Genomic DNA, 72,089 nt, shown 5'->3' on the forward strand with positions numbered 1-72,089 from the left:
GAAGCGCACAGAACCCCAAACAAAAGGAATCCAAAGAGGACCACACCAAGACACATCATAATTAAAATGCCAAGGGCAAAAGAGAAAGAGAGAATCTTACAAGCATCAAGATAAAAACAGTTAGTTACCTACAAGGGAGCACCCATACGATTATCAGCTGATTTCTCAACAGAAACTATGCAGGCTAGATGGGAGTGGCAAGAAATATTCAAAGAGATGAATAGCAAGAACCTACAACCAAGACTACTCTACCCAGCAAAGTTATCATTCAGGATTGAAGGGCAGATAAAGAGCTTCACAGATAAGAAAAAGCTAAAGGAGTTCATCACCACCAAACCAGTATTATATGAAATGCTGAAAGGTATTCTTTAAAAAGAGGAAAAAGAAGATAAAAGTAAAGATAAAAATTATGAACAACAAATACATATCTATCAACAAGTGAACCTAAAAGTCAAGTGAATTAAAAATCTGAGGAACAGAATAAACTGGTGAACATAATAGAATCAGGGGCATAGAATGGGAGTGGATTGATAATTCTTAGGGGGAAAGGGGTGTCTGTGTGGGGGGTACGGTAAGAGACTGGACAAAAATCATACACCTATGGATAAGGACGGGGGGGGGGGAAAGTAAGTGCAGAGGGTGGGTGGGAACCGGGTGGAGGGGAGATAAGGGGGGAGGGAAGGAGAAATAATTGTAATAATCTGAACAATAAAGATTTATTAAATTAAAAAAAAAAGAAAGTAGTGCCACCAGCTGTCAGACTCTAGTTGTGAGTCCACACCTTGTATACAGAGCGTACCTGTTCTGTTTGTTTGTCTTCTACCCCCATTGACTCAGAGCAGCATATTCTTTTGTTGGGATGTGTCTGGAACAAAGTGCCATGTTAGTGACCCTTCTTGGACCATGACTTTGACCACAACTTTCAGGGAAAGCCAAAAAAGACAGAATCAAGTCTCAATCCATCACCCAGATAAGCAAGATCCTGTGTCCAAGATTCAGGCTGTCCTCTCCCCAAACCCCACCCCTAATAGGGACCCCACTGCTTACTAACGCACCCCTCTCCATAATGGCTACATCAGAAGGGATGTATTTTTCATTGGCTAATTTGTTCCTACATCCATTCTTTAGAGTCCCTGGCCTAGTTATTATTGCTTCAACTGTTTTCTTTTGCAAAGGAGACCACATTTGGCAACACTAGAAACAACATTCTTGTGGTCACATCAGCAATATGAACAGGGTTGCTACTTTTGCTTTCTTGTAAATCTTTTAGTTCATAAACAAACTGGAAGCTTGCTCTCCTTTCAACATCTCTCAAAGAGAAACACAAACAAAATAGAAATGCCTTGCAGGCAGTGTAAAGCCTCATGTAGGAGTAAACACAACAATGGAAGCTTTTCCAAAGAGACATTTCAGGTTCCCTATTTCAAGTTTTCGCTCTTGCCCTCTTTCTAAACATTTATTGAATAGCTCACCCAGCTTATAGCCTCTTCCTCCTACAGTTTATTTTCTACACTCTCCTCAAAGTGATCTTAATAAAACTCAAGTTTATTTCTCTCTCTTCCCCACTTAATACTCTTTATTAGCTCTCTATCATGCTCATTTTAGAATAGCACACAATAAGATTCATGATGAGGTCCCTGTGTACTCTCTAGCTCAATTCTTACCAATCCTTCTCTCTTTGTGCTGAAATAATACCAAACAACTTACAGCTGCCTGAACACATTTATCTGTTTCAGTCTTCATTGTATGCCTATGAGGATGCCTCTTCCTTCCCCTCTTCACCTGGTGAAGTCCTATTAATTTTTCAAAACCCTGCTTGGACTTCAATTTCCCCAGAAAAGGTTCCCTAACTCAGAGTTAACGCCCTCTTTTGTGCACTTATTCCCATTTTACTCATTCATGTATTTGACAAATTCAATAACATTCAACAAATATTTACTGACCTACTTAATATATAGCAAGTGCTATGCTAGGGAATCTCATCATCACTGTTGTCATACTGGCTAATACTCCTAGGTTCCAGAAACTGTTCTAAATGATATACATTTATTAATTAACTAGAGGCCCGGTGCATGAAAATTCATGCACTGAAGGGGGTTCCCTCAGCCCGGTCTGCCCCCTCTCACAGTCTGGGAGCCCTCAGGGGTGGGAGGAGACCTGGCGATCAGGGGAAGGCGACGCCCCATCACACCTCTGCTGCTGCCACTGCCAGCAGTGCAAGCCTTGGCCAGCCCTGGTTACCTGAGCCTTGGGCAGCCCTCGGTGACTGGGCAGCCACTATCCGAGGTTTGCCTGCACCTCGGGCTGGCCCTGGGTGGCTGGGGGGCTGAGAGGACTGGAGGACTCCAGAGGCAGGCACGCAAAGCGGCCAGGTCTGCCTGGGGGTGGGCCCGGCCTTGCCGCATGCCTGCCGCCCCAGTGGGGCTGAGGGGACTGGGCACCACCATCTTGTGGCTGTGGGCACTGCCATCTTTGAGGGAGTGGCAGCCAATTAGCATATTCCCTCCTTATTGTCTGTGGGCGCCGCCATCTTTGCGATGGCGTGAGGGTTAATTAGCATATTCCCTCTTTATTAGATAGGATTGACCTGAGCAACAACTTTATAAAGTCGATACTCTTACTATCGCCCTTATATAAATGAAGCAATTGAATCCAGAAAGATTAAATTGCCCATGGTTACCCTGGCAGGCCAGCTTTAAAGAGCATGTTCAATACAGACCTCATTCATATCATAGTAGAGATAACAAGTCTACTAGTAATAAGGAAGATTGACATTAACAAGCAATTATAACAAAACTAGAGGCCCGGTGCATGAAATTCATGCTGAGGGGGGTGTCCCTCAGCCCAGCCTGCACCCTCTCCAATCTGGGACCCCTCGGGTATCAGGCCTAAACTGGCAGTCAGACATCCCTCTCACAATCTGTGACTGCTGGCTCCCAACCGCTCGCCTGCCTGCCAGCCTGATCACCCCCTAACCACTCCCCTGCCAGCCTGATCAACACCTAACTGCTCCCCTGCTGGCTCGATTGCCCCCAACTGCCCTCCCCTGCCAGCCCAGTCGCCCTCAACTGCCCTCCCCTGCTGACCTGGTTGCCCCCAACTGCTCTCCCCTACCAGCCTGGTCGCCCCCAACTGCCCTTCCCTACCAGCCTGGTCACCCACAACTGCCCTCCCCTGCCAGGCCATCTTGTGGTGGCCATCTTGACACCACATGGGGGCGGCCATCTTGGAACCACATGGGGACTGCCATCTTGTGTGAGGGCATGATGGTCAATTTGCATATTACCTCTTTATTATATAGGACTAGGGGAACTGTGAAAGAACTGTGGGCCACGAGGCTGCAGTGAGCACAGGGGCGAGTCTTGGCCCATCCTCTGTGCCCCTGCCCGGCCCCTCCCACAGCGGCCCCCAGTCCCTTGTCTGCTGGCAGCCCCACTCCCGCTGCCCCACTCCCACTGCCTCTGTTCTGACAGCGCTGTCCTGCTCTTACCCTCTGAGGAGCAGGGGGAGGTGAAAAAGCCCTCAGGGGCAATCAGGGCCAGCAGCCATCGCTCGCACCTGCTGATGGTGCCAAGTGATCGGGACTGGTGCCAGATACTGGCAGCGGGTGCAAGCGCCAGGTGGGATCGTGACGCATGGGAGCAAAGAATTTTCAGTAACAACTAGAGGCTCCCCCCAATGACAGCAATCGGCGCCCCACCTTGGTCTGGCGCCCTTGCTCACCATTCCGCCACAGCTGACGCCCACCATGTTCTGTGCTCTGCCACCTGCTGCTGACACCCGCCATGTTCCGCACGTGTCCCCTGGTGGTCAGCGCACATCATAGCGACCAGTTGTTAGGCTGTTCGGTTGTTCCGCCGTTCGGTCTATTTTCATATTAAGGTTTTATACATGTAGATGTGATAAAAGAAGGAATATAGGATGCTATGAAAGCATGCACCTGGAGGCCTAACCTATTCAACTGGTGAGGCTTCCCTGAGAAAGATGCGCTTAAACCTGGGTTGTGAAGGATGAGCATAGAAACTGTCCATTTCAACCCTTAGACTTCCAAACTACTTGACAGAGGAGTCTGCTTCTTAGTTATGTCCATAGACAGAACCTGTCCTATTGCTAAGCACACCAAGTGTGAGAAGGTATTTATTGAATGAATAAATTGACTAAAATGTTAGGAGTCTTCTCTGAGCTCTACCCAACTCAAATTTCCACAGGCCCCAAGGTCTCCATTTGCTAGCCACCTGGTTTTCCCCAGATGAGTTGTCTATAATCACTTGGCATCTAAATATAGATTTCCTGGTGCCCAACGTCATCTGAAGCCCACTCATAAGATTGTTCCCTACAAGAAAGGAGAACAATAGGAGGGCAGGAAAACCTTGGCTGCAGCACAGACCCACCATCTCACCGGCAACAACAGGTCTGTGGCTTCTCTTGCCAACCCTTAGTTAATAACTTTCCCAATGAAGTTTATTCTTTTACCCAGACTATGTGACTCTACCACTGTAGAATTCACTCTTGGTCACCTTGGAGGACTGCACTAAATAAGTCTTTGTCGAACAAAAATTTCTGCTTTACTTAGCAATCAGGCGTAGAAAGTTTTTTGAGGGTGCTGTGTTAAGGGGTAGAGGGGTGTGAAAAGTACTGCTGGTAATTGCTTCAGGACAAGTTAGGTTTTTTTTTTTTTAACAGAACTGGATACACAAGACCCCAGCACAGGTAGAGAATGGCTAATGGTCCCTCTCACTCACTACCTACTTCATTAGAAAATGCACAAGCATTGGGACCTACAGACTAGAATTGCTATTGTGTGAATATACTATTGTGTGAATCTTTCATATACTATTGTGTGAATCTTTCATATACTATTGTGTGAATCTTTCAAGAAAGTTCAACTTCCAATTCAGCTGTTCAAAAAAAAATGCTGCCATTTATTTATCTGAATCAATTTAATTTGCCTCTGAGCCATCGTTTTTCTGAGATGGTAGGAAATGTCATTCTCTGCATCCCTATCTCTTACCTCTGAAGATGCAGGTTCAAACCATTGCTTTATATATTCATCGCCTTTTCTCTGACATAGCTTGGAACCATAGAAGGACCTAATACCACCCTGTTCTGATATTAATGGCCTAAAACCACCGCAGAGCTGTCTCATTCCTTTGGAATAAGACTACCTTCCTATTCCTACACCAGTTGGTTTCTGCTTCTGTTTCTTTTAAATCTCAGTCTCCAACTCTCTCTTTCTCCTTCTTGGTAATCCTTAATTGTTTCCTTTGGAAGTAAAGAGACAACAACCTATTGAATAAACAAACTCCCTTTCCTTAAAAAAAAAAAAAAATGAATGAACTAGCCTTGGCCAGTGTTGCTCAGTGTTTAGAGCATTGGCCTGCAGACTGAAGGATCACGGGTTTGATTCCTGGTCAAGGGCACGTATCTGGTTTGCAGGTTCAATCTCCGCCCTGGTCAGGGTTCGAGCAGGAGGCAACCAATCCATGTGTCTCTCTCACATTGATGTTTCTCTCTCTCTTAGTTTCATAAGTATTTTTTTCTGTCATGGTCATTGCTTTAACCCCAGCCTCTAGAAACTTGCCTCATAGTCAAAGGCTTGTCAACGTAAGAAACATTCAAACATGTGACTAATTTTTGTGAGTTTATTTGAGCTAAAACTGTTGACAATTGCCAGGAAGCAAAATCTCAACGGATTGAGACAATGCTCTGGAGAATGGCAGTTTTGCACCTTATTTTATACATTACAATCAAAAGAGATAACACAAGTGGGTTATGTGAAATCCATAGGGAGAAAGCAAAGCCGGAAAGCCTCTGAGATTGGATAAAAAGTAAAATGATAGACAGATACTTCTTTTACTTAGATGGGTGCAGGATAGTTAACAGTCAACAATTAACTCAGTGACAATGAGGGGATTTGTGGTATCTGCAGAGTAATGCCTGTGCTTTAAGGGATCAGGAAAAATAAAAATTACTTTGACATTCCAAGTATGTTATCATTGATGCAAAAAGACAACAGACAGGCTCAGTTAAGGTAAAAACTGACCTTTGCCAGGGAAGATACTGGCCTAAGACAAGACTACCTGCCATAAACTGATTTTAATTTAAAAAGTTTTCATTTCAGACCCTCTTTTGTGGTTACGTTAGGTCTCTGAGTTTGCAAGGCTGCTATGAAGGGCTTCTACAGGCTAGCAAGTGGCCCTTATTCGTCCATAGGCTCAATAAATGCACTGACTGAATGCCACTGGGCTGTTTTCTGCGAATACAACCATAACTAACCAGCAGTTGCACTTTTTGTGTGTGTCTTTTTTGTTGTTGTTGTTTGTTTTTTAACGGAGTAGGTTAGTCAACAAAAAGAAAAGTAGGGAGTCAAAATGAGTCTTGTATGTAGTGCCCAATGTCTTGTGTGACCACAATAAATTGGGATATATTATAAGGTGACCAGATTTTAACATTGGTAAAGCGGGACACCATTGACGGGGAGCGGGGGGGGGGGGGGGGTGTGTGTGTGTTCTTGATTAAAAATTTGGTCTCTATTGTAATCGCTTTTGGTTTTTTTAATAAAAGGAAATTCACTTCTTAGATCATCGTTGAATTTGCATCCTCTTTTCTTACTCATTATGTTAAAAATCTAAAAAAAATAATTTAAAATTATATTATAAATTATTATATACATATTGCTTAAAAACACAGTAAGTAGGTACATAATTACATGAACATATTTTATTGTTAGTTTATAAATTAAATTAATTTGATTGTTATAAAGTAACTATACTTTAAAAATTATTTTAATTTTAATCCTATATTTCTTTCTAAATAATAACAATACTAACTTGTATTATTTTTCCTCTGAATTTGCCGTAACGTAAGTCATAAGTGTCACTTTCAAGGCCGGCGCTAGACTTTTTGCCGCCACTATAAAATATAAATAATATGAGTACTGTCTGCTAAATTCAAGAAAATTTATGTATTTATGAAATAAATAAATTACTTACCTAAATTATCTGAATAGCTGATTTGTAATGACATCACTTGTTTAACTAGCTTACTAGCATGCAGTACGATGTGTATCGTCTGAGAGACAGTTACAAAATGTTTTCGTCGTGGCCAATCCCAAAAAATGCCATTGTTCATTAAGTCCAAACAATGGTGGTCGAATTCTAACAACTGATCAACAATGCGAACTTTGATAAGCAGTTCTCGATAATCAGTTCTCAACAATTATTTGTTATTATTAAAGTTTAACATTATAAAATTAACAAAAATAATATAAAACTCATATCCTGGCTAAATAGCCACATGGCCGCCGAAAACCGTATATTCCCTTCCCGTTCTCCTGCTGTTCCCTAGCTTGTTGTGCATTCTTTCCAAAAATCGGGACTTTTTTAAAACGCTGCGGGACGTGGGACAAATAGTTAAAAATCGGGACTGTCCCGCCAAAAGCGGGATGTCTGGTCACCTTAATATATTAGCACTCCAGAATCTGAGATTTTTCTGCCCCTGAATTATCTTCCTCCCTGAAAATTGTGTAGGATACGTATCTTTATGGTTCACTCTACTTTTTTATTAAAGGATTATTCCCGGGTTTTATTTCTGTAACCGCCCAAAGCCAGCCACTGCCTGGGGAAGTAACCCAGCCCCTTCGCGCAAGCGCCCAGGAGCAGGATCCGCGGCGCGCAGGGCTTTGCATTGCGCATGCGCAACTAGGAGCGCCTAGAAGCGCCGAGGCGGGAAGTGCTGCGCAGGCGCGTCTGGCAGAGTCGCTAGGAGGTGCGCTTTGGGAGCCGGCGACCCAGGCATCTGGGGAGCCACCGAAGTCGTATTCCCTTCAACTGTGAGTTTCCAACGGTTTGCGCCATGGCGCGGGATTGTGAAGGATTAGAAACGAGTTTCGGGTCGTGACTTCAGTCCGGTCGCAGCAGCAGTACTCCCCGACCCGCCCTGGGATCCCGCTGGCCCGCGGCGGGAAGTCGTGCGCCTGCGCACCAAGCATCCCGTGCGGCGTCGGGTCAGAGGGAGGACGGTCCTTCCCCGCTGAGCTCGCGGTCCGCGCTCCCAGAGGGATCCATTCATTCCCTTCCCCTCGCTCCTTCAGGCGCTCGTGCCCGGGGTGGTATCAGTTCTCCACCAGCTTGCTTGGGGCCTTGGCCCAGCTTCCTGGCACGCCCTTTCTGTGGTCGAACGATTTCCTCTCGTCCTCTTCGGGCAAACCGCTCCCCCCACGAGAGCCTCCCCCACGCCCTGGGCGCCGGGGTCCCGGAGCCGGGCCAGGGGGGTCCTGGCCGGCACCCTCAGCGAGCCCACCTCCCGGAGGCGCTCCCGACTAGAAACGTCCCTCGGGCCCCCTGCCGATATTTCTGGAAAGGGAAAGGGAAGCAAACGGAACCTTACAAACGGCCCACGGTTTTCTTCCTTCGGGGATGTTAACACATGATTCGTTTTTTACATGTTTGTCCCTTTGTCATTTTTCAGTGCTTGGTTCAGTGAGTGATGTAAACGTCTGTCTTCTCTGGCATCCCAATTTTCACAGCTGCTTGGCTCCCTCTGTGGACATGACCCCTTAGCTGGCATTTTTCATCCCAGCTGTTTTGTGATGGAGGCGTCTTTGGGGATTCAGGTGGACGAACCTATGGCTTTTTCTCCCCTGTGTGACCGGTTCCAGGTGGATGGCTCTTTAAAAAACTACGAGCAGAATTTTAAACTATCAGGTATGTGTGTAATTTTAAAGATGTACAGGCAACCGTTCTGTAATTTCAAATATTTGAAAACACACGCACAACTTCTTGAATCTTAAAGTGAGTTATATGTATAAATAAAAACATTTTTTTACACGTCAGTAAAGTTTTCTAAGATCTAGATTTAGGACTGAATTGCATTTTAGAAGGAGATTGTAGTCCATCAGTGTCATTTTACAGATGAAGTTGCTTCTAAATATTAGTGACTGTCTAAGAACATAAAGTTTGTTGATGCCCAAACTAGAAGTTCTCTTCTCCTAGGCCTGTGTTCTTATGTCTACTCACCATATTACATTAAACTTGGATTTCAAAATTGACAGGGGAGGGATTTTCAGTTAAATATTCAAAAGCAGTATTCAGTGATAAAAATAAGTGAAATGTTTGTAGCAGAAATAAAGCACTGTATCTCAGTGTACATCATGAAACGTTATTTGACCCTAAGCCAGACCTTGAAGTGAGGAGAGGGGTCTAACAATTTCTGATCTTGTACAAATGTACACCTTCATTCCTGCTCTAGCACAGTGCTTGTGACATAGTAGACATTTAGTAAATATTTGCTAAATAGAGGAGTACCAGTTGATTGTATTTTTTCCCCTAAAAGGTAGCTAAACCTTCTTTTCCATCTTTGTCTTAAGCAATTTAGTACTTGTCCAAAAGATACTAGTTTTGACTATTCATCCAAGATATATACTTATACACTACAAAGTAGACTTTAACCCCATCCTAGAAAAGTGTCATCACATGCTTTTTAAAAATATATATATATTTTTTTTATTGATTTCAGAGAGGAAAGGCGAGGGAGCGAGAGATAGAAACATCAATGGGGGGAAAATATTAAAAAAGAAAAAAAGGGAAACATTAATGGTGAGAGAGAATCGTTGATTGGCTGCCACCTGCATGCCCCCTACTAGGGATTGAGCCCGCAACCCGGGCATGTGCCCTTGACTGGAATCGAACCTGGTACCCTTCACTTCACAGGCTGACACTCTATTCACTGACCCAAACCAGATAGGGCCATCACATGCTTTAAAAAAACAAAACAAAATAAGAAATTTGAAATAGGGCAATTAAAAAATATTTTATTGATTGATTGATTTTGACAGAGAAATATTGATTTGTTCTTTCGGTTGTGCATTCATTGGTTGCTTCTTTTATGTGCCCTGACTAGAGATAGAACCTGCAACCTGGGCATATTGGGAGGACACTCTAATCAACTGAGCCACCTGCCAGGGCTGACATTACATGCTGTTAATTTCTGACCAAAACTGAACTCCCCTGTCAAAATTTGTACCCTTCCTGATGTCCCTGTTTTTGGTGATAAAAGCCACTATTATTCCATATATTTATGTTTAAAACTTCAGAGTTGTCTTCAACTTAGGCTTTATATTTGCTTCTCATATCCAGTCACACAACTTTATTTTACTTTTTGTTGTTGTTGTTAATCCTCACCCGAGGATATTTTTCCATTGATTTTTAGGGAGAGTAGAAGAGAGAGGGAAAGACAGAGAAAAAAACCGATGTGAGAGAGACACATCGATTGGTTGCCTCCTGCATGTGCCCTGGCCAGGGAGGAGCCTGCAACCGAGGTACGTGCCCTTGACCGGAATCAAACCTGGGACCCTTCGGTCTGCATTCTGAAGCTCTATCTGCTGAGCAAAACTGGCTAGGGCATATTTTACTTTTTTTTAAAGATTTTTTAAATTTATTTCAGAGAGGAAGGGAGAGGGATAGAGAGGTAGAAACATTAATGATGAGGGAGAATCATTGATCAGCTACCTCCTGCATGTCCCCCACTGGGAATCGAGCCCACAACCTGGGCATGTGCCCTGACCAGGAATCGAACTGTGACCTCTTGGTTCATAGGTTGATGCTCAACCACTGAGCTGCGCTGGTTGGGCTTACCTTTTTTAAGAATGTATGACATAATATATGGTATACATTAGGCAGAATGGATGTAAAAAATATGAGCAGAATTTTAAACTACTGGGTTCTAGCATTATGTTCAGGTGAAAGCTACTCCTTTAATATTCTTCTGGAAATCTGGGAAATAAAGAGTAGGGCGAATTTTATTCTAAATTTTTAAAGTTTTGTGGCTTTTATGTAACAGAACATTGAACATTATAAACAGTGCCTTTGGTAATTTATAGGACATGTTGAAATGTTTTTCATATGGTTCTTTTTTTATGACCCTGAATAAAAGCTAAGGTTATATCAAATATATAATTTCAGTAAGGAAAGTAAAGCTGATGGGTTCCACGCACTTAACTGTCTCATGACTCAATGTACACCCTATATTCGGAGCTGTACGAGATACTGCCTTCAAGGAGCTCATAGTATAATTGAAGAGGCAAAATACAGAGTGCTAAACTACAAGAAAAATAATACAATAATTGCATTACTGTATTATGTGTCCAATGACACAAGGGAAAGCTGGACCATGAAAAACGTAATTGCAACAGAATGAAAAAGAAGAGGGACAGCATCCAAGAAACTGGATGAAAGTGGCATTGTAAGATTATTTTAGTAGCAGTGTATTAGATGCATTGGAGGATAGAAAAGAAGTAAAAGGCAATTTAGGTAAGAAACTTTGTCATAATCCAAGAGCATTCCTGGCAGAGGAAACAGCAAACTGGAAGACCCTCAGATGGGAGTGTGCCTAGTTTTTAGGAATAGTAAGGAGGTTATTTTGACTGGAAGTGGGAGGGTGATGCAAGTGAAGTATGAGAGGAGGTAGTTCTCTGGGTTTTATGTGGAGCAAGTATAGGCCAACAAGGGTGAAAGCAGGGAGCACTGTTAAGGAGGTTGTTGTTGTATTAAAGCCAACTTGGATATATTATGAGGCGGAAAAAACAAGCAGAGATCTTCCTTATAAAATATGGACATTTAAATAACTTTTTTAGCTTGTGGACTTTTCAGGTTCTTCCCCCAATCCTCAAAGTAAATATGTAATTATATATAACAAGGTCTCTGCCTTTACTAGTGTTTTCTAGTGTGAGATGAATCTTCCCTTCTGCTGCCTGCTCTCATCCCCTTCAGAATTTGAGGATTTTGCATTCACTTTGGTTTGTCAGGAAGTTTTACTAATGTTTGAAAATGTCAAATTTGTTCTGTTGTGACAGGAAATCTTAATATAAACATATTTAGAGTTTTGTAATGGTAGGTAAGTTCATAGGGAGTAGTGGTATGGAAGTACATTAAGCTTACATAGTCATTCACATGGCTTGTGCATTACAGTGTTTTCTTACTACATCTACTAGAGGCCTGATGCATGAAGATTCGTGCAAGAATAGGCCTTCCTTCCCCTGGCTGCCGGCACTGGCTTCCCTCCGGCACCTGGGCCTTCACTCTGGCCGCCACCTTCCGCCTTCACTCCGGCTGGAGTCACCTTCTGCCTTCGCTCTGGCCCTGCCATCCTCCTGTAGCTCCCCCCACCCCCCCCCCCGCATAGCAGGCATCCCGCCCCGGCTGCTCCACGCCTGTGCGCACGCACTGTCCAGAGGCCTGGAGAGGCCGGGGCAGGGTGTCCCGGCCGCCATCATTTTTCTCGCATCAATTTGCATATTCCCTCCTTATTGGCCGTGGGCACACCATCTTTGTTGCAGAGTGACGGTCAATTTACATATCCTGTCTTTATTAGATAGGATTTTCTTCCTGGTGATTTCTATCAGTTGACCAGCATCTCTACTACTTATTGCCAGCTCATGCTTATGCAAAGGGAAATTCCAAAATGAACTAATGGGAAGCCATAGACTACAATAGCTGGAAAGTAAAGTTCATCTAATCCAAAGCCTTTGTTTTACAGGTTAAGAATTGAGCACTGTGTGGTTTAATGATAGGAGTTAAATCCAGATCTTTAGATTCCAGGCTTGCTTCTCTATCAGCACTGTCCAATAGGACTTTCTGTGATAACGGAAGTGTTTCTGTGTTGTCACATGTGGCTAGTATAACTGAGGAAATTAATTTTTAATTTTATTTAAATTAATTTAAATGTGTGAATAGCCACAGGAAACTACCTAGTGGATAGTAGCAACTCTGTTATTTTACTACAAAGCTTTTGGTATAATTAATCATGTACACAATAACAAAACATGCACAAAAACACTTCAGTACATTTAATAATAAAAATAATACAAACAAGGTTCCTAAAATATTTCATCATATCTAAACATTGTTGAGTGTAAGATTTTATGTACTACTCAAATGCTGCCATTTATACTATGACACAACACTTTCTTATAACCTAGAATATTTTCTTTTATACTTAGAGAGTTTTTTCAGACCTAATTAGACAAATAATTTTATATCTCTGATATGTATTTAAAAAGGAAAATAAACTTTTCAGTATATTGTGATTGATATCAGAGAGGAAGGAGAGGGAGAGAGAGAGAGAGAGAAACATTAATGCTGAGACAATCATTGATCCGTTGCCTCCTGCATGCCCCCCCCCCCCCCCCCCCTGGGGATTGAGCCCACAACCTGGGCATATGCCCTGACGGGGAATCGAGCCATGACTTCCTGGTTCATGGGTCTGTGCTCAACCACTGAGCCACACCAGTCGGGCAGGAAAATAAACTTTTCAGATCTGTCTCTTGTGAGTCACTTTTTTTTTTTTGACATGTAATTTTTAAAAATATATTTTATTGATTTTTTACAGAGAGGAAGGGAGAGGGATAGAGAGTTAGAAACATTGATGAGAGAGAAACATCAATTAGCTGCCTCCTGCACACCCCCCCCCCCCCCCACTGGGGATATGCCCACAACCAAGGTACATGCCCTTGACCAGAATCGAACCTGGGACCTTTCAGTCCATAGGCCGATGCTCTATCCACTGAGCCAAACCGGTTAGGGCATGAGTCACTTTTTGTACATAGAGTTATTGAATGCCCTGTTTTCCCCCTCACCATATTCTCTATACATCACTAATGTAGAATTTCTTTTTGATGAATCCTTTTTGTTTGTTTGTTTGTTTGTTTGTTTAAAAGCCATTGTTAATGGGCCCTTAAGAGGAGCCCAATTATTTGGAGCTTGCCTACATTTGCTTTCTTCTTCTTCTCCTCTGCTGCTCCTCCCTGCCTCCATTTGGCACTTAAGGGTTAAATGTGAATGCTTCTCTATGGTTTCTTGGATTTTCTTCAAGTCACTGACACCTATTTTGTTAGTTTTGATGCTAGCTGACAATTGTAGGTTGCATCCTAATTTCAAAGTTGTTAAAATAAGTCTTAGAATCAAAGAAATACACTATCAAGTTGAAAGGCACATGGTGCCTTTCCTGTGACAGGAATTTGAAGCTGGTTGGAATTGATACTCATCAGGAAAGATTCTCATGGACTGTGGCAAACAAGACTTACAAAGCCTCTTCTTCCCACCTGGGCCTTGTTTTTGGTTTCTAGAGTGAAGTGGTAGCTGGTGGTGAGGTAGCTGCTTCTGTCTTTGGTTTCATTCTTGTGTAACTTCTAAACTTTTTTGTTTTGTTTTGTTTTGTTTTTACAGCTACCTCTGAATGGCCCTAATGATGGTAATCATTCATTCATTGAACAACCATGCCAGGCACTGTACTAAGAGCTGAGAGTGCTGTGATGAATTATACAGACAGGGAACTTGTATTGGTGGAACTTATATTCTAGTGGTAGGAGGCAGACAGCAAACAGGGTATAATAAACAGGGTAATTTTACAGTAGATAAGTATTCCAAAGACAGTAAACAGGATGGTGTGAATAATGGGAGGGGTGCTAATAGATATCCGAGGAGACTGACCATTGAGCCAGCCGCATGAAGTTAGAAGGGAAGAGGATTTCAAGCAGAAGGAATAAAATAAGAGCAAAAGCCCTAAAGAAGTCATGTTAATAACAACTACACATAAGAATTACCACTATCATTTATTCACTGTGTGCCAGGCATTGTGTTAACAGCTTCTCTTACATTATGTATGCTCTTTTATTTAATCCTCACAGTATCTCAGTGGCAGGGGTACTGTTAGTCTCCCCTTTTGGGAAACGAAGGCTCAGAGAAAGCTGTGTGCTCAAGGAAGGTCATACCAGCGGGTAAATAGTGGGGCCAGGGTTTTAACTTAGACCTCCCATCTCCAAAACTGGTGCTCTTAATTATTGCCTCTTGTATTGAACTGTGAAGCTTCTCCAGTGCACATATGAAGTAGATGAGAAGGTGAGGGTAATTTAAGGAAGTTTTTCTATATCCTTAAATGGGGTAAGAATACTGAACTAACCTCTTATTTATTCTCCAGCTCTTATTCTTCCTCCCCTTCAAATTACTCACTTGTCAGTTTCCCCCTTAAAAACTGTATGGCTTTCATTTGCATTCTCTGCCTTTCCCTTCTTGGGCCACATTTTTTTTTTTTTTTTTCATTTCTTTATTGATTAAGGTATTACATATGTGTCCTTATTCCCTCATTACCCCCCACCTCCCATTCATGCCCCCAACCCCCTGTTGTCTGTGTCCATTGATTGGGCTTATTGCATGCATATAAGTCCTTTGGTTGATCTCTCCCCCTTACTCCCACCATCCCCTACCTTCCCTGAGGTTTGACGTTCTGATTGATGTTTCTCTGTCTCTAGATCTATTTTTGTTCATCAGTTTATGTTCATTATATTCCACAAATGAGTGAGATCATGTGATATTTATCTTTCTTTGCCTGGCTTATTTCACTTAGCATAATGGTCTCCATCTCCATCCAGGTTGTTGCAAATGGTAAGAGCTCCTTCTTTTTTAATGCAGCATAGTATTCCATTGTGTAGATGTACCACAGTTTTTTAATCCACTCATCTGCTGATGGGCATTAAGGCTGTTTCCAAATCTTAGCTATGGTGAATTGTGCTGCTATGAACATAGGGGTGCATATATCCTTTCTGATTCGTGTTTCTAGTTTCTTGGGATATAGTCCTAGAAGTGGGATCACTGGGTCAAATGGGAGTTCCATTTTTAGTTTTTTGAGGAAACTCCATACTGTTCTCCACAGTGGCTGCACCAGTATGCATTCCCTCCAGCAAGCAGTGTGCGAGGGTTCCTTTTTCTCCGCATCCTCGCCAGCACTTGTCATTTGTTGATTTGTTGATAATAGCCCTTCTGACAGGTGTGAGATGGTACCTCATTGTTGTTTTGATTTGCATCTCTCTGATGATTAGTGACTTTGAGCAGGTTTTCATATGTCTCTTGGCCTTCTTTCTGTCTTCTTTTGAAAAGTGTCTATTTAGATCAGTTGCCCATTTTTTGATTGGGTTGTTTATCTTCTTTTTGTTAATCTGCATAAGTTCCCTGTAAATGTTGGAGATTAAACCCTTATCGGTGATATCATTGGCAAATATGTTCTCTCATGCAGTGGGCTTTCTTGTTGTTTTATTGATGGTCTCCTTTGCTGTGCAAAAGCTTTTTATTTTGATGTAGTCCCATTTGTTTATTTTCTCTTTAGTTTCCATTGTCCTAGGAGCAGTATCAGTGAAGAAATTGCTTCGGCACATGTCAGAGATTTTTCTGCCTGTGGATTCCTCTAGTATTTTTATGGTTTCTCGTCATATATTTAAGTTCTTGATCCATTTTGAGTTTATTTTTGTGTATGGTGTAAGTTGGTGGTCTAGTTTCATTTTTATTTTTTTTGCATGTATCTGTCCAATTTTCCCAACACCATTTATTGAAGAGACTCTCTTGACTCCATTGTATGTTCTTGCCTCCTTTGTCAAATATTGATTGAGCATAGTGATTTGGGTCGATTTCTGGGTTCTCTATTCAATTCCATTGATCTATATGTCTGTTCTTGTGCCAGTACCAGGCAGTTTTGAGAACAGTGGCTTTGTAATACAGCTTGATATCTGTTATTGAGATCCCACCTACTTTGTTCTTTTTTTCTCAGGATTGCTATCGCTATTCGGGGTCTTTTTTTATTCCAGATGAATTTTTGGAAAGTTCTTTCTAGGTCTGTGAAATATGCCGTTGGTATTTTAATGGGGAGTGCATTGAATTTATAGATTGCTTTGGGTAGTATGGACATTTTGATGATGTTGATTCTACCAATCCATGAACATGTTATGTTCTTCCATCTGTTTATGTTTTCCTCTATCTCTTTTTTCAGTGTTGTGTAGTTTTCCGCGTATAGGTCTTTTACCTCCTTAGTTAAGTTTATTCCTAGGTATCTTAATTTTTTTGGTGGGATGGTAAATGGGATTGTTTTTTTGTCTCTCTTTCTGTAAGTTCATTATTGGTGTATAGAAATGCCATAGATTTCTTGGCGTTAATTTTGTATCCTTGCTGAATTCATTTATTAAGTCTAATAATTTTTTGATTGAGTCTTTACGGTTTTCTATGTACAGTATCATGTCATCTGCAAATAAGGACAGTTTCACTTCTTCTTTTCCAATTTGGATGCCTTTTATTTCTTCTTCTTGTCTGATCGCAATGGCTAGTACTTCCAGCACTATGTTGAACAGGAGTGGTGAGAGTGGGCATCCCTGTCTTGTTCCTGTTCTTAGGGGAAATGGTTTTAGTTTTTGCCCATTGAGTATGATGTTAGCTGTGAGTTTGTCATATATGGCTTTTATTATGTTGAGGTATGATCCTTCTATTTCCACCTTGCTGAGAGTTTTTGTCAAGAAAGGGTGTTGGATTTTGTCAAATGCTTTTTCTGCATCAATTGATATGACTGTGATTTTTATCTCTCAATTTGTTTATGTGATGTATCATGTTTTTGATTTCTTGGGCCACATTTAATTTAATTATCTCCCCACCCTACTCTTCCCCCCTTAATAATTTATGTCTTTTTCCTTTTCCACATCTTTGCATACAAAGTTCCTTCTTCCTAAAACACCTTCTTCCACTTTTGCTACTTCGTAAGTAATTCAAAATATAGCTTAAGCTTCCTGAAGTATTCATTTCCTTTCCCCCCTTCTACTTAGTAATATATGCATTCCTCTGTTATTATAGTTATCATCTTGTATTGAGTTTGAGCTTTTAATATCTGTCTCTTCCACTAGATTACGCTCTTAGAGAACGAACTGCACCAAATTTGTTCATTTTTAAAAATATAGCCATTGCTGAGCATTTGTTAAAACACAGTGTTTGTTAAATGAATAAGTCTAGAGACTTATGAGCAATACCTCTGTGAAATTGGGCATATGATTTAACTTCCCTGAATAGGATTTCTTTATCTGAAAAGTCAGGGTAGTAAATAATTTCTGTTCTGCCAATATCACAGTGCTATTGTGAAGATCTGAAAAGATAATACATGCGAAAGTGCTTTGAAATGTCTTAAACTGTTAGATTTTGTGGCGTAATATGATAACTTAAAAAGTAGCTGATGGTTAGCCTAGATATTGGAATAAAATCTGATGACTAAAGTATGTAGTTCTCTTTTGTATCCAGTAGTTTATCTCATTTTGTATTATAGCTTCTCTTATTTTAACCATGTATATTTTTGTAAAGGACTTGCATTTATTAAAAAGTAACAATTTTTTTGCTGTAAAGGATAGAGGATACCGTTGTTAAGGGGATAATTTAAAAAAAATAGTTTTTAACATTCCTCAGAGCCTTAGTAGACTTTCTCTCTGAGACAATACTGTGAATATACAATACACAAAACTTTCCCAAGTCTGTAAGATTTTGTGTCTTTGGGGGAAGGAAGTAGTTTCCAAGAAGATTGCATTGTATCCTTGTCATGCCATCTAGTGATCATAGAAAAAATTGTTATTTTTTAAATTTAGCTTCTTCATTGTGTTGTACTGTACGCAGAGACAGTGTATCTGTTAGTATGTAGTAATTCCAGAATAGTAGAAATTCTGTGTGTGTGATTTTGGGGCTTATCAATTTTGTCTGTTAGTTCAAGAGATGTATGTGAACGACAACAACTTGATGGAGTTGTATGTGATTTACAACAACTGGATGGGGTTTTAATTATTCTTACGGTTTTTAAGGCTTAGTATACCTATATACTTGTAACTTAATTCATGTTTTAGAATTTTGAGTTTTTTAACTTAAGAAAGTGTATGCCCAGTTGGTATGACTCAGTGGTTGAGTGTTGACCGTGAACCAGGAGGTCACAGCTCGATTCTTGGTCAGGGCACATGCCCAGGTTGTGGGCTCAATCCCCAGTAGTGGATGTGCAGGAGGCAGCTGATTGATGATTCTCATCATTGATGTTTCTCTCTCTCTCTCTCTCTCTCTCTCTCCCTCTCCCGTCCTTTCTGAAAATAATAAAAACATATTTTGAAAAACAAAAAAGAAAGTGTAAAATATACTCTCATTAATAATCTTAACTATAAATTGTTTTTTTTCCTTGATAGGTGTTAAAAAAGATATTGAGAAGCTTTATGAAGCTGTACCACAGCTCCGTAATGTGTTTAAGATAAAGGACAAAATTGGAGAAGGTAATTTGGGATATACTTATCTTTTTAAGTTTTTTCTCCTCTCCTGTTTTCCTTGTTTAATCTTGATGTTCATTATTATTTCTTATTGAAAAACATACTCCTTTAAAAAATATTAAGACCATGTTTATATTACTATGTTATTAGTAGTAATATAATGGTAGCAGCTTTTCTTTTTTTTCCTTTGAAAGAATGACAGTATAAATAAGTATTCATAGTAAAATGAACAGCCCTATTTTAATCTTTATAAAACTTTTATGCTATTAAAAATATTGCTATATTAATATATTATTAATTATAATTACTAAAAGTGAAAAATTTAATATTCAGATGGAGAGATTTGATACAAAAAGCCAAATCTTTGTCCTCTTTCTTAATTGCAGTTAGGTAGAATTGTACATTGAAATATATATGAAAATTAGATGGCAAAATGATGAAAATAAAGTGATACAATATTTATAGGATGGTCAGTATTAACATAAATATCATTGAAAGACTGACAGTTGCCCTGGCCAATGTGGCTTAGTTGGTTGGAGCATCATCCCATGCACTGAAGGGTCTCGAGTTCAAGTTTCTGGTCAGAGCATATACCCAGGTTGTGGGTTTGATCCCTAGTCGGTGCATGTATCTGGTACAGGAGGCAACGGATCGATGTTTCTCTCTCTTGCTCTCTCCCTCTCTCTTCCTCTCTCTAGAATCAATGAAAACCATATCTTCAGGTGAGGATTAAATAAAAAATTTAAAAAAGGAAAAGCTGACAATCATTTTGATTTAATGAACGGTGAATTTGGCAGACAGATGTGAAGGAAATGAGAGGATAAAAAGATAATGGAGTTTTTTGGTGATTATGTAGAGAAATCCCTAAATATTAAAAATCTTCCATATAATTCCTTGCTTGCTTTTCACAAGGAAAAATGTCAGAAGAGAAAAGTCTGGGTCAGTGGGGGCAGAGAAATTAGAAGATGAGATGAGATGATTTGGGATGTGAGATCTTCACATCTTTTTCCTTGTCTTTTTTGAACACTGGCTTAGTGTGCAAAAACTTTGTTCTGGAAAATAACAGTGTCCTTACAGATTGATAGCTGTTTCTACTAAATAAGTTTGAGAAATGTAGTGTGTATAGTTTCCTTTTGATTGTTCATGATGAGCACATTAACAGCTCTGGAAAATATTTTAGTAAAAAAATCTATCAGTTTGTTTTAACTCAGTATTTCTCAAGTTTAATTGGCCACCAATTTTTTTCTCTCTTTAGTTTAATGCTAAATTTAAAAGCCCAGGTGTTTTTGTGTGTTTTTTTCCCCCTAACACTATTATAATTTCTACTTCTAACAGACCAGTATCCAAGTCTTAAGAAAGTAGTTTAAAATGACAATATTATAGAAAAATACTTATTAGAATGGATTATGGCATTATGCTAATCCAGTCAAACAGATTTACTATAGTGTCCCCTAAAAATTAATATAGTATCCCCTAAAAAACTGAGTACAGTTAAGAATTTATTAAAAATTGAAAATAAGTTGTGTTCACAGATGTGTCTGCTCTTTGTGTTCATTGTTATTAAAATATTAACGAGTATGATAATTCTAAATAGTTTTGTGATCAATTTTAACATTGTTTTATTAACATTTTTAAAAACCAAATATTGAAAAATCTAATAAATTGTTTTACAGGCACTTTCAGCTCTGTTTATTTGGCCACAGCACAGTTACAAGTAGGACCTGAAGAGAAAATTGCTCTAAAACACTTAATTCCAACAAGTCATCCTATAAGAATTGCAGCTGAACTCCAGTGCCTAACAGTGGCTGGGTAGGCAGTTTAAATTTTAATTGAACTGGCTGTATAAATTTTTAAGATTTCTAAGTAGCTGTGTAATGGGGATAGTGAGATTGTCCATTAATTAAACATATTCTTCAGTCAGGTGTTTGCAATTTGCTAGTACTTTTTTTCCTCTAACCTTGGAATGGTTAGTTAAATTTATACTAATTTTTGCAGTGGATTTCCCTGAGATAAGCTTGACTTCCAGTTCTTTTACCACATTTTTCTCATCTTCTTGCCAAATCATAAAGCTTGGCATCCATGGTCTAGATATTTTTTATAATGTGGGGAACTTATATTTCACATCTCCCCTGCTATAGACAGCCTCATCTCATATTTTATTTTGAGCAACAGAACTACCTGGCATGTCTCTCTCATTTGTCTCTCTCTCTATGCTAGGTTATTCTTATCAACATATGGACATGATATAGTATCTCTTATCCCCCCGGTACTGCCATCTCACTTCTAGATGCTCCATCATTTCTTTGCTACCCTTCACAGTCAGACTTCCCCAAAATTAATCTACATGTGCTATTTTCACTTCCACACCCCCATTCGCTACACTTAAAGTGTGGCTGCTCTTCTCTATGCTAAATTGAAACTCCTTTAGATGAGTCACCCATGACTTCATTTTGCCAATTCCTGTTTCTGTTCACATGCACTCTAGGCAGCGTTTAACATACTTGATTTGAACCTGTCTTCTGACTTCTATACTGCTACATACTTCTTTTTTTCTTCCTGCTTTATTTGGCCTTTCCATTTCAATGTCCATTGCCAGCTCTTCCTCTTCTACCTGACCCCTAAATGGTGGAGTTCCTCAGTGTTTGATCCTGGGCTTTCTTTCTCTAGAATCTGCCTACTCTCTAGGATCATGTATTTCCACATGACTTTAAATACATCGTAATGATTCCCTTAAGTATATGTCTAGCCTCAGACCTCTTAACTGCAGATTGGTATATATCCACCTGCTTATTTGTAATTTTCTTTTCTTTTTTTATTACATTTTATTGGGGTGGCATTAGTCAACATGAACATAGAGGTTTCATGTGTGGATTTCTAAGTTATAAACTGTATATAGCACCATGTGCCCACCACCCAAAGTCACATCTTCTCCTGTCACCTCAATAAGGACTCACTTCTCTCCCCGCTTCCCTTTGGCAACCACCACACTGATGTTTGTGTTCATAAGTTTCAGTTTTATATTCCACATATGAGTGAAATAAGGTTCTTAACTTTTTCTGTCTGATTTATTTCACTTAGCATGGTGTTCTCAGGGTCCATCCATGTTGTTGCAAATGGTGCTATTTCATCCTTTCTTATGGCTGAGTAGTATTCCATTGTGTATATGTAGCACATCTTTATCCAGTCCTCTATCGCAGGGCACTTTGGTTGCAGTGAACATAGGGGTGCATATATCTGTGTGAATAAATGATTTCAAGTTTTTTGGGTATATCTCTAGGAGTGGGGTTGCTGGGTCATATGGTAGCTCTATTCTTAATTTTTTGAGGAATCGCCAGATTGCTTTCTATAGAGGTTGTACCAGTTTACATTCCCACCAGCAGTGAATGAGGGTTCCCGCTTTTCCACAATCTCTCCAACACTTGTTATTGCTTGTCCTGTTGATAATGGCCACTCTAATAGGTGTAAGGTAGTGTCTCATTGTAGTTTCAATTTGCATTTCCCTAATTGCCAGTGAGGTTGAACATCTTTTCATATATCTTTTGGCTGTTTGTATGTCTTCTTGTGAGAGGTGTATTTTCAGGTCCTCTGTCCACTTTTTGATTGGATTATTTGTTTGGTGTTGAGTTTTACGAGTTCTTTATATATTTTGGAAATTAAACTTTTTTCAGAGCTACTGTTTGCAAATATCATGTCCCATCTGGTTGGCTGTCTGTTTTGTTGTCTGTTTCTTTTGCTGTGCAGAAGCTCTTCAGTTTTATATAGTCCCATTCATTTATTTTCCACTTGGGTACCTAATAAACATCTCAAACGTCATATGTCAAAAACTAAATTTTAATCTATCTTTGCCTACCAAAAAAAAAAATATATTGCAATAACTGGTTTTCCTCTACCAATCTCAGTGAATGGTACCACCATCTCTATCCAGTTGCTGAAGCCAGAAACTTAGTATTTATCCACAGTGTCTCCATTTTTCTTCTGAACCACATTCATCACCAAATCTTGGCCATTTTGCCTCCAAAATATATCTAAAAACTCATCCAACATCTTTCTATTTTCTTGACCACTACTTCAGTCCTCCTTCCTCTTTAATCCCATGGTTGCAAAACAGCCAGAGTGATCTTTAAAATATAAAAATATGTATGTATGTGATATAAATTGGATATTGCTACTTTAACCACTTAAAATCCTTCAGTGGTTTCCCAGAGTACTTTGAAAAAAAAAAAAATCTAGCATTGTCTCATGCCAATCTTCCCACCTCCCTCACTGTGCTCCAGTTTTTTTAGTTCCTCAAATTTGTCTCAAGAGCTTTCTTACCTCATTCAGGGCCACTACCCATAGTGTTTGCTCATTCACCAAGACCCCTCACAGTGCTGACTCCTCATCTCAGCAAGAGGGGCACCACTTCAAGGAGTTCTTCCCTGAATTAAATTAGATTCTATTTCTTATTGTCACAGCTCCTTTTGATCTCTTTAAAAACTCATCATCTGTCACTATTTGTTACCTTGTTTATTATCTGATAATAAACTCCATGAGGGCAGAAGTGGTGTTAACTTTAATTCACCATTGCATCCTTAATGTCTGACATAGTGTTTAGCAAATAACAGTGCCCACTAAATATTTATAGAATGAATGAACAAGCTTATTTCTTTGTTTTCATCCTTCTGTTTATTATAGAAGACAAGAGGATGAAATGGCCTCTCTAAGGCATGATGATATACATTCTTTTTTTTTTATTGTATGCATTCTTATTCCTTGAATAAGATAATTTCTTTTCTTTCCCTGTACTTCAAAAGTGCATGCTAAAAAAGTATCTGATCTTGCTTCCCTTCTAGCTTCCCACACTGGTTTTTCTTTTCTTTGCCAGATATTTCAGGCAAATTGTCTTTGTGTTCTAATTCCATCTATTTTCCTTCCCTAAATCCTGTTTTACCTCTTCCTCTCCATTTAATTTGCTCTCTGAAAAATTACCAGTTAATTCCTCTTTGCCAAACTAAAAGCCTTCCCTCTGTTCTTACTCTCTTTGACGTCCATGCTGATCACCCCTTCCTTCAAAGCTCCTCCCTTGGGTGATATTTCTGTCTGGACTTCCTGCCCCTTCCTCCTTATTTTGACCTCCAACTTGAGAATTTTCCAAAGTGTAGTTTTTTCTTCTCTAATAATTTCCACTGCTGCATGTGTCACTTCTCTGCAAGAACTGTCACTGACCTTTCACTTAAGATTTAGTCCTATATCTCGATATCTTGATCAACATAATGAGGTCTTGGTTTTGAAGCTTCTTTTCCTGATTTCTTTTTTATTTTATTGGCATCTATGTTGTTTTACTCACTTAGATTCAAAGCCATGGAAATCAACTTTACCCTTTTATGGGATGCAGGGTAGCATAGTGGTTAAGAGCATACATAGATCAGGAGCAGACTGCCTGGAATCAAATCCTGGCTCCATGACATACTAGTTTAATGGGGAAGCTCCTTAACCTCTCGGTGCCTCAGTTTCCTTACCTGTAGAAAAGGGGGAGGAAATAAAATGACCGTCCTCAAAGGATTGTGAACATTAAGTGAATTTGTTAGTAGATGTGAAGTGCTTAGATCAGAGCTTGGCATATAGTGAATAAATGTTGGCTATTTTAAATTTATTTATTACTATTATCTTATCTGCTACTAATCTTGTTAATTCATTCTTATTCATCTTTTTCTTTTCATTCTGTCACTCATCCAGTTAAAACTATAATTATCTCATGTTTGAATTATTATAGTAACTTCATAACTGGTATTATTTTTGTTTTTTTTTTAAACTATCTTGTACAAGTCAGTTAAATGTGTATATTATCCTATATGATGATAGTTTTTAGTTTTCTCGAATTATTTATGCATTGCTAAAATTGCATTAAAAAAATAGGCATGAAGTTTCAGTTTATTTGACCTTTCCTCTAAAGTTCAATGTGCATTTTTCCACTAGGGGGCAAGACAATGTCATGGGAGTTAAATACTGCTTTAGGAAAAATGATCATGTGGTTATTGCTATGCCATATCTGGAGCATGAGTCCTTTTTGGTAGGTTTTAATATTTCTTGAATTTTTATTAACTAAATGTTTAATTAAAAAAATGTTATGACCTTATTTATAACTTTATTTTAGGATATCTTGAATTCCCTTTCCTTTCAAGAAGTACGGGAATATATGTTTAATCTGTTCAAAGCTTTGAAACGCATTCATCAGTTTGGTATTGTTCACCGTGATGTTAAGCCCAGCAATTTTTTATATAATAGGCGCCTGAAAAAGTAAGTATGAGAAGTTACCAGAAAAGATTGACACTTGAATGAATTTGTGCCATGGGATCTATCTCCTAGAGCTTCGAACATGCTACAACAGCCATGCACAGATTTTGCCTGTTTCAGATTTTCATTATGATCCAAGAAGGGAAGTATAGTGAAGAAGGTGAATTTGTATTAGCAAAGCGATGCGCATCATTAGCTGCTCCATGGCTCGGTAGAAATGGCACTCCGCTGAAAACCTTAGCAAGGGTCTCATCCTTTTTGACCTTACACGTTTCTTTTTATCTCTGGGCTTCATTTTTCTTTTCTAGTAAATGAGGGGATTGGACCACATGATAGCCATTTCCTGTTCAACACTAAGTTTTGTGTTTATGTATAATTTTATGCTGATTATATGTATACATAGAGGCATTGAAACTCAAATGTTGCTCTTCATTCCATGGATCATACTAAGTGTGGTAAGAAGAATAGAACTGTAACTTTTATCTTTTAAATTTGTTTAATTAAAAATTATTTTCTGCCCTGGCCACTGTTTGCCAGCGGTTAGAGTGTCAGTCCTAGTCAAGGGCATATAGCAGGTTGGGGCATATGCGCAGGAGGCAACCAATTGATGTGTCTCTCTCACATGAATGTTTCTCTCTCTCTCTCTCTTTCCTCTTCCTCCCTCCTTCTCTCCCTCCCTCCCTTCCACTCTCTCTAAGAATCAATGGAAAAAATATCCTTGGGTGAGGATTAACAACAGTAACAAAATTCTTTGTTATAATGACATTTCTGGTACCATTAGAGAAGAAAGGATTGTTTTTATACACTTCATTCCTTGTCTTTCTTGCCAGTACAAGCCATTGGAAAAAGAGGATAAAAGATTTGTGTGGGGGTGTGTGTGTGTGTGATACATCTTTCCTTAGTTTTCAATCCTAGTTACCTATTAAATCCTTACCTTGTCTGTAAAACTTGTTTTTCTTTTTTTTCAAGAATGTTATAAATTCTTAATTGGTCACCAAAATAATTGCAGTTTCTATATGACTGTAGTTATGATGTTAATAAGCTTTAATTGTTACAGAGAACTAAAAACCTGCTTTTGCTTCTTAGGTATGCCTTGGTAGACTTTGGTTTGGCCCAAGGAACCCATGATACGAAAATAGAACTTCTCAAATTTGTCCAGTCTGAAGCTCAGCAGGAAAGTCGTTCAGAAAATAAAGTCCATGTAATCACCGGAAACAAGATTTCATTAAGTGGCTCCGCAGCACCTAGGGAGCTGGATCAGCAGCCTACCACAAAAACTTCTGTTAAAAGGCCCTATACACATGCGCAGATTCAGATTAAACAAGGAAAAGATGGAAAGGTTCTACCTCTTTTATTTCTTGAGTACTAACACAGTTTTAGAAATGTATTTCTTCATCCAACAGAGGGAGATATAGTACTAGAATAATAACTTGCAATTTAAAATAATTTTTACAGTTGTTATATATCCAATTGATTAGATTTTTACTAAGATTTGTAATATTTTCCCATTTTAAAATAAGTTTATGTGGTAGATTTATGGTGTCTTTGTCATTACAATTACATTATATAACAAAAATGGAAAATAATAAATTTTTCCTGCATGTTTTAAAGTTCAGATTAATTAGCCTTTTTACAAGAAAGCATTAGTTACAGGGGGAAATTCTGAAGTGTCTATCTCCATTTTAGTTGCAATGCCAAATGTAACAACCGTGCAGGTGGTTTTTGAATTTTTTTAGTTACTTATATTTGTGGACTATGATAACATTGTATGGGTGTTAAGAGTTCTGTCTAGACTATTTTCTCCTTTCACAGAAGTGTTTTGGTGCCTGAGAATGACTTGGATGCAGCTGTTTTTGTTTCATGTCACTTAACTCTTTCAAAACTATGGCAGAGTACAGCTGGCAGAAAGTGTTACAGATATAATCCTTATTTTCCTTGTTTTTGTTGGTATTGTAGGATGGCTCTGTAGGCCTTTCTGTCCAGCGCTCTGTTTTTGGAGAAAGAAATTTCAATATACACAGCTCCATTTCACATGAGAGCCCTACAGTGAAAGTAAGTAATGTAGCTTATTAGTGCAATCAGTTAGTCGTACATTGAAGAGAATTTAGGGAATGGTTAGATTAGTGTTTATTGTCAGGAACTTTTTAAAAGCAGAATTTTGCTTTGGCAGAAGGTATTACTTGCTTTGAGTATCTAGTCAGCACTTTTATTTTTTCCATTTTTTTTCTGAACTTTTCTGGTGGAATTTTTCATTAGCTGACTGTTCTTTCTCTAAAGGAACATTTGGATCCTTAAGGCCTTTTCTCTCACTGGCTAGAATGTGAGCTTGCAGCAGCTAACACATTTCTGACACAGTTGATAACATAAAGATGTTTGTAAAGTTTATAAACTGTCACCAATGTTAAAAGGTTTTAAAGTGACTTAAGCTATCCTGCCACAGCTAGCTAGAGTGAGCAACAAATTAAAACTCTGATTTTAGCCAATGTAACGGTGCAGCTTACAGTTCTGAAATGGAGTTAGACACTAGAACATACCTTTTATATTTTTGTAATATATCAGGAAAAGTTCAAGTAAAGTAGAAGTTAACTATTTACCAAACTAGGACTAATTAGTAAATTTTAATAAGTTTATTCAACAGAAAAATCTAAAAGACCTTACATGTTTTAATAGACAACTATTTGCTTATAATCCAATAGTACATGCAGCAGTTTTAAAAGTTATGCATTTTGCCATACTAGCATTTGAAGGCGTCGTGAAAATAGAAAGTATGACTTTTCTTTTACAGCTTATGAAGCAGTCAAAGGCTGCGGATGTAATCTACAGAAAGTTAGCAACCAGAAAGAAGGCTGTTTCTGCCAAAGTCATGAATAGTGGTGTGATGAAGAAAACTGCCAGTTCTTGCCCAGTTAGCCTGACCTGTGACTGTTATGCAACAGATAAAGTTTGCAGTATTTGCCTTTCAAGGTAATGTGTTTTGACAGTGTTATAAAATCACCAGCATGCTGCTAGGCAAGATTAGAAATTGCATCGATTCTGTGAGTCAATTGATTTAGTGAGTGAAAGAGAGCAACACAGTTCTGTGAACTACATGGGCACTGATGCAGAGCAATACCTGGAAGAGCAAATGATAACTGTTGCCATATATTGTTCATTTGACATCATGTGCACTTTGGAAAACACACTTGCTCTTATGTGCAAATAGTTTTGGTGGGGCAATCGCCTTTCCAGAATCTTAGAATTGCACCTTTTGCTTGCTGATTTAATCTTTTGTTTTCTTTCTTTCTTCCTGCCAATGTAGAATAACCAGAATCAAATAATTAATAAATATATTAGTGAATAAGTATATTACTCCAAATAAAAGGAAATTTGCATACTTCTGAATTCATATTGAGTTCTATTTTTCTGTATGGCTCTTATCATCTACTACCTCTTTTTATACCTGGAAGTTACCCTAAAACCTTTCTGGATAAGGCCTGGGAAGTAGTAGAGATGGTGGAGAAGGATCCATAGACGTAAATTTAGAATTTTCATCACATTGGATTATCATTTGCTTTATAATGACTTTTTATATAGATATCAAGGTGGAATATATTGTGAAGTAAATTGATAAGTGTTATTTTTTGTTCTTCATAATTAAACTTTAACTAGAAAAATCTTATTTTGTCATCATAAGGCGGCAACAGGTTGCCCCTAGGGCAGGTACACCAGGATTCAGAGCGCCAGAGGTCTTAACAAAGTGCCCCAATCAAACTACAGGTATGTTGCACTAGAAATATAGAACCCAATTAAAAATTTCATCCTGGGTATCTTTTATTTTGTGATCTTATCTATTTCTGACTTTTTTTGAGCTCTTGCTTTTAATTAAATTATGTAAATAGTTCTAGCAGTGTGGCATTCCCATTTTTTAAAAAATTGATTTCAGAGAGGAAGAGAGGGAGAGAGAGAGAGAAACATCAATGATGAGAATCATTGATCAGCTACCTCCTACACAGCCCACACTGGGGATTGAGCCCACAACCTGGGCATGTGCCCTGACTGGGGATCAAACCATGACCTCCTGGTTCATAGGCTGATGCTCAACGCTCAACCACTGAGCAACACTGGCTGATACATAATTTTTTAATAGATCACATTTTGCTTATTTTTTCACCTGTGGTCTGCAGGTGGTCTGCCAGGAATATTGTTAACATCATCTTTGTGGGAATAAATTGTGTTTAGTAGTCTTTGGTAACTTAAGACTTGCAGAATTTTATCTATTTGCCTAATACCTCAAAAATTTTCTGTGATACACATGTGATTGTGTTTCATTAAAATTATATTTTGTTATTGCGGAAACAATGTAATAGCATTAAAAAGATTTTTTGAGAAATAAGAAAGTTGTTATGGAGCTGGAACCTGGAAACATCTTTTTGAATAGATGAATCCTGGATTATGGATGTTAAAGAAATGCATTCATTCATTGTATGTATTCTGTGCTTACTAATGATACAAAAAAGAAATGAAACTATTTGCTTATATTCTAGTTAGGACACACTCTCAAATAATTACAGTAACCCAGTAAGTATGGTTGTAAAACTTTATACAAGGTATTTTAGGGATACCGAGCTATCCTACATGAAGGGATTTTGGAAGAAATTTTATGAAGAGAAAACCTCTAAGAGGGTATATTTTAATTTGGGGGGTGGTGGGGGAGGTTTGGCATCGAGGCATGAGCAAAGGAACTCAACAAACAGCATCATCTAGTCATACAGGAAAAAAAATTTAGTGTAGCTAGAATATAAGATGGAAGGTGAGGAGTGATGAGAAATAAACCTGTGAAGAGGGTACAAGGTCAGGTCACAGTTAAATGACTTGGACTGTATCCTTTAGGTATTAGAAAGTTATGAAGAGAAAGAGATGGTAATAATTTTTCTAGATAAATTTTCTGGCGTGTGTGCAGAAAAGATAGATTTTGGAGGGTGGTGACCTACAAGTGAGAGAGGATGAAAACCTGAATGAGGGCATTAGTAATAGGAATGAAAGGAAAAGTGAAGGATTGGAAAGGCAAAGCTTGGTGGATAAGTGGGGAAAGCATCGAAGATGTTTATCAGATTCCTAGCTTGGGGGATTTGGATGGGCACCAGTAACCGAGGTGGAGAATGAAGAAGCTGATTTACAGGGAAGGATAAGGTTGGGGGCGTTACTTGGTTTGAGATATTTTTAGGACATTCAGATAGAAATGGCTAACAGAATAAAAGTAAGCCTTAAGCTCAGGGAAGTCTGGTTTGGAAATTCAGTTGAGTGTCATCATTATATAAATGGTAGTTGAAGTCATGAAACGGATGGGCCAATAAGGGGAAGAGGTTGGAGCTGTGGGGAACCTCAGCACGTAGGGCTGGGAGAAAACTCACCGAGTAGGCAGAGGTACAAAGGGAACCAAGAAAGGCACATGATACAGTGGCCAAAGGAACAGAGAACTAATTTGGGGATACTAAGAAGTCAACAGTTAGGAGAGAAGATGTCCCTAAAAGATAAAACAGTTTCTGGACATGAGACTGAGCTTGTTTTAATTTTAACTGCCAGAATTCTGGAGACTAAAGTTTCTATAATGAGAGTTAGGGTTAGCACCTGGCTGAAGAAGAGCTACTGCTGCTCAATACTTTTCACTAAAGTGGACCACTTTTACTACTGTGGTGTATAATTTTTGAGGAGCATCTAGATTTTTCCCCACACAGCTATTTTTGGATTTCTTTTGACCTTCTAAAATGTGCATTTACTTAGTGTTTTTTAATGGTGAAATTCCTTTTAAATTTACCAAGAATGCTGCTAAAGAAAAAAACAACATTGCATTGTGTATTAAAGATATTAGACAAAAGATTCTCAATCTGAAATTACATTAAAAGCATCTGGGGAACATTTAAAAACATTGATGCTTGAGCCCTAGGGATTGGGCTTGGGCATCAGAATGTTTAAAGCTCTCAAGATGATTTAAATGTAAGTAAAGGTTGAGAATTACTGGTGTAGATGACAAAATTATCGATTTGGGAATATTTTTAAGAGTTTGTTTTCTGTTACAGCTATTGACATGTGGTCTGCAGGTGTCATATTTATTTCTTTGCTCAGTGGACGATATCCATTTTATAAAGCAAGTGATGATTTAACTGCTTTGGCTCAAATTATGACAATTCGTGGATCCAGAGAAACTATCCAGGCTGCTAAAACTTTTGGTAAGCCATTTTATATTATAGAACAAAACAAATGCCTTTGATTTTCTTCCACAAATTACTTTATAAATTATTATAAAATTCTCTTTGCATATAAACATTCTGTATTCATAAAGTTCTCTCATGTTAGAAAAATTCTCAGATGCTTAAAAATTGGTTGCATTGTATAAGAAAAATTTTCATCACTTCTCTTCTATACATATACTTATTTAATCTTGTCAAGCACAAAATGCTACACTTCTCCAATATTTAAAGTTTAACTCTGTAATGTTAAACAAAAGAATAAGGAACAAAATTTAATTCCCGATAGTTGTGGTTTGACTTTATTTCATAAATATTTTAATACATTTAAAAATTTATTTATTGTGTATTAGGACCTTCTTTAAATGATCTTAGTCTATACTAACAGGTAATCATTTAATTATAATACAGTCTAATAAGGACAACAAAAGGGACGAGAATAGAATGTATATTAGTTGTCAAATTTCTTAGGGTTATTGTAGCAGAGAAGAAAATGAACAGAACACCTTTACTGATGTAGTATTATTGTAAGCATATATTGGACATGGGAAATCATCTCCTTAGCTACACAGAGTGCTTAGTTCTTATAGTTCTAGACTGGGAGATACAGTGTACATCATAGGGTACCTGAGAATTATCCCAGCCTTGCTCTGGCCAAACACGAGCTCAATTGCCTACCTTGTGTTTGCTCTTCATGCACAATTATGTTAGTACTTTTCAAAATGGGTGGGTGTGATTGAGTCCGTTTATTACCACACAATATGAAACACCCCTTTGTGACAGAATTTCAGTCAGGCTACTTCAAGAATCACTTAGCTGCCCTAGCTGATTTGGCTCAGTGGATAGAGCGTCAGTCAGCCTGTGGACTGAAGAGTCCCGGGTTTGATTCCAGTCAAGGACACATGCCCGGGTTGTGAGCTTGATCCCCAGTAGGGGATGTGTAGGAGGCAGCCTATCAATGATTCTCTCTCATCATTGATGTTTCTATCTCTCTCCCTTTCCCTTCCTCTCTGAAATCAATTTAAAAAAATTTATTTATTTATTTATTTATTTATTTATTTATTTATTTATTTATAAGAATCACTTAGCTGTCTTGTGCCCAGCCCAAGGATCAATGGGTCTGTTTTTTGAAGTAGTCCTGTTCTTCTGATATAATTATCTGAGAGCTGCACTGTTTTGGTTTTCAGAATGGAGGCTAATTATTTAGTAAACATGGATGTACAGTAATTTTATTCAATCAGCGATGAGTTGTCTCTACTTTCTCAGATATATCTTTGAAGACTTTTATTTCAACCGCATCTACTAATATTCATCATATCTATCAATGGCTACTATGAAAATACACCAGAATTTTAATAAACTGCCACTTTATTTTCATTAAAGAGCAATTCATAAATTGGGTCTTAATCAGGGGTACAATCAGAATTATCTGAGGAACTGCAAGAAATACATATGGTTTTCTCACCTCATCCCTTCCTGGAAAATAGGATTCAGATAAATATTCATAGGAAGGGTCCAGGCTTGTTAGTTAAAAACAACAACAACAAGTGATTTGGATCAAGACCTACTTCTGTTTAAGAAAATAATTGTCCCTTGCTTAGGCACCAGTGCCATGGTCTGATTCATCAGAAAAACTTAGTGGTGGTTATAAAGAAAGCCTCATAATAGAGGCTTATCAAAAACTGTTTCTGTAGCAAAGTCAATCCAATCCACAATTTGTACCTTTCTTGCATCTGTCAAAAGAAAAAAAATATTTTCCTCTTTCCTCTTCTATCTCCTCTTACCCCCTTTTCCCTCTGGTATCACCATACTGTTGTCTATGAGTTTTGTTTTTTTTCCTTAATCCCTTCACCTTTTTTACCCAGCCCCTCAACTCCCTCCTCTCTGACAGTTGTAAGTCTGTTCTCTATATCTATGAGTTGGTTTCTATTTTGTTTTTTAGTTTATTTTGATCATTACATTCCACATATGAGTGAAATCATATGGTACTTGCCTTTCTCTGACTGGCTTATTTCACTTAGCATACTACTCTCCAGGTTCATCCATGCTGTTGCAAAGGGTAGATTTCCCTTTTTATGACCAAGTAGTATTCCGCTGAGTGAATGTACCACAGCTTTTTTATGTACTCATCTACTGATGGACACTTGGGCTGCTTTCAAATCTTGGCTCTTGTAAATAATGCTGCAATGAAATAGAAATGTATATATTCTTTTGGATTAGCGTTTCACTTTTCTTTGGATATATACCAGAAGTAGAATTGCTGTTCGATTTTTACTTTTTGAGGTGACTCCATACTGCTTTTCACAGTGGTTGCACCAATCTACATCCCCACCAACAGTGCATGAGGGTTTCCTTTTCTCCATGTTCTTACCAACTCTTATTGTTTGTTGATTTATGGATGATAGCCATTCTGACAAGTGTGATGTGATATCTCATTGTGGTTTTAATTTGCATTTCTCTGATGATTAGTGATGTTGAGCATCTTTTCATATGTCATACTGTATATCTTCTTTTTGCTGGTTAATCCTCACTTGAAGATATTTTTTCTCATTGATTTTTAGAGAGAGTAGGAGGGAAGGAGAGAGAGAGAGAAGAGAAACATCAATGTATGAGAGATACATTGATTGGTTGCCTCCTGCACATGCCCCCACCGGAGATGGAAACTGCAACCAAGGTATATGCCCTTGACCAGGAATTAACCCAAGACCTTTTGGTGCTTGGGCTGATTCTCCAGTCACTTAGCCACACCAGCCAGGGTTCTCTGTATATCCTCTTCGATATACAGTGTCTGTTCAGATCCTTTGTCCATTTTTTAATTGGATTGTAAAAGAAAATTTTATCTAAGGAAAATAGCGTGATGTAATACATACATACGAGGGAAGAGTGACCTTGAATGGAAAGCAAGGTTGATATATTGAAAATTGTATTCTTACATGAGTATATTTAGTCTCAACTGATTAAGAAAACTTTCATCTACTATTGAACAACTTTATGAGAAGTTTTTGAATATGGTGTTTATCAGAGAAAACCAAAGCATTTTGTTGAAGAGTTAAATCTCCTCCATCTGTAATCACAGTTATAATCAGGTCCAATAATGGAAATACAACATCTGACACGAAAACATTCCAGGGCAAGTGTCATATAGCAGGCAAGAGCTTTTAGAGGTTTATTATTGTAATGGTTATTTTACTACTAAAAACATAGTGCTACATAGATAGCACTTGTCTCAGTTTTGTTAATATGACTTCTATGGATATGTCAGTCAAATCTTACTATAATTTGGATACAGTACTCAAAACTTAAGCACCCATGGCTGTGTTATTCTTTATGAGTGTGTAACCTGCCCCACTGTCCTCAACCATTAGATCAGGCCCCATGATAGGTTGTCATTTAAGTACCTGTTGTGTCAAATAAATTCAAAAGACAAAAAAACTTATTTAGTTGTTAATCTTTACCTGAGGATACTTTTCCATTGATTTTTTAGAGAGCGTGGGAGGGAGGGGGAGAGACAGAGAGAAAGATCTATGTGAGAGAGACACATCGATTGGTTGCCTCCTGCACACGCCCGACCATGGCCAGGGATTGAGCCTGCAACTTAGATACATGCCCTTGACTGGAATTGAACCTGGGACCCTTCAGTCCGTAAGCCAACGCTCTTTCCACTGAGCCAAAATGGCTAGGGCAATAAAATATTTTACTGAATATATCAGTTTAAATTACTTTATCTGAATAATGAGTCCTCTCTTTGGATATGTATAAAAATAATTTAGGCATATTGTGTAACTTGGGGAGATGCTGTAGCGCATAGCATTATTTCATAACTTCAGAGTAGCCTGTAAATTAAAGAATAAAATTATATGACTATTCTCATCTGGCTATAATCTTCTGGAGAGAATAGGAGTGATAAAATAGAATTAAAAGTAAAAAGAGATTGGCATGTTGTATCCTCAATCAACTTAGTTTTTAGTAATTTGTTTTCTTTTTCTCCTCCCTGTCTGCCATGCCAACCCTCCTTTTTCCCTGACTAGGTTAGATCAGAATATGTAAAAATAACTTTGTATTATCCAAAGCTAGATTAATTATTGCTTTAGTAATCCACATTGTTAACAAATACCCCAGAAAGGAATCTATATACTGTGCTACTCATTGTTTAGTCACATTTCTATTTAATAAGGAAATATAAAGCAAAAATAATAAATTATTTCCCATTTGCATGCTTAATTTATTTTTGCCTATCCTATATAATAAAAGCATAATATGCAAATTGACCGAACTGCAGAATGACCGGTCACTATGATGCACACTGACCACCAGGGTCAGACGCTCAATGCAGGAGCTGCCCCCTGGTGGTCAGTGTGCTCTCAAGGGGTCCCGGACTGCAAGAGGGTGCAAGCCTGGCTGAGGAGACAACCTCCCCCGCTCCCCCCCCCCCCCCACACACACACACACAAATCTCATGCACTGGACCTCTAGTCTAATAATAATCATGTTGGAAAATTGTTTTAAAGACATTTATATTTTTAAAAACTGAGATCACAAGATCATTCATTCATTCAAAAACATTTATTGGTACTTTATGTGTGCCAGCTACTATTGTTGAGTCTCTCTTCTCGTAGAGTTTAAATTCTAGAGGGGAAGACAAAATAAATATATTCTGCCATACAGATCAGTAGTATTGAGAAAGATAAAAGGGGAAATGGAGTGGGGAGGGCTCAGCTGTTTTAGATAGGTTGGTTAAGGACAGCCTCTGTAAGGATGTGATACTTGAACAGTGACATGAGAGGCTGAATAATGCCTTTTGTCCTGTCCAGCAGGTATTGAGAATCTGGTATGTTCCAAACATTGTCTAGAATTTGGGGAATTCAGATAAATAAGATAGTCCCTATTTTCAAAGAGCTCATAGTCTAGTAGGTGAGACAGACATATTTTATCAGTTGTAACACAAGATAGCAAAGTAATAGTAGAAATCTTCACAGGATGCTATAGAAGTTTAGAATAATCAACTCTCTGACAGTGTCAGGCCTCGCAGAGGTAGTTCTTAAGCTGAATGGACTATCTGGGCACATGGGGGAAGGCAGGGAGGGCATCCTGGCCAAGACAGGAACCACATAGTCAAATTCATATAGATGCTGCAGCTGATTAATGATTACAGAAGGATACGGTGAAGCTGGAGATGTTGGCAGAGTCAAGTGAGTCCTTAGCTTAGTGAGTCACTGCTTTCTATTTACGATCCCCCACTTTATGATTTCACCTTCAGCTCTGTAGTGCAAAACTCAGCTTAAAATGTGCCCATGACAAGTAATTGCATGCTGTGTCATGCTCAGTGTAAATACATCCACATAGCAATGGTTGGACCTGCATGTTCCTTGAGAGAGGCTTCTGGTTTGTTCAAATAATCTAAAATATGTGTCATTTTTCTCTTCCAGGCAAATCAATATTGTGTAGCAAAGAAGTCCCAGCACAAGACTTGAGAAAACTCTGTGAGAAGCTCAGAGGCATAGAGGCAAACACTCCCAAAGTAACAAGTGATATACAAGGGCCTGCTTCTCGTGACCCAACTTTTTCAGAGAAGACTGACCATAAAGCTGCTCGCCTCATACAAACACCTCACGCACAGCTCTCAGGGAACTTGTCTAAAGGGAACAGAAATGGCTGTTGGGGTTTGGATGCGCACACTACCAATCTACAAGGCTGGGACACGGTACCTGATGAAGCTTATGACCTGCTTGATAGACTTCTGGATCTAAATCCAGCTTCAAGGATAACAGCAGAAGAAGCTTTGTTGCATCCTTTTTTTAAAGATATGAATTTATGATTACTTAGTTCTTCATTTATTATTTGCTGTTGTGGATTGTGAGGTGGGGAGAAAGAGTTCTTTTTAGAGCCGTAAGTTCTTGATTAGAGACCAGGCCAGGTTGAATAATTTATTTTAAAATTTTAGTATTTCCTCTCTTGGAAGATTCTAAAATAAGGATTAAGATTCTTTAAGGTGCCTGGGATAGTTTTTTGGATGAACAGCATTATCTTTGAGTTGGATCTACCCCAGGAGAATCAGTTTTTTAGTTTCCCTAATTACTTGTCATTGACATATGCTGAAGGAGCATAGTACTTGGCAGTTCAAGGTGCAAGTCTGAAAATTAGTGGATATGTTAGGGATTAAATGGGCTTCTTCATACTGTGAGCTATGTGTACTTTTGGAAAACTCAGCCTGGTACTGGTGCTCTCGCCATTCTGTAGGTTAAGACAGTTTCCTCCTTGAGGCATATATTATGCCTTTTATGAACACTAAAACAAATAATGAGAAAATGTTTAGGGGAGATACTACTTAAAATTGAATTTATTAAAAAAGTATTCTGTGGAAGCATTTATTGTATGAATTGCCTTTTTAAAAAAAGTTTTCTACCTTGATTTTTTTGCCTTCTCTACTCCCACCTTACACATTCTTCTTGAAGATTATATGGTGCTTTCCACAAAGTTTCTAGGTGCATTGTTAAATATTGTATATGTTTACAGTTAGAAACTTAAAATAATGCATATACTGGTTGATAAATGGAAGCTACAGGACCAAGGTGAAGACTCCTAATCCAAAATTATTTTCTTTTTTTTTTTAAATTAAATATTGTTGAAAGTATTATATATGTCCTCCTTTTTCCCCCAACAACCCCTTCTAGCTCAGCCCACCTTCCGCCTCAGGCAAAATTATTTTCTTTTTCTCTCAATGTGTAGGCCCTTTTTCACCATCTTAGGTATAATTAGGTAGGTGCTAAAAGGAAGAGTGAACACAGAGACTATTATGGAGATTTTTCATCTGCCTAGATCCATCCCAATCTCTGTATTCTGTTTTGACTAAATTGGTCCTGCTCAGAGAAGGTGATTACTAATTCTTGACGGGTGGGAAGAGAGATAATGAAGTAGGCAAAGCAAAAGAGGACCAGAGGGAGACTTATGTATTACTACATTCCAAATTGATATCTGTCAGTGACAGCATATCAAACTTTCTATGGGAAATAAGTCAGGATGCAGATGTTTAGAGAAGTTTCCCATCATTAGAAGTCATAGAGTATAGAACCAGCTTATGGACATATGACATTCATTTTATTTTGAACATTGAAGTTAGTACATCTACCTACTCTATTTGGTAAGTACAGTATGTATATAAACCATTATTATTGATCCACTCTGTCTTATGCTGTAATCTTAAAAAAAAAAACAACTTGTTTTTGAATTTGTATGTTTAATAAAGTTATCCTTTTATATATTTTACTAGAGTCCTGGTGCATGAAATTCGTGCACGGAGGGGGGGGATGTCCCTCAGCCCAGCCTGCACCCTCTCCAATCTGGGATCCCTCTCACAATCCAGGACTGCTGTCTCCCAACTGCTCCCCTGCCTGCCTTCCTGATTGCCCCTAACTGCTTCTGCCTGCCAGCCTGATCACCCCCTAACCACTCCCCTGCCAGCCTGTTTGCCCCTAACTGCCCTCCCCTGCAGGCCTGATCATCCCTAACTGCCCTCCCCTGCTGGCCTGGTCACCCCCAACTGCCCTCCCTGCTGGCCTGATCCCTCCCAACTGCCCTCCACTGCTGGCCATCTTGTGGTGGCCATCTTGTGTCCACATGGGGACAGCCATCTTTGACCACATGGGGGCAGCCATCTTGTGTGTTGGAGTGATGGTCAATTTGCATATCACTCTTTTATTAGATAGGATAGAGGCCTGGTGCATGGGTGGGGGCCGGCTGGTTTGCTTTGAAGGGTGTCCCGGATCAGGGTGGGGTTCCCTTGGGGCATGGGGTGGCCTGGGTGAGGGGCCTGTGGTGGTTTGCAGGCCGGCCACGCCCCTTGGTAACCCAAGCGGAGGCCCTGGTATCTGGGATTTATTTATCTTCTACAATTGAAACTTTGTAGCCTTGAGCAGAGCCAAGCCTCCTGCTTGCTCTGTGGCCATAGCCAGTTTTGTTGGAATTTATTTATCTTCTATAATTGAGACTTTGTAGCCTTGAGTGGAGGCCTGGGCTGGCCAGGGTGTGCGGAAAGCTTGGCTTCCTACCATGCCGGGAAACCCAAGCCTCCTGCTCACTCTGTGGCTGCAGCCATCTTGGGTTGGTTAATTTGCATACTTGCTCCTGATTAGCTGATGGGCATGGCTTGTGGGTGTAGTGGAGTGGTGGTTAATTTGCATATTACTCTTTTATTCGATAGGATGTCAATCTACACATTCACATTTGAAAAAATACCTTAAAAAAATGTATTGGCCACTGAGAGTATTTTCTGTCTGAGATGTATGAATGCTCTCTCTTCAGCAAATAGTAGATAGTAGATTAAAGAAAAAAGTCCCTGGCTCAAGTAATACTATGTGAAAGATAGAAGGAGGGTTTATTATTTTAATAGAAAAGTGCTCATTGACTTCATTTATAGGATACTTGAGGCCCAGTGCATGAATTTGTGCACGGGTGGGTCCCTAGGCCTGGCCGGCAATCAGGGCCGATCAGGGCCCGGCCGATTGGGGCTGGGCCAATTGGAGCCAGCTGGCTGGGGGGAGGGATGGGGTGCAGGAGGTTGGCTGCCAGCCCCAAGGAGGGAGCTGGCCCTTGGCCCCCCTGGGAAAGGGGCTGCATTCGCCACCTACCCCCAGTTCCCTGTCCCAGCCTGGGGCCCTGAAGGTCCCGGTGGAGTTGGGAGAGGAGGTGACAGTTGCTAGGCCAGGAGTGGAAGGAACGGACGCTGGATGCCAATGCCAGCACCCCATCACCACACAGTTCCTCGCCTCTCTGTCCCCCTCTTCCCTCACTGTCACTGTGGTGGGTGGGTGGCAGGCTGATCAGGGCCTGCCAGCCAGGGGGAGGGATGGGGTGCAGGAGGTTGGCTGCCAGCCCTCGGCCCTTCTGGGAAAGGGGCCATGTTTGCCATCACCCAGCCCCAGTTCCCAGTCAGGAGAGGAGGCAATGGTTGCCGGGCTGGGCGCAGAAGGAACGGCCACTGGCTGGCCGTGAGAGGTTGGCTGTGGGAGTGCACTGACCACCAGGGGGCATCTCCTGTGTTGAGCATCTGCCCCCTGGTGGTCAGTGCGCATCATAGCAACTGGTCGACCGGTCATTCCAGTCATTCAGTCACTTACGCTTTTATAGATATAGATTTGTCACAAATAGTAAAGCATCTCAATAACTAAAATGAAGTCTTAGCTAAAAAAATTTCTTAATGTGATTAAAGTTAACATAGAAAATTACCAGGAAGAAAAATTAACTACCAGAAGGGCAGGGATGGAGACATTCTTTAAGAAAGTTTAATATTCAAGGTTTCAACTTTCTTATAATATCACTTTTAGAATAGAACTTGGTTCATGTGCAAGGGAAGTAAAGGGATTTAGTGCTTTAAAAGATATCCAGTGTTATAAATTGGTTCTTGGGAAATTTCAGTCTCACTTCAATTTGGGGGGCTAAATAGATAAAAATTAGGAGCTTCCATATGCATATTATTCAGGGTTTTTCAGCCTCTTGAACACCATTTTATAATGACAGAGATTGTTCTAAAAGATTTTAATTAGGTAAAATAGCCATTTTTAGGGAAAGATTAAGAAGGTAAGTAGTTAAATACCATTACCTACTAATATGGAAGTTACCAGAATATCCAGCTATTTTTCATTTTCGGCTTTTTAAATTCTTACTGCTCAAACTTGAGATAAAACCAGTAAGGGTGTTTTCATTTAAAAAAACAACAAATATTTAGCCTGTCTGCTGTGGCTCAATGATTGAACTTTGACCTATGAACTAGGAGGTCATGGTTCGATTCCAGTCAAGGCACATACCCAGGGTTGTAGGCTCGATCCCCAGTTTGGGGCGTGCAGGAGGCTGCTGGTCAATGATTCTCATCATTGATGTCTCTATCTCTCCCTCTCCCTCTCTGAAATCAATAAACATATATTTTAAAAATAAAAAAACAGACATTTGGATCTATTATTACAACAAGCTACAAGTATTGGTTTTCAAAATGGGCTGCAGCTCTAGCTTTCCCCCCACTTATTTATTAACTATTATTATTATTGGTTTCAGGTATACAGCTTAGTGGTTAGACAATCATATACTTTTTTGTAGTGTTCCCCTCAATATTTTCAGTTCCCCATTTTGCATTCTTAATGAAACATTTTCTTTTAAGGAAATGATTATAGTTGTCTTAATGACCTGAATAAAAATGTGGCTCAAGAATGGTTATTCTAAAGAATTAAACTTAGTTTATTTCAAATTCAGAACAAAAGTCATCAAGGGATGTTAATCTTTTATGTTTCTGGCATCTTCATTTTGGGAATAAAATGGTGTTACAGATGTCAGCATATTGATTGCATAAAATCTTGAAACCCAGAAAACTCGTAGGCTCATATCTTCGTAATTTCTGCTGTTTATGTAATTTCAGCCCTTGTCACTGAAAAGTTATGTATCTTAAACTGTGGCCAAATTTGGCGGGTAATGCTGTCTGCCAGTGTCTGCAGATATATTGTTTCCGCCTACGTTTGTGTGTGCTGTCTGTGGTCTAAGGAGCACCAATCCTAGGCAGAAACTTCAACTCTGCTCAGATTGTTTCCTATGTTCTTAGAACTGACGTTGCTGCATCGTAATTTTGTCAAATTGTGTTTGAACTGTTTGCCTTTCTTGAAAGATGGTTATTATCACCCATGTACCAGATAAGTAATCAGAAGTAGTTAATGAATGTGTGTCAAATTACAGCAAGATTTTCAACGGAGTAACCACAGAGGTCAGTGCTAAGGCAAGTATTTAGTAAATAATTACATTTTAGATATCTAAAGTGAAAAAGCATGATCTTAGGAAAGCAATTGGGTGAGAAAAGTATAAAGATCAAGTTCAGAAAAGCGATTGCAAAATAGTTTGAACTCAGTTTGAAATGCTCATTTTTTTCCTCAATAAAAGAAAGTGAACTAAAATAATATACTGTCCTTGATGTCTGATTTAAATGCTTTAAAATTTTAACAAAATAATATATGGAAAAGAATTCAAGAGGATAAGCAAAAACTTATTTGGCAAGTGTGTATATAGCTTTTATAAGGCAAGAAAGATGACTAGAAAACAGATGTCAATGCTTTAGAATTTTAATTTAAGCTTGCACCATGGGTAAAATGTCATTTTAAATTAACACATTATTACTTCCAGGCCAGTGTGTCTCAGTGGTTGAGTGTCAATCCATGAACCAGGAGGTCATGGTTCAATTCCCAGTCAGGGCACATGCCTGGGTTGAAGGCTTGATCCCCAGTAGGGGGCAATGCAGGAGGCAGCCAATCAATGATTCTCATCATTGGTGTTTCTCTCTCTCTCTCTCTCTCTCTCTCTCTCTCTCTCTCTCTCTCTCTCTCTCTCTCTTCTCTCTCTCTCCCTCTCTGAAATCAATAAAAACTTTTTTTAAAGCTTTTAAAAATAAATAAATTTAACGCAGTATGCTGTCCGAGCCCTTAAGCAGATTCCATCTTGGACCCAACTGAAGCAGTTCTTTGAGGAGAGTAACAGGTTTATAGCACAAGAAAATTTAATGCTGTCTTATGAAGGCAAATTGAGAATAAATAGCTTCTAGATTTACCTCTAGTTCCAAATTTAGAGGAGGCCAATATCATTCACTCTATTTGGGAACCAGGGATGAATCAGGGATGGGCTTTGTCAGCTGGGGAGGGAGAGTAAGTAGTATAGATCAGAAAATAAAAGAGCCATTTAGTAATTACTTTGTAATCAGAATTTTTGCATATGCTCCTTATCTACATTCGATGTGTTTATTTAATTATGTATTGGCCTGTTGTGTAAATTCCTTCTGTAACTTCTCTGAAGAATGTAGCATATGATCTAGAACTTACTCCAACTAGGACAAGACCAAGACAGTATATCAGAAACAGATGTAGGGCTCTGTAGCCTCACATTGTTATTTTAACTCTGTCCATAAGCAAAGGGAGCAGGAGGCTGGGGAATCCAGCCACCTCTGAATTTTTCTAGACACTCATCTTAATGTTTTTACCCAGTAGAAGTTTATTTCTTCTGGCATGTTGCTGGTCTCCCTACCCTCAAATGTTCTGATTGAAAACAAAACCAGTCCCTTCATATTTGTGTGTATGTGAGTAATCTTTAGACAAGTATTAGCAATGTTCCTTCACACTTTTCCCCAAGGTTTGTGATATGAATGCCTAGTGTTCTGAGTGTCCTTTTAATTTCTTATTTTAAAACTCCATATATAAACGATGTCCATATGAAATGTGTACTCCTCATGAAAAAGAAAACCCATTATTATTTTTTTAAAAGAATAGTTTATTGATTTTTAGAAACAGAGAAAGGGAGAGGGAGAGAATGAAACATGAATCTGCTGCCTCCTGCATGCCCCCTACCAGGGATCATGTCCAAAACCTTATATAATCTCTTTCCAGTAGACCATCTCCTTCTTACCCCTCCTCCCAATAAATATGTAATTTAAATGAAGGCAAAATTTTAATGCTAAGCTTTAGATTCAGAATAGCCCCAATGGGGTCTTTCTTTGGACTTTTAGTTTGGACTTTAGCCATTACCTACAATGCCTTTCCCTCCAATCTCTGATCATTCCAACCAGTGGTCGGCAAACCGCGGCTCGCGAGCCACATGCGGCTCTTTGGTCCCTTGAGTGTGGCTCTTCCACAAAATACCACGTGCGGGCGCTCATGTACAGTGCGATTGAAACTTCGTGGCCCATGCACAGAAGTCGGTTTTTGGCCTGGGCGAGTCTATTTTGAAGAAGTGGTGTTAGAACACTCAAGGGGCCAAAGAGCCACATGTGGCTCGCGAGCCTCGGTTTGCCGATCACTGATTCCCACCAAAGTGATTATTTCCTTGATTTCCTATACCCATATTATAAATGTCTGAAAGGTAGACACTTTCATGCCCACCCCCAACACACACACACACACACACACACACACACAATTTCTTATCACCACATTAGAGACTCAAGTACTTGGTCAAAACTTTAGTTGGACTAGGAACCTGAAGCCAGGGGGAATTTCCAAACCTCACCAGAATAATCCTAGCCCAAGGACAGCCCCTTTTACTCTTAAACATCTACAGGATTATATTGTTTTCCCTTGGTAGTCTGTTTTAGGATTTCCCAGTTCCCCACCCCCATCCCAGCCATATCAGTTCTAATTTCTCTCCACTTCAATTTCCTCATACTCTTTTTCCAATGCTTTGCCTCTGGAGACAGATCAGCTGGTGGAAATTTTGTAATAACCCTTCACATCCTTGATTAAGAGGCAAGTGAGCAAAAAATGTCATAATTATTATAATCATGTTTGTAGTTCTTACTGTGTGCTAAGCATCATAAAAATCAAATCAACTTGTTTTAAGGATTTATAAGTATTTATAAATTACTATGGGAAAGCATTATATACACACTTGATTATGCTTTGCTACTGGGATTCCGTTTCAGACATGCAAGATCCAATTCATCTTGACTTTTTCTGAGATAGTTTTAATTCCAAAAATGTCAGTCCTCATTGATGTGTTCTGAGAATTTCAACATTTCTGCACCCAAGTTGCATGTCTAAGCATGTCCCTCTCAACCAGAAGCAGTGTGAAATTGTTAGAAATGGGTTCCAGTTTTTCAGCTTTGAGAATGTGTCCATTGTAGTGTGGCACTTGAGGCTCTCTCTGCTTTGGGAACCAGCTAATGTGTATATCACTGAGTAAAGTGGAGGGTCTTCCAATGTCTTTTGAGCTGCATGGGGCCATAGTATTTTCATTGAGGTTCTCACACTTAAAAGTATAGATGTAACAACAGGAGAACGAACGCCCCTTACTTACCCTTTGTTGATTAAAAATGAACCCCAAATACAGGCAGCATAACATAAACCCCTTAAGTCAGGCTCTTCCCTGCACTGTGAGCTTTGTAAGGCTCAGCTATAAGATGGGGTTTGTATGCCTGCCTTATTGTCTTGAGAAATAAGTGAGAACATGCTTCCTAAGTATAACGCTGACACATTTTTCTTCCTTTCTTCTCCTAGTTTCCCTTCATTTACCCCCTACAAGAGAGCATTGCCCGAGAATATTCTTATTCCTTAACCTCTTTCTTTTTTTTTTTCTTTCTTTTTTTTTTTTTAAGCACATCAGGGCTTTTAAACCACTGAATGGAAAATTGCCATAATCTGGGATGCTGTGGTCCTGATTCTAGTAATGCTGATTTTCTATGCATTGTGAAGCTCTGTCCACCAGATGGCAGGAGTTCCTTTGGCATGTCCTGTCAGCTGTCCACATGTTTTGACTGGTGCATCGTAAAGAAGGCTACTAACACAGAAAAGATGGCACACAAAAATCCTGGCCCTGACACAATGAAAACAATTTTACTAGGCAAAGGGGAAGCTAGTGCTCATCTACCACACCCTCATCTTTTCCAGCCACAAACGTATACATTCTGCTCCTTCTCCCCTGAGATTGTGCATATCCTGCTTCCATTGCCTAGGACACTTCTTCATCAAGCCCAGCCTCTGTCACCTGGATTACTCCTGTCCATCCTTCAGGGCTCAGTTCAGACATCACTGCTTTTAGGAAGACATCTTTGACTGCTCATTTTTTAAAAATGTATTTTTTTATTATTATTTTTATTGATGTCAGAGAGGAAGGGAGAGGGAGAGAGAGATGGAAACATCAATGAGAGAGAATCATTGCTTGGCTGCCTCCTGCACGCCCCCTACTGGGGATCGAGCCCACAGCCTGGGCATGTGCCCTTGACTGGAATCGAACCCGGGACCCTTCAGTCTGCAGGCCGATGCTCTATCCACTGAGCCAAACCAGCTAGGGCTGACTGCTCATTTTGAGTTCAATGCACCACACCCTTCCTCCCTGATCCCCCAATCCTGCTCATCATTCAGTACCCTGCTCAAATGTTGCTTCCTCAAACAGGCCTCCCGGTTTATTTGTTATCATCTCTTCTTCTAGAATCTAGAACAGTGCTAGACACTCAAACCCCTATGGTAAGGAATGACACTCTCAAAGCACTCTGCAGTCTCCTGTGCATATACCTCTCATCTGTGTCACCTACTAGATTGTAAACTTCGTGATAAGAAGAATCATGTCTAAAAAAAGAAAAAAAAAAGAAGAATCATGTCTATTTTACCCACCATTGTATCTTCAGAGTCTGGCACATAATCAGGCCTCAAATATTAGTTAAAAATGAGCACACATAGTAATATACACATAGCACGACTACAGTGAAGCAAATAATTTTGTTTCCTTTGTTGTTTTTGAGGAGCTCAGTGAAGCCAAGGAGAAATGGTATCAGGGACTTATACTCGACTTTTTTGCTATTGTTGTTGCTATAATATCATCTATACATTCGGAGTTAGCTAGGTGGACTTTTAATAGCAGCTGCACTAAATAAACAGGTTTTATGTTGGCCTGAATTTTTGAATGAATTTAGAATTAACATCAAACTTTGTAGGCAATTAAACATAGTTTGCAGAGCGAGAATTTGGGAGGCCACAGAAGATTTGAAGAGACAAAGAAGGTATTTGTGAGCAATCATCTGGTGAACAAACAGATATGGTGATATAAATATATGCAACAGGAGAAGCACGTGGGTTAGGCAGTTAACTATGAGAGACGAGGCTGAGATGTAGCATTCAGAAAAGAAAAAAGATACACTTGAACATGAGAAGCACTTCCAAGGACCTGCTCTGGGTCTTGAGCAGCACATGGCACTCATCTACACGTGTCAGAGCCTCCCCGGTGAGGGTCCCAGGATAGAGGCAGAACCCGGCTTTAGCCAGAGTCAAGAAGGGCCTAGGTCACTTCATTTTTTAAAGGTCCCAATATATTATTTTAAAAAGAATGACAAGATGACAAAGGTTTACAAACATGATAATTTTTAAATATTTCATCTAATGAATTAACATCTCATACATATAATTTATAATGCATATTATATACCAAGTTAAGCCACATGGAATTGTCAGTATTCAATCTTTTTTTTTTTTTTTTACCTAGAAAAACAATTATTTTATGTAATTCAGCCTAATACAACTTCAACTGGAAATAAATGTCAGAAGTCTGAATCTGAGGCCCTGCCCTTCCTTGTCATGACTATGAGGACTGACCTAAGGTACCCCTGCCCACCCTGACTCCCCTAATACTGACTCTGGCCTTAAGGTTCAGGGTGTCTCATCTGCGTGTGAGTGTGAACTCCCAACCTCCGAACAAAAGCATTCTAAGCATTCAGACCCAGGGTGGAGGCTGGATACCTGGCTTAAGGAAAGCTGCATTCTAGAGATAAAACCCACTAAGGCATTAAGGATGAGGAGATGTCTGTTATCTCTTTGTAAGTCTTCAAGTACAACTACTGGAGGCTACTCTGTTCCTAAGTTTCCAAGTCAAAGAAAATGCAGCAATGCCTGACTCACAGAAGGTCTCCAGCAATTATGTCAAACTCGTGACCCACGGGCCGCATGTGGCCCACAATGGACATTTTTGTGGCCCAGCCAATGTAACAGTATGTAAGAAACATTTTAATAAAAATTTTGTAACTTAATTTTTACAATATCCTGTTATACATAATTATTAATAATGAACTACAACGTTTGCTAAGGACTGATTACTATAATTGTGTTGCATTCATTTCCCTTACGTGCCTTACGCGCAGGCGCACCATTTCTCTCCACTAATACTAGCAGCGAATGTTTTAACAGCCGATTGCCACGTCATTAGTCTTGGACTGACTTGTCTGGTGTGCGCAAAAGGAAATAGTTCTCTTTCGGAGAACAAGAAAAATAGATTTATTTGCGTTACACTTATTAATTTGTACAGTTATGCAGTGTCTGGTAAGTTAATGTTCAAGAAAAATATTGATTTTTATTAAAATGTTCTATTATTATATGTTAATGATTACTCATTTGTATTCAGCATGTCTCCATTGAAATAAACCTATGCTTCTATGAAAATTGGAGCTTTTTTTTTTTTTTTGCGGCCCACATAAACTTAAGCCTTGTTTATTTGGCCCGTGTTAGCCTTTGAGTTTAACATGCTTGATCTATAGAAATAATGATTGACTGGCTCAGTTTTCACCTCAATCACTTCCTCGCTCTCTCCTGCTAAGGGTGAGACTGATTCTGTTTTGGTTAGCTTTCCCACTTCAATAGTGAAACCCATGCCAAGCAACTCCAGTCTTTCCCTTTCTCCCTGTTCCCAGGCACCCTCCTCCCTCCTTATTCTCCCTGCTCCCTGCTTCCCTCCCTTCCTCTGGATCCCCTTTGCCCTGCCTCCTGTAACCACCCACTGAAAACAAGCCAAAAGGACTGGCAGAACGAACAGAACGTGAAGAAGCCCTTGCATTCCCACCTCCACATCAGATCCTAAGCTCCTCTTCCCTGACCTGGAAGGGTCACGAGATGCACCTGGAGCTCTCAATAAAGCAAGGCTGTTTTGATAACCCCAATGGGACCGAGATGTTTAAACTCTTCTCACTCTCTCACCACCACAGTGAGAGATGGAGCCAAATCTGTTGCGACACCGCGGCCTTGGGCCTGCAGCTCTTGAGTTAGGAAATGTTGCAGCAAACTCTCCTTGTACAGCTTGTTATCAGGAAAGGGCTCTGTCCTTAACCCGCTCCCTCAGAATTCTAGGGCTTTCTCCTTCTGTGCTCACAGGTTTTCAGAAGCGCCTCCCTGGGGGAGCAAACATCTGAAATCTCGCAGGAGTCCTCGGCGATTCCCTTTGTCCTTCCCAGATGCTGTGCTTACAACAGTCCATCCGAGTGGAGGCCTGGCAGGGGCGCAGGAGCCCCCTGAACCCGACGCTTCCCGCAATGCACACTTACAGGGTGCAGATGTTGGAACTGGCAGCTGGGCTGCAGCAGGTGGAAATAAGGACATTGTGTTCCTCTCCACGTGGTGTCGTGTAGCTTCTCCAGCAAATGATGAAGTGACAATAAGGAGGAAAATCTGGACTTTAGTTTTCTGGTTCCCCCCGGGATATAAATTTTAGGAAATCTCTCCATACTGTAGGACCTCACAGCACTCTGTACCTCTTTCGGAGCCCCGCTTCCTTGGTCCTGCCTTGCGTCGTCATGATTTATATGCCTCTCTTATCCTGAGCCAGGTCTTGCTGATTTCCATATCCCAACCGCATCTCTTTCCCTGCCCAGCGTCTAGCATAGCACTTTGCACAGACTAAGTGTTCAATGGCTAATTGTTAAAATGTTAAAAGTTGCTTTGGAGCTGTTCTCACCCAACCCTTCCATTACCCAGTTTTATTTGGGGAACTTAGTATTTAAAATATTAGAAAGATGGTTGCAGGAGACTAAAGTAGGGTCGTATGTCCAGATCTCAACAATTTCTTTTTTCTTTGGGAAACTCTCTAATACACAGGTGTGGACCTCAGCAGTCACATCCGTGTTCTGTTATCCTGCCCCCTCCCAAACACACCCCACCATGGCTGATTGATCCAGGGCTTACACCTGACCGGGCGCGGCTCTCAAATTTTCACTTCCAGGTATTTACAACTTTAAGGGAATGAGCTTGAGCTGAGTCCTTGAGCTGAAGGAAGATCAAAGACATGTCGCTGAAGTTACCCTTGTTCCCACTTCACCTGGGGGTCTGGTCCTTCAGTTCCTTCAATTAGCTGAGCTGCCCCACATTCCTTCCAAAAAAATCCTTTTTGTGCTTGAGTTGGTGAGGGTTGGTTTCTGTCGTACATGCTCAAAGGACCAGAGCCAATACAAGGAATCAAAGGGCACAAGGAAAGCCTCCTGGGCTTGGAGGCCTGGCATTGCCTTGCACCTGCTGTGTGATGTAATACAATCACAAACCACCCTGAACCTTGCACTCTCATCTTGAAATCACCTGTGATTCAAGTCAGTGCTGGTAAGAGTGCATTGAGGGACTTACAGATGGATGTGCAATGTCTCTCTTTCCATTGGAGTGTATGCTCCATGCAGACAGGGACTTACCACGTCTGTCTTGTTCACTCCTCTATTCTGGTTCCTCACAGAGCGCCAGGAAAATGGTGGCTGCAGGGTAAATATTAAATGAGCGAATGGATACATACAGTTAATCCTAATAGTTCTGCAAAGTAAGAGCATTTCCCTTTTACAGAGGAGATTAAGGCTCAGGGGCATTGAGTGACTGGCCTGTCTGTGGTCAGGTGGTTCGAAAGGTCAGGAGTCAGATTACTGAGCTGGGGGGGGGGGGGGTTTGGGGGGGGACTGAAGTTGGGCTCTTTCTACTCCCGCTGCATCTGTGAAAACTGCCCGAGTAAGGGTGCCACCTCCGTGTTCTCTGCCTGTTCTTTGAAACAGACATGGACTACAGCTAATTTAATCAAAACAGAATTTACTGGCATGATATCAGGGCTTACAAAATTGAGGAGTTGAGAAAGTGTGGCAGAAGAGATGATATGTGGGGCAGAGATGAGATTCAAATAGCAGGTGTAAATTGTGGAGGAAAAGGGGGCCACATCCTAAACCTGACAAGTTCAGGGGAGGCCTGCACAGTGGCCTTACAAACTCAGACCCTAAAGCAACCACATAGGATGGGCTGAAATTAAAACCTTTTAGCTGAAAGTAGGCCATGGCAGGTAGTCACGTCCTAGACCAGTGATGGGCAACCTTTTGAGCTTGGTGTGTCAAACTTCGCCAAAAAACTGAGCATAACTCGGGTAGTGTGTCACTTTGAGGAAAAAACTAACTCCAAGACTCTAGTCACAAATGTTTCATCCTCAGGAGCAGCAAATGTTTCATCCTCGGCATGCGACCGCGTGTCATCAGAAATGGCTACGCGTGTCAGTGCTGACACGTGTGTCATAGGTTCACCATCACTGTCCTAGACCAATATCTTCCCTGACAAAGGTCAACCTTTACCTTAACTGAGCCCGTCTATTGTCCTTTTGCATCTAAAATAATAAAAAATGTCAGGGTATTTCCTTTTTCCCCCCTGAACACTTCAGGGCACAACCAGAGCAGAAACCACAAATCCCCTCATTGTTATTTAGGTGCTCGTTGTTGGCTGTTAACGATCCTAAACCTACCTCTGTACAAGAAGTGTGTGTCTATTCATTTTACTTTTTATCCAGTCCCAGAGATTTCCCAGCTTTGCTTTCTCCTACCTCCCTAATCCATCACCAATGGATTTCATGTGATGCCCTTATGCCTCCTCCTTTGATTGTAATATATAGTAAAATAAGGTGCAAAACTGCCATTCTCAGGAGCATTTTCTCAATCCGTTAAGATTTTGCTTCCCAGCAATTGTCATCAGTTTGGCTCAAATAAACTCATAAAAATTCTTACAGGTTTGGACATTTCTTATGTTGACATTATAGAAATGCCCTATTGGTTTGGACATTTCTTTTTTTTTTATATATATTTTATTGATTTTTTACAGAGAGGAAGGGAGAGGGATAGAGAGCTAGAAACATCGATGAGAGAGAAACATCGACCAGCTGCCTCCTGCACACCCCCCACCGGGGATGTGCCCACAACCAATGTACATGCCCTTGACCGGAATCGAACCTGGGACCCTTCAGTCCGCAGACCGATGCTCTATCCACTGAGCCAAACCGGTTTCGGCTGGACATTTCTTATATCCACAGATGGAAGTGTTCTAAAACTGGATTATTAAGATAATTGCAGTGATTGTACAACTGTATAAAGTTACTTAAATGATCAAACTGTACACATATGATGGGTGAATTTGGTAGTATGTCAATTATACATCAACAAAGCTGCTAAAACAAAGGACAGGGAGACTTCTAGAAAGGTCTTTAGGGGGAGAGAGAGAGAGAGAGAGAGAGAGAGAGAGAGAGAGAGCGGAGAATATGTATAGTGATCACAGAAAGGGAAAACACCTATGGGGGGCAGTTATGATTGTGCAGTGGAAAAACGAGGGCTCTGGAATCAGACTGCTGTGTCTGACTCTTGGTTCTAGCACTTACTATCTGTATGAATTCGAGACAAGTTACTTAACTGCTTTGAGCCACTGTGAAGTTGGGCTAATAGTAAATACAGGCCGTTGTGAACATTGTCGATCATATACATCAAGTGCTTAGCCCAGAGCCTGACAACATAGTGGGTACTTGCTACAGGAAAACTCTGGGCCAATTACTTCTACAGAAAATTCGGGGCTTGTTGTAGATATAGAACTGCGGGCTCTCCGGGTGTATTGTTCCAGACTGCAAGCCTCTCATTGACCTGATTTGGCATTTTTATTAATGAAGGCATCTGGGACCATGGACCGAAAGCCTTGGTTTTCAAAACTGGTTCTACCACAATCACACCGTATGACTAACCCCGGGGTTCCTTAAACCTCTCTGGGTTCCTGATATATGCCCCACCCCCCAAGTGGGGTTGTTGGGATGCTTCAGAAGTGAGAGCGCATGCCAACATCAAATGTGTCCTGTGTAGGTAATAATGGCACAAAGCACAGGCAGGAGATGGGGCCCAGCGTAAGAGGAGTGTAATCTGGCCAAGGTCACTAAGCCTATGGGCTGGGATATGTAAACATCAGCCTAGCAGGAGGCCATGGAAAATTTCACAAACCAAAATTGGCATCTGGAGCTGAACTGGAAAGCTGTGAACACAGGATGTTGCTGAAAATGGTGCCGGGTAGGCCTGCTACCTGAGGTTTTGGCAGGCTTTACCCCCTGCCCGATGATTGCAGAAGGATGTTGGATCGTCAGGAAATGGGGATTTGAAATGATCCCACAGGAAGGTGTGAATAACAACAGAAGCAACAAACAAAGCCAGCCAGGCCAGGTCTAAGTGGGGAGTGAGGGGGTACGGCGGGGAGGGGGGGGGGGTGGGGGGGGGCGGGTGGTGGCGGTTGGATTGGAAGACAAGTGAGTTCTCACTTTCCGAAACACTGCAGTAACTCCCAAGTAGGAGACCAGCTGGCATTCAAAGATGGCTTTGTGAGAGATTCCTCCACCCTCTCCTCCCCTCCTCCGTTAATACCTCCTGGAGGAGCAGAGGGAAGAGTAGTGGTTTAATGGGACAACTCATTTCTGCCTCAGGATGCTGGCAGTCCTCCACCAAACAATGTGCCGTGGACACTTGCTGTATTTATGGATGCCCAGCACATGTTCCTACTTTTTTCTGGTAAGATCACTTGGATTCTTGGGGGGAGGGGGTTTCCTCTCCCAGTTATGTACAGTCTTGGTGGGGCTGTCAATATAGGTACACTGCCCTCCTCTGGCCTATTAAACTCGCCCTCCTGGACTCTGAGTTGAGTTGAATGGATAAGAATGAGGAAAATAATATTGGAAATGATCTGACTCCACGGCCCTCACTCAACCTTTATTTTGTAAACATAAAAAAACGTCCAAACCTGTGAGAATTTTTATGAGTTTACTTGAGCTAAACTGATGACAATTGCTGGGAAGCAAAATCTTAATGGATTGAGAAAATGCTCCTGAGAATGGCAGTTTTGCACCTTATTTTACTATATATTACAATCAAAGGAGGAGGCATAAGGGCATCACATGAAATCCATTGGTGATGGATTAGGGAGGTAGGAGAAAGCAAAGCTGGGAAATCTGGGACTGGATAAAAAGTGAAATGAATAGACACACACTTCTTGTACAGAGGTAGGTTTAGGATCGTTAATAACAATAACAATGAGGGGATTTGTGGTTTCTGCTCTGGTTGTGCCCTGAGGGGTTCAGAAAAAAAGGAAATACCCTGACATTCCCAAGGTATGTTATCTTAGATACAAAAAGGCAATAGACAGGCTCAGTTAAGATAAGGAACTGACCTTTGTCAGGGAAGATATTGGTCTAGGACGTGACTACCTGCCACGGCCTGCTTTCAGCTAGAAGGTTTTAATTTCAGCCCATCCTATGTGGTTGCTTTAGGTGTCTTGAGTCTGTAAGGCCACTGTGCAGGCCTCCCCGGAGTTTGTCAGGTTTAGCATGGGGCCCCTTTTTCCTCCACAATCAGTTTTGAGCAAAACTGACAGTTGCCAGGAAGCAAAATCTCAATGAATTGAGAAAATGCTCCAGAGAAGGAGCTGTAAGGAGGGTTACATGAAATCCATTGGTGATAGGTTAAGGGGGCGGGAGAAAGCAAAGTGAGGAAATCTCTGGGATTGGATAAAAGGGCAAAATAGGGAGCACATCCTTCTTTTACATCGGTGGGAACGGGATAGTTAATAATTAACACACAGAGAGGGTATTTGGGGAAGAAGGTAAGAATGAGGGATTCTGTTGTGTGCAGTTGTACCCTGAGGGGTCTGGAAAGGATTACTCTGACATTTCAAAAGTATGTTACCTTAAATGCTAAAAGACAATAGATAGGTCCTGGCCAGGTAGCTCAGTTGGTTAGAGCATCATTCCAATGTACCAAGATTGTGGGTCCCCAGTCAGGGCACGTATAAGAGTCAACCAATGAGTGCATAAACAAGTGGAACAACAAATCGACGGGTGTGTTTTCTTTTTTTCTCTCTCAAATCAATTTTTTTTAAAAAGACAATAGATAGACTTGCTTAGGTAAAGATTGACTTTGTCAAGAAAGCTATAGGCCTAGAACGTGACTACCCTCCATGACCTGCTTTTAGTTAGGAATTTTTATGTGCCGACCATCCTATGTGGTTACTTTCAGCACGAGTTTGTATAAGGCCACCATGCAGGTCTCCCCTGGGCTTGTCAGGTTAGCCTGTGGCTCCCTTTTCACCCACACTTGTCAATGCTTGATATTGTGGGTCTATTATTATAGCCATTCTAGTGGTGGGTAATAGTAGTTCATTGTAGTTTTAATTTGCATTTCCTTATGTCTAATGATGTTAGCATCTTTTCATATGCTTATTGATCATGTATATATACTTTAGTGAAGTGCTAATAAGCATTTGCTCATTAAAAACAATTGGTTTATATTCTTATGAGTTGTAAGAGTTCTTTACATATTCTGGATACAAGTCCTTTAGCAGAAATATAATTTGCAAATAATTTCTCCCAGTCTATGGTTTGCCTTTTCATTTTATCAATGGTATCTTCTGAAAAGCAAAAGTTTTTAATTTTGATGAAGTCCAATTTATCAATATTTTTATTTTAATGGTCATGTTTTTATGTCATGCCTAAGAAATCTTTGCCTAATCCATGTTCACAAAGCTTTTCTTCTATGTTTTCCTTTAGAAGTTTTATAGTTTTAAATTTAAATATTTGATTTATTTTGAGTCAATACCAGTAATGTGAGGGAAGGATATAAGTTCTTCTTCTTCTTCTTCTTCTTCTTCTTCTTCTTCTTCTTCTTCTTCTTCTTCTTCTTCTTCTTCTTCTTTTTGCATACGGATATCCAATTGTTCCACCATCACTTACTGAAAAAACTAGTGAATTGCCTTTGTACCTTTGTCAAAATCATTTGACCATAAATGTAAGGGTTTATTTCTGGAGTTCATTCTGTCCCATTGAACTATATGCATATCATTAGGTCAATAACACACTGTCTTGATAATAAAAACTCCAATTTTGTTTTTCTCTTTTAAAATCATTTTGATTTTTCTAGGCCCTTTGCATTTTTATATAAATTTAGATTTAAACAAAACAAAAGCCTGTTGAGATTTTGATTTGGTTACATTAAAACGATAGATCAATTTGGGGACAATTTCAATTTTAACAACATTGAATCTTCAAATCCATGAATATGGAATATCTCCATTTGATTAGATCTTCTTTACTCTATCTCAGCAATGTTTTGAAGTTTTCAGTATATAGGTCTTATACTTCTGTTAAAATTATTCCTAAGTATTTTATTATTTTATGCTGTCATGAATGGAATTGTTTCCTTAATTTCAATTTTGATTGTTTGTTAATAGTGTGTATCCTGCAATAATTCTACTAAACTTGCTTATTGGGTCTAGTAGACTTTTGTAAATTGTTGGGGAGCACACAAGACTTTGTTGGAAAGTTGTAAGGAGGACATTCAGAGAAAAGGGAAACGTGTGGAAGGCTGTCTGCCCGGTTTATCAGAATTCCGACTTAGGGAAGTGTGGAAGGCAGCACCCCTATTTATTCCCTGACCTTTCCAAACAAGTCTGTGCATGTGCAGACTCCCGGGGGGTTTACTGGAATCCTTATGCTTAATCCCTGGATGCCCTTGCCTAGAGGACAATGTAAGCACACGTGTCCTGCCAAGATTACTCACCTACTGATTGTATCTAAAGATAACAATTCCAATGAAAGCCTAACGAGGCAGGCAATCCAGGCGGCCTGGCTTCTTCAGCTGGGCAAGTCCCTTAGCCCTCACCCCCACAGTGAACCTCTGTCGGAGTAATCTTTTCATCCAGCCTTCAGGGGCTGCTGGCCAGCCCCAGCAAGGTGGCGCCCTGTGTGAGGAACCCAGCAGTAAATCTTAGGCTTTGCTACATACAAGATCATGCTATCTACAAATAAGGACAATCTTACTTCTTTCTCTACAATCTGTATGTCTTTAATGTCTTTCCCTTGCCCAGTGGTACTGGCTTGGACCTCCTGTATAATGTTGAATAGAAGTGGTGCGAACAAACATTCTTGCCTTTTTCTGCCCTGTTCTTTTGACAGATCCTGGATGCTCTCTTTTCAGAGGGAGCCCTGATGCCTCTTCCAAAAAAGGAGAAGGTATTGTGGATACGCAGGATCCTACAGTACAGAAACTTGCCAGCAGTGGTCTGAGACTCTCTTGTCATCTCTCTTCTCCCCAACCCATGATCCCTGTCTTACAGCCCCATTTTCTGCCTTCACAGCAGTCCGGTGCTCAAAGCCTGTCTGCTTCTTTGGGTAACCCTTCAGTATCTCCTCCTGCTTTCTCGACTTCATGCCTAAGAGACTCAAAGCTCATAAGAAACCTATGTTTCTCTCCTAAAGTTCCCTCTGGAAGGGCCTGATCCTCTCAGCACCAGAGTTTAAGAATCTCAGGGGAGGAGCACATGTGTCTTTGCCCCCTTCCATGGGGATTTGTGAGGGGGAACTGAAAATCAACTAAAATGCTTGGAACTCTGTTGAAAGTTCTCTCTAAACCCCAAAAGGAGCTGAGTGCGAGTCTTAAGAGAAGACCCTGGCAGCTGAGACTCTGCCAGGCCCTGGGGGGTCCTGCGTGAGCTCCTCTCTAGATTCCAGCTGCCTGTGCTCTCTCTCTCCCATGCTCTTCCCATGCTGCCTCCTCCCAGCCGGAATGTCTTCCCACTTTACTCTGCCTGTTCATGGCCTGCCCATCCATTAGCACCCAACTCCAGTTCTCCCTCTTCCACAAAACTTCCTGATCACACTGGCCCCGAGAGACCTCTCCACAGCTGTATTCAACTGCCACCCAATTTAGCACATGATCACAGCTGGTTTATACTAGGTAATCAGTATGGATTTTCCCAGTCTACTTGGATGTAAGAGACATTATATTATTCCCATTCTAATATGGGCCACTAATAGGGATATTGACATATCTTTGAGGTTCATGTAGTGGCTATAGGGGCAAGTCTTCAGTACACCTCAATTCTGCGAAGTTATTCACTATCTATGCCCCAAAGCCCAGTAGTTAGGTAGTGGGAGCCAAATTCAGCCGCCATGCTGAGCTCAGGGCAGTCACCCAGAGAAGCCTCATTGACCAAGTGACAGATGGGGTTCCCTCATGCTACCTCCTGACTTGTCTTTGCACCTTCCCTCCAAGCAGAGCAGCCTTCCAACCCTCCTAGACATTCCATAGGACCCTGCAGTGGCCACCGCGGATTGGCTAACTTAACCTCACGTGATTATGGAAGTGAATGGGCTGGCACAGTCCTTTTTAGCCCGCTGGTTAGTGCTGCCAAAGCTGGAGACCCTGAGGCCTGCAGGGGCAGCCAGCCATCCCCCCCGCCCCCCCGCCCCGCAGCCCCTGTCTCCCTAAGGCTGCACTGGGGAACTCCATCCCTGCCTCCCTGGGGCACTGGGGAACTCCATCCTTGACCCTGGAGTCTGCAATTGTTTCACGGTTCATGCTCTTTCTGCCTGCAGAGTGCATGCCCGTCTCACTGCCTTGCCAGCTTTTTCCATAGCACGCAGAGGGCCGTGAATTACAAAAGTTGCTTTTCTCCAGTCAATTCAAGACAGTCTGGCATGAGTCCCTCATTCTCCTTTGTCAACGAGGCAAAGACTCAGTTGTTCACCCAGCTTTGTCTCGAAGGGAGGCAGCTCTTTCCCTGCCCCTCCCCTCACCCTCAGAAGCCCCGATTGTGCCTTTCACTTGACCCTGCTCTGAAGCGTGTGGAAAATCGGCTTCTCCGGAATAGTTGGGAATAGGGCGGGGAGGGGCGAAGTAGGTTGGAACAGTTTGCAGTTGACAGCTCTCTCGTTGGGTGTTATTTTACTGTTGGGCAAGGATGATGACAGTAACACCAGTCGGAGGTCTCTGGAAGCCCAGGCAGGAAGTGTGGAGGGCCCGTCCAGGTGCTCGGAGGCAGGATGTGGTCTGCTCGCTGTCCCAGGTCTCACCTCACCGTTGGAGCTGTTAGAGGAGAGTGCCTGTGGGTCCTTGACAAATACCTCCATTTCTTTCCAATTTTGAAAATCTGATGGCTTTTAAGGGCAGTCCTTCCTAGAGCTTGTTCCTTCCCCCCCCCCCCCCCCCCCCCCCCCCCACCCCCAGGACCTTTACCTTTCAGTCCCTAATCTCAGCCACCTCCTCCACCACTTCCACTAATCCCCCTGGATTATCTCCTGCAAAGCCAGTGTGAGACTCACTTCTACCCGACGTCTCCCTCTTTTAACCCCAGGCAGTTCAGTTCCCTGTGTTTTCTTTTCAGCAGCCCAGGGTTCTGTTTGATTTCTTTTGCATGTGTTTAGTTGGGGCTTTGAAAGGATCTAAAATTCTACCCCTTAATTTTAAATTCCCTAAAGCCAGGGGTTGCTTCTTTCCACCTCTTTTCCCCACCTCCCCGAATGCCCCCTTCAGTTCTTGGCCCATAGTATACAGGCAGACCTCGTTTTATTGGTGCTTCGCTTTATTGTACTTCACAGATGTTGCTTTTTTTTTTTTTTTTTACAAATAGAAGGCAAGACTCTCCACCAGCAAAAATGTTCAGGAACTGCTCCAAGGTATGCCTGTGTTGACCAACTCCCACCAAACCTCATGGGTGCCTCACAACTAAACAAACCCTTGGATGTCCGAAGGAAAAACTCAAGAGGAGCTCCTTGGACCTGGAAGAGCTGCTACCCTCTCCAATACCCCCTATCTCAAAACCCCAGGCCCCCCGATGCCTCCTCTGTGTAGACCAAGATGTGTGTTCAGTGAGGTTAACAGGTTGATTTTCTGTGTGCATTTTCTTAGTCCAAAGAAAAGGGTTGGTGGAAAAGGCAAGTGGAAATTTCCGAAGGGGAACTATTTCAGAGCAGGACTTTCTGAGCCCTTGAGCACACCAGACAGGTGACTGAGCCTGTAATTTAACCAAGCAACCAAGGTGACGCTGATATGCAGTCATGTCTGAGAACCAATGGGAGATCTTTGCTACTGAAAGTGTGGCCCTCAGACAAAAATAGCATCAGTCTCACCTGAGAGTCTTTAAGAAATGCAGAATCTTGGGCCCCATCCAGACTTACTGAATCATAATCTGCATTTTAACAAGATCTCCAGGTGACTGGCGCACGAACCATGGTGTAAGAACTATTACTCTGTTGATTGCCTTGGACTTGTGGGAGATGGTAGGTGGGGCTGAAAGGGGTGGGAGGGAAGTTTGAGCAGCCCCAGCTCTGGTTTGGGAATATGATCTCAAGAGCCTATCTTTCTGCCCCCAGATCTTGCAAACGGCATCTAATGAGCGAACTATTTGTTCAGCTACTTAGTTGTGTTTGTTATTACTATAATCAGCAATGGCTACTAGAAAAGTGGCAGAATGTGCTTGTGGGAGCAAGGAGTATTAATAGCCTATGGGGCTGGTCTGAGAGGGCGACCCTAGAATCTGTCACAAGCCTTTATTCCGTGCTCACTCAGACATTGTCCACCTCCGGCAGAGGCCTCCCCCTCAGTAACCTTAGCTCCTAGGAATGTTCTGTTCCTTCATCCTGCTTCTGCTTTTTCTAGTTCTTGACATTTTGACCTTTTTTCCTGTTCCAGACCCCTAGCTTGCTTCCTGGCCTCCCATATGACTCCTTCTTTAACCTTCAAGCCTTCAACAGATAAGTTTTTAGCACCTTCTGTGTACTCCGATTAGCACGGAGGGTCCAAAGTGAACCCAAGGCACACCTCCCACCTCATCGGGCTTACAGCTTTGCCTGGATGACCTCGCTGCATCGGGACTGCGCTCAACGCTTCACTTATCTAATCTAACTTTATTTGCACAGTCATACCCAGAGGTTTCTAGTTGAAGGAGCCCAAGTTACAAAAGGTCAAGTAACTTCCCGAGGGTCACAGCTTACTAGTGACACTGGCAGGATTTAAGCCCACATCTGATTGCTTTAAAAGCCTGTCTTAACCCGAACTATAAAGGACTTTTTGTTTTTAATTCCTGTATCTCCAGTGCTCAGGACAATGCCTGGACTTGTGTCACACAATCAACATTTGTGGAAGGGAGGAAGTGTTGTTTTGAACCATCTCTTGGGCTCCACCCTTCAACCACGGAGCCTCCTCAAGCCCAGTCCCGAGGTCCCTCAGCACCTCTGGGCATCACAGTCTTCCCGATCCCCAGCCCCAGCCCATCGTGTGGGGCCCCACCTCCCTGATTTCCCTCTGCCGCTCAGGGGCAGGCAGCCAGACCAAGGCGCTCTTGTCTGAGTATGGAGTTCGTGGGAGGTTTCTGCCTAGAAAACACCAATGCAATATTATCCTGAAGCTGTATAATTTCTATAGTAGAACAAAAAAATGTGGAAGGAATTTAAGTAGAAGAAGGATAGGCACAGTCTGTGTTCTCCGGGTGTGTTATGGCTGCCACACGATGCCAGCTGCCTCCAACAAGGGCTGTGAGGTGACAACCTGGTGTTCACGCCTCTTCTAAGCGACCTCGTGCTGCCTCCTCAGCGTAGATGATAAGACCTTCCTTCCCTTTTCTGTTTCTCTAAAGGGAGAGAGCACAGTATAGGCACAGAGGGTGATTTAGATTTCCTGTAGTGCAGTTGAGATTTTGATTGTCATTATATTGTGGCATTTCCTTTTTCTGTGTACCTAGTGGGCAGTGAAAAAAAGGCCTGGAGGCTAAAATAGATTAAAACTGGTTAGCCAACCTAAATTAGACTTTTTCCCCTTATTAGCCCTTTTAGAAAGCTTTTTCAGGACTGGGAAATATCGGGAAGGGATTAGTCCCATATTATAGACTTGGAAACTGAGTGAGAGAAAATGAGTGAAGGACCTGGAGTCATACTAATGGTTATTATGCAGGACACAGAGGCTTCTACTTGCTGTACTCTTTCCACTGCACCACACATTCACCTGTATTGACCATTTTGATCCTCATTATTGTAAGAAAATGAAAAAAAAAACACAAAACCCCACATATCTATATCTGTATGTTTTTGTAGCCCCTTTTTTCCCCACTCTAGAAGCATTACCATTTTTCATGACATTCACAATAAATGATAAGGTTGGCTAGGTTGTGGTTCAAACATTGAATTTTAAAGTCAGGAAAGTCTTTCTATACTTGGGCAAATTGATTAGCCTCAGTTGCCTGGCCTGTAGATAGAAATTACTAATCTCTCCCTTATTGGCGTACGTCATGAGTAATTGAGTGAGATGATGCATTTAAAGCAGTTGGCAGTGTCTGGCACACAGTAAGCACTAAATACTAGTAAATATTAGTTGTTGTAACTGTTCCTGAAGCTATTACTCTGTGAGCCTGGCTTGACTTCAAACAAGCCCCCTCCTGCGGCTTTCTGAGGAGTCCTCCTTGTTGGGGGAACCAGCAGCGTTCAGGCTTGTAGGGCCCAGTCCCGTGTAGTTTGTGTTTGTCAGTTTTTTTCTAGACCAATTTTATGACTTGTAGCTCCAGAATTGCAGCCACATCCCTTTAGCCTTTCCACTCATTTCAAACACGGCTTTCAAAACCGAAATTTTAGCTGATTGTTTGATTAAATCACAAAACAGTCCTCCTACATGTTCTTATGATTTCCCAGTAACTTGGGTCTGAAATGCCCATGCCTCAGGGTCCAGAGCAGTTAGGTCAGAATTCATATCCATTTTGAAAGGGAGATCTTGCTTCCTTCAGTCTCTACAGAAAAAAAAAAAAAAAAATTGCCTCTTGGGAATCAAATGATCTGAAACATGTTGCAACAAAGGGGTTTAACGTGTATGAATTACATTAGATTGAAATCTATTTACATCTCTGGGACTTTGCCAAGTCTAAAGAAGGAATTCTCCAGGAATAGACCTGCTCTAGTGTGCAATTTCGTAAAATTTTATTTCAAAAGAGGCAAGCAATTGATGCTAACTGACATTGGCTTTTCTTGATGCAGAATGATATGGCTCCTTCATAGTTCTCATTTGAGGCACATACCACCAACCTTGGCCATTCAGTATATTTACAAATCTGTTTCAAAATTACACATTTGCTTTTTCACCCCTGTTCAGTCTCCGCCATTTATTTATTTGATAAGCATTTATGGAGCGCCTACTATGCTCTAGCCACTGTTCAGAATGATGGAGACAATGCTGAACAAAGTGTTCTTTCCCTCATTCTAGCGAGGAGACAGCCAATAATAAAACAAACAAAATTCATAAACCAGTAAAATACCTAATAGTGAGGAGCACGACCTCGGGAATTAGAATAGGGGGATTCAATAGGAAGTAACTGATGACTACTTTATATCAAGCTGTTAACAGCATTCTCTGAGGAAGCAGAGGACAAAAGCCTTCCTGGGAGGGGAAAACAATCTAGGCCCAAGGCTCTAGGAACTGGGTGAGCCTGACAGTCTCTCCCTGCTCTCCTCTGTTCTACCACATTCAATTGTAAATTCCAAATAGTCAAGAACTGAATGACCCATTCTTATGACGGGAAAGTGATTCCTTCAACTAAACCTTTACCTCCTTCACTCTTATTAAAACTTTCTAAAGTGTGAATCAGAACTTTTCAGGACGTTTCTACAATCTCTTCTCTAGATGAATGCAACCACTATGCTCAGCTGTTCAAGTAGAAACCTGGGGTTCATTTCAAGACTCTGGTATTTGATCAAGATATTTTGTTTGGTAAGCTGGCTATTTTTTATATGTTTCTAACTAGAAAAAGATAATTAAAAATGCTCACATTACTTGACTTAGCCTAGATAATTTCTTCTTTTCTTTCCATCTTAGACATCCCTACACTTAGAGAGTAAGTGCAGGCTGATCTCATTTTATTTCATTTCAGTTTATTGTGCTTCACAGGTGGTGTGTTTTTCACAAATTGAAGGCAAGACTCCCCACTAGCAAAAAGATTACAACTCACTTTATTGCGATGCCCACTTTATCGTGTGGTCTGGAACCAAACCTGCAATACTTGAGGTATGCCTGTATTAGTCAGGGAAAGCGAGGCTGGGTTATAACGAGTAAATTCCATACCACAGTCCTCTGTGGCTCTCCTCCAAGTGATGATGCAGGGATCCATATTCCTTTCATCTTATATTGCTGCCATCTGGATTCACTGCAGAAGGGAAAGTGAGAACCTGGACAATTGCACAAGGGATTTTATGGCCAACCCTGAGAGTATCATACATCATTTGTACCCTATCCTATTAGGTAGAATCCGGTCATGTGACTGTAAGCTAATATGGGTTCCCAAGGGTGTCTGTGAAATGTAGTTTCACTGTGAGCTTGGGAAAGAGATGAACAACATGAGATTTGGTGAACTTTGGGTTAGGTTCCCTTCTTTGGATATAGCACAAAGTATGTTTGTTGGTTGGGTAAAAAGAAGGATGGATGGCCGTAGCCGGTTTGGCTCAGTGGATAGAGCGTTGGCTTGTGGACTGAAGGGTCCCAGGTTTGATTCCGGTCAAGGGCATGTACCTTGGTTGCGGGCACATCCCCAGTGGGGGGGGGGGGGGGTGCAGGAGGCAGCTGATTGATGTTTCTTTCTCATTGATGTTTCTAACTCTCTATCCCTCTCATTTCCTCTCTGTAAAAAATCAATAAAATATATCTTAAAAAAAAAAAGAAGGATGGATGAATTGTAATCCAAGGTCTTACAGCTGGTAAAAGTGAACTAGAATGAATATGTGTTGGATTGATTAGCTGGTTAATAGAAAATTCTATATTAATTCAGAGGATGCCCTAGAATCATAGGAAGAAACCAAAACTACACTGTGCAAAAATAGACTAGATTGGGGATCCCTATGAAATTACTTTTATTTATTATTTCATATTGTTTCAACATACAACCTTACTAGACAAAGTCACTCCAGCTCCCCTCTCCTCTGAATCACTCTGGCAATCACTCAGTAGTTGTTTCAAAATTGGGAAATTATTCTGAAGGCATTGTGACCTGTCGATGTCATTGACTTTGGCTCCCCTCACCATCACTCTCAGTGTTGCCATAAGCCCGCTTTTAAGGCCCCGGAGTTGGCTGCCCTTGAAATGAAATGGGAAAACCTGAGTTTGTGGGCCAGTTTGGTCTGCAGCCCAGTTCTCCAGCCAAAGAGAGTGAACAATCCTGCATTTGTGGCACCCTGAGCTTCCAGTGACCTTCTGGGCCAGGATGCCGGAGGGAGCACACATTCTCTGAAATGACAGCAAAGGAAGAACCAACCCATTGCCCAAGGACTGATGAATGGGCCCCTCTTTTCCCCTGGGACAGCCTCAGCAAGGCCCCATGTAGGGCTTAACTCTTTCCTGTCTTAAGGTCTATACATACAGTCTCACCTATCCCGTCTCTTAGCTGAAAATTAATCATCTGAAAATAGATAATAATTAGTCCTCAGTGCTAACTATGGTTAGTTGCTTAGTTGAGTGATTATTTGATTAATGTAATTCTTCGCCTCTATAGCAGAGGCAAGGTAACATCTGCCATATCATTTTGTTCTCTAGTACTTAGCACGGCACATGGCAATGAGCAGGTACTATGGAAATATTTATTAAATGGAGAACAACTATCGGCAAATCTTGTCTCAAAGCTTATATTTTCATTTTGCTTTGTTTTAGCACCATCTTCCCCAAGATGGACCATTTTTCCTTCTCATTATAAACAAAAAATACATATATCAAGTGGATTCTGCTGTTTGCTTTTTGACTCAGTGAATCTCAGAACCATCAAGATAGAAGCTTGGGGTCAGCCCCTTCACCAACTTTCAGTTTTGGACTGGTGGTTAAAACTTCTCGGTTTTCGAATTGTTCACGTATACACATGTCCTGGGCTTAAAAACCAGGTACTGAATCTTCTTTGCTGGACTATTCCACACACAATATTTAGTTTCTCCACCCAAAATAAGTGGATTAAATTCCCATGGTTCAAAAGACTGTGGGATTAGCAGAAAGTCCAGCATCCCTGTCTACAGGCTGTTGCCATCCCCATAACTTGTCCAAACTCTCAAATGCTTACATAATCCAAAAGGAGTGGTCAGCCTGACTCCCAAACCCCAGGGGAGAGACATTGCTGCTCCTTGTGCTCAGGTCAGCCTAGACTGCTCCCAGAATTGTAGCTCTTAGTGCTACAGGTGACCTTTCTCTGAAGATCCAGTCCCCACGAGGGCTGCATCAGATCTTAGCAGGCTGTCCAGTTCTGCAAACCCCAAATTTCTGTGTATTTTCCCCTCCCCAGAGGCCATGCCACTGTGGGTCTGGCAACTTTTCCTTTTCAACCCTTGAAACATCAAAGGTCTTCGTTAAGCCTCATTGCCAGCCCATAGGACTACATATCACGTCTCAAGGTTGGTCACCAGGATGGTTTCCAAGGACCCCTACTGCCTTCAGGAGGAGGGAACTGCTGCAATGACGCAGGACAGTCCACCCTCCCCAACTGTCTGATAGAACTTCTGATGTTCTTGGTAGAACGGAGAAGTAGGAGGAGGAGACAGAGAAGGAGAAGCATGAGGACACTGTCAAAGAAGCTAAACATCAGCAGGTCATTCCACTACACAGCTCTTCACACCTCAACAGCCTATGCAAATACCCTGCTTTTCTTGAGCAGAAGGCAGACTTCCTTTTCTAAATTGTACATATTCCGAAAACTTAGAATACAAATTTATGGTCAGGAATAAAACTCAGAGATCATCCCTGTTGAGTTTTCTAGCTTCAAGGTGCCGCATCTCTGCTGGACATTGTAGTAAAATCATTGAAATTTTTATGCAAAATATTATTTTGGGTGATGGATGGTACAGGTTCCTGGGGGTGGAGTAACAGTGTACTTGGGGAGGGGGCGTCCATTTTTTTTTTTCTTAGGCTAAGAATCAGTTTTGGGGGCAATGAAAACGTAATACAACATATGGATGATGCATTAGAGAATCGTACACCTGAAACCTATATCATTTTATTAACCAACGTCGCCCCGATAAATGCAATTTTTTTAAAAAAGAGCCAGTTTGGTTTTGGTGGTGCAGGGCAACTCCTCCACAGACACCGTGGCACGCCTGGCTCTTGGGTCCGACTCCTGGCTCCTTTTCGGGGCCTGTGGCACGTCCTCCAGGTACATTGCACTGTCCACCTGGCACCTCGTCATTCCTGTCAGCATCTGGCCGCACAGGGGAGGCGCAAGCACTGACTCAGAAGGCCTGATTAATCACTGTGCCCGGCTCTCAGCAGTCAATTCAAGAGGAAAACACCAAACAATGTGGAGGTGGAAGAACTTGTCACAAGTTGTTCATTCACGAGACAAACCTTGAAGACCAGTGAAAATCCCCCAACCGTCCTACCCTCTGTGAGGCCAGTCTGAGAAGTGAAGCAATCTAGCACAGAAGCCTTCAGGTGTCAAAGAAATGGGACCCCCTAGTGCCTTCAACCCTAGGCCATCAGGGCATGAGGCCCCTGTGGGGGGAGAGTGGCTGAGTTTCAGGAATCAGGAGCCTCTGAGTAAAACCCAACCTGCATTTCCCCCTGGAATGTGCCTCGTTGCTGAGTCATGCCGGTGAGTTATGTTTTTTTCTTTTCTTCATTTTTTTTTTTTTTTTCCTTGCATGGTGTGGTTTTGTAATAATCATTTCAGAACTTAAACAACAACGACCACCTGTTTCCTCCTTTAATCCTGCATTTTAACAGAGCGGCAAAGAGCAGGAGCCACCCGCCTCCCTGAGGATTTGCAAAGGAGAATTAGACTGTGAGGGAGCTGTCTTCGTTCTCCTTTAGTTAGTTCAAGTGATTGGATTCCATTCCATTCCAAAGCACAACTGAGCATCAGGGTGTGCAGACTCTAGGCCCTGCTGAGCGGACGGGACAAGGAGGATGCTGCCACCACCCAGGTCAGGTACATCACCCAGCAGGTACATCACCCAGCAGGGGCCACAGAAATGCAGACAAATCACTACACCAAGGAAGAGAGGAGGGAGGGACACATTTTGTCCTGGGTCTGTAGAGGTGAGGTTTGAGCTGGGTCTTGAAGGATGAGTCAGCCTTGTGGGCATGAAGAGAAAGGCGATAAGCTGAGGGAGAACTTTAACAAAGTCACAGCACATCAAAATGGTGGGGTCGTGGTTCTCAACCTTTCTAATGCCGCGACCCTTTTAATACAGTTCCTCATGTTGTGGTGACCCCCAACCATAAAATTATTTTCGTTGCTACTTCATAGCTGTAATTTTGCTACTGTTATGAATCGTAATGTAAATATCTGTGTTTTCCGATGGTCTTAGGCGACCCTGCTAGGGGTTCTCAACCTGTGGGAGCCAGGGTGTGTGGCAGGTGGGGGGTGGGGCAGGTGCTAGAACAGTGGTGTTAGAAAGTGGGGGGATTCGGAGTCCTGGGGGAGATAGGGGTCTTGGATTCTTGCTCAGGACATAAGCTTCACGCAGAAACTCACCAGGACAGGCCAAAATCAGGTCGCCTCCAACCTAACACCCAAGAGACCTGCCTCTCACAAGGACCTGTTTCAGGATGGAAGCTCTTTCCTTAAGACCTTGCGGCTGGTGCCAGAAATTCCCAGCATTCCACTCCTCAGAGGCCTCTGGCAATGCGTGTGCACAGTCTCTGAAGCGGGTAAGGTATTAATGACCCGAGCTCCCACTCACATTTCTGGAACTCACAGGTAGGCTCTGGAGCTTGGCTGCGTGGGTCAAAGCCCAGCTCTGCCCCTTGCATCTGTGGAACCTGGGGCACGGTACTTGCCCAGAGAGAACAAGAAACAGGGAGGCGCCCCAGGAGCCGGGGCAGCAGAGTGCAGGAGGCATCTCCCAGCTTCAGGTCTTTGCCCTGGGCCCCAGTCACCTTCACCCCCACTTCCTAGCAGACTGCTCGACAACAGTGGTTTCCAGCAGAAATATAACGCGAGCCACATTTGTAACTTAAAACGTTTCTAGAGACTGAATTACACAAGTAAAAGAAAACAGTTACAATTAATTTTAGTAACATATTTTATTTAAGCAACTATATCCAAAAATATTGTCACCTTAATGTGTCAATTCATGTAAAAAACTATTAGGGATTTTTACATATTTTGGGTACTAAAATCCAGTGCGTATTTTACTCTTACAGCACATCTCAATTTGGACTAGGCACATTTTAAGTGACTACATGTGGCTTAGTGGTCACAGGTGGCCAGTAGCTACCATATTGGGTAGCACAGCTTTAGAACAATGGTCCCATGACTGGACAGGAATAACAGTAGCTGATATTTCTTGATTACCAGCTGAGACACCTTGGACACATTATTAAACCTCTGCCTGTTTCCTCCTCTGCATAAGAGAAGTAATGAAATCTAACACATTGTTGGGCCTTAATTTAAGACATTATCTGAAGCCCACATGTAGTTTCCTCAGCCTGGAATGCCCTCTGTTCTCCTCTTGCAAATCCTTATTCAGTCATTAAGACCTTGTTCAAGAGTCACCTCCTCTCTGAAGCCTACCCACCTTGCCTCTTGGGTAGCAGCCAGTTCTCCTGGCTCTGGGCCAACTTGGCACATGTTTAGACCTCCCTAATGGTGCTTACTTATTGTTTCCCTATCTGTCTTCTGGGCGAATCTGGCAGGATTACTGCATCCATTGATTCTAAGATGCAGATTCTCAACTCTTTAGCAACTCTGGAATCAGGATTCATTTATATTGCAACTAGAGGCCTTGTGCATGGATTTGTGCACATTGAAAGTAAATTAATTAGAAGGTGGCTGGCGGGGCGGGACTGGGTGGTGTGGGCCAGACACGCCCCGGAGCCAACCTCTTGCAGTCCCTGCCTGACTGGCTGCACCTGGGGTGGTGTGGGGTCCCTCTGGCAGATGGGGTCCCTCGGCCTGGCCTGTGGGGATCAGGCCAAAACTGGCAGTCCGACATCCCCCGGAGGGAGGGGTTCCGGAGTGCAAGAGGGCACTCTGCAAAGTTGCTGTCGCTTAGCAGCTCCTGCGTTGAGCATCTTCCCCCTGGTGGTCAGTATGCATCATAGCTACCAGTCCGTCAGCAGGTTGACTGGTCACTTAGGCTTTTATATATATAGATAAGCAGTGTTTTTTTCCTTTCTAGGTGAGACAAAAATATTAAAAAAGAGTAATGGCATGATTGCAATATATGGCATAGATTTGATAAATGTTAGTATTTGCCTTTGTGTCCCCAGGCACTGAGCTCAGTAAATGCAATAAATGTGTCGAATGTACTGACAACACTAATAAAAGTTTATTGCCATTACCACACGTGTAAATTATTTGGCTGGCTGCCCCTCCTTCACTCTGGATGGTAAGCTCTCCAAGGGCAGAGCCTGGGGGCTCTCATAGGAAGGGGCTTGGCATCTTGTGAAAGGCCAAAATGTGATACCTGGTTTTTGAGGAAAATGTGCCCTTGAGTCACATGCAAGGAAAGAAATCCCCCCTTTCTCATTACAGCATAATTAGGCTTTAAAATTTCCTTCACCAAAATATCTGGTTACTACAGCAGGAAGCAGAGCGATCCAGCTTGAGGCCTGGGGGAAATGCGCACTTGTGGGACCAGGGGAGAGAGAGCATTTCCCCCCAAAGCTACACGTTTCCTCAGAAACCCCAAAGGGCCCCAAATAGATTACCTTTCAAAGGACTCATTACAATGCAAGAGCTTTTAAATTCCAAGTGTTTTAACAAAATCATTTATATCTAGAAACTCCACTGTCAAATCATGCTGTCTTTCCCCAGTTCATAATATATGCAAAGAGACAAAAACATGCCCCAAACCCTCTCATCAAGAGATCTCCAATCATTAGAGGGTTAAAAAAGAATGCTTTTTGTCCAAAAACCAGTGGGCGTGGAGATAGGGAAATAGGGACCTTCGCTGAGTGGTGATCCCCAAGCTCTACCCCATTAGGCCCAACTATAAAATGTCTGGAATGTACATAGAGTTCCTATGAGCAAATATTGACTTCTAAGAATTCGAGGTTATCACAGAGCTGTTGTTTAAAGGTGCACCTTGATTTTTCTTTGATGAAGGGATTAGAGTTACTATCAGGTAACAAAAGGACTCGGTCTATGTGGGGGTTTTATCCAATTAAACACACACAAACACCATCCCCCAAACTACCACCATTCTTCCTTGGGGGAAATCATGTCTGTTCTATCTTTGGCAAGCAGTGCAAACACTTGAATTGAACTAAGGGTTTGTGGCTTTACTTTTTTTTTTTTTTTTTCCTGAAAAGAAAACATAGCTTTACAAATGCAGTTAAAGTAAATTGCTCCCTGGCCTACCAAGCTCTCAGGCTGGCTCAGGGTGTAGAGTTCCCGGTCGGGGCCTGGCTGGATTCAGGCTGCAGGGGCTCCCGGGAGCATGGCCAAGCTGAGCTCCTTTGACAGCTCCTGCATCCTGGATTTGGAAGGAAACCAATCCCCAATTCATTTTTATTTTATTTAAAAAATATATATTTTTATTGATTTCAGAGAGGAAGGAAGAGGGAGAGAGAGAAACATCAATGATGAGAGAGAATCATTGATTGGCTGCCTCCTGCACACCCCACACCTGGGATCGAGCCTGCAACCCGGGGATGTGCCCCTGACCAGGAATTGAACCAGGACCTCCTGGTTCAGAGGTCAATGCTCAACCACTGAGCCACACCAGCTGGGCAAATTCTTCTTCTTCTTTTAAGTATGAGCAGTGTATTCAATATGAATTATCCTATATAATAAAGAAATAATATGCTAATTAGACCAAACAGCCAAACGACCTTCCAGATGAAGCCGGGGCTGCGAGGGCCAAGCCCCTTGCACGAATTTTGTGCATCGGGCCTCTAGCACTTTTATAAAGCTGTAAAAAAGGACTGTACATTTAACAAAATCTGTACATCCTGCTTTTTAAAAAATTGATTCCAAAGAGAGGAAGGGAGAGAGAGAGAGAGAGAGAGAGAGAGAGAGAGAGAGAGAGAGAAATATCCATGTGAGAAACATTGATCGGCTGCCTCTTGCACGTGCCCTGACAGGGATTGAACCCGAAGCCTAGATATGTGCCCTGACTGAGAATGGAACCAGGGACTTTTCGGTCTATGGGATGATGCTCCAACCAATTAAGTCACACCCTCAGGGCACTCACTCTTTTAAGAA

The 72,089-nt window shown here is 41.2% G+C and overlaps 1 protein-coding gene across 1 annotated transcript; it reads left to right on the plus strand.

The window, feature by feature from the left end:
• The first annotated feature begins 7,762 nt into the window (after positions 1 to 7,762).
• Positions 7,763 to 37,951, plus strand: CDC7 (cell division cycle 7). The gene is made up of 12 exons (XM_008154714.3): positions 7,763 to 7,831; positions 8,528 to 8,705; positions 19,016 to 19,099; positions 20,767 to 20,902; positions 25,049 to 25,142; positions 25,227 to 25,369; positions 26,453 to 26,705; positions 27,323 to 27,418; positions 28,152 to 28,330; positions 29,040 to 29,122; positions 31,423 to 31,572; positions 37,017 to 37,951. Exons 2-12 carry the CDS (start codon positions 8,591 to 8,593, stop codon positions 37,403 to 37,405), a joined length of 1,722 nt encoding a protein of 573 aa, XP_008152936.2. The 5' UTR covers positions 7,763 to 7,831; positions 8,528 to 8,590; the 3' UTR covers positions 37,406 to 37,951.
• Positions 37,952 to 72,089: the final 34,138 nt, after the last annotated feature.

Source organism: Eptesicus fuscus, chromosome 9 (assembly GCF_027574615.1).
Source record: "Eptesicus fuscus isolate TK198812 chromosome 9, DD_ASM_mEF_20220401, whole genome shotgun sequence".
Classification (NCBI taxonomy): Eukaryota; Metazoa; Chordata; class Mammalia; order Chiroptera; family Vespertilionidae; genus Eptesicus; species Eptesicus fuscus.

What these genes read in the sequence shown, in the direction of transcription:
- CDC7 (XM_008154714.3), top strand. Translation starts at nt 8,591, where the DNA reads ATGGAGGCGTCTTTGGGGATTCAGGTGGACGAACCTATGGCTTTTTCT. An exon ending in TATAATAGGCGCCTGAAAAA is followed by an intron (nt 25,370 to 26,452) that starts GTAAGTATGAGA and finishes TTTGCTTCTTAG; the next exon opens with GTATGCCTTGGTAGACTTTG. An exon ending in AACAAGGAAAAGATGGAAAG is followed by an intron (nt 26,706 to 27,322) that starts GTTCTACCTCTT and finishes TTGGTATTGTAG; the next exon opens with GATGGCTCTGTAGGCCTTTC.